This window comes from Hevea brasiliensis, chromosome 16 (assembly GCF_030052815.1).
Source record: "Hevea brasiliensis isolate MT/VB/25A 57/8 chromosome 16, ASM3005281v1, whole genome shotgun sequence".
NCBI classification, from domain to species: domain Eukaryota; kingdom Viridiplantae; phylum Streptophyta; class Magnoliopsida; order Malpighiales; family Euphorbiaceae; genus Hevea; species Hevea brasiliensis.
In genome coordinates, this window is record NC_079508.1 from 43,424,529 (window position 1) to 43,496,617 (window position 72,089).

A 72,089-nucleotide genomic window follows, 5' to 3' on the forward strand; every position below is an offset into this window, starting at 1 on the left:
TTTGCACAGTTCTATTGGTTTAGTTATTGTGGGAATTTGGCTAAGTGTTCTTCACCAAAGTTGTTTCTTATTGTCTTATCTTTAATTCTCTTTTTGAATCACTCAATTTGGAGTTTTTTAGCCCAAGATATGGCCATTTGAATAGGGCTGGCTGGATTGGTGTTACCCATAATTTCTGGGCACTTTATTGGTTTTGCAGTTTTAGACAACTAACTTTGGGTAGCAAAATGACTTAGTTATGGGTAGAATTTGGGTTGATGTTCTTCATAAAAGTTGTAGTGTTAGTCATTTTTGTACAGTGGCAATGCACATTATCCGGATTTGACCTAATTGTTCACTATCTAAATGTCATTTTCTGGGCATGGTCTCTAAATAAAAATTGTGTCTTTATGTGTCTAATTTCATTTCCAATTAGCCTAACACCAATTGAGTTGATAAAATTTCAGTTTTGGTCCCTGAAAGGGACCCAGGTCAAACTGCCAGATTGAGACCCCTGACCAATCTGAATTGTATTTTGTTTCCACTCATTCAAATACATCACAAATGGTCCTAATTGACCATTTCTAACCTCAATTAGGGTCAATTGCATCAATTGACCATTTTCTCTAATTTTTCTCCCAATTTCAAGAACTCAAGAACCCTAATTTTGCAATTCATTCAATCAATGAAATTAAAGTGTATAATCTTACACTACATACTTACTTCAACTTCTCTATCACTTTACTTTCATCAAACTCAAGCAATTTCAATTTCTTTTAAGGCTGGCCAAAATTCTACTATTGGTCCCCCATGATTGTTTTGTTTGTATTTTTCATAATTTCTAAGTCTAGTTAACTCTAAACATAAGATTTTAACTAAAAGTTTCAAGTTTAGATTACTAACCTTTCTCTTTGAAATTCAACCACCCAAATCCTTCACTTTTCTTTCAAAATTTCTTGATCAATCTTCTTTTCTAGTTGCCCAAACAAGGTTTAATCAACAAAATTGGAGAATTTATGGGAGATTTTAGGGTTTATGAAGCTTTAAATCAAGCTTCAATGGAGGAAACATGAGAGAGATGAGAGAGGAGGAGGTGGACAGCAATGGCTTATGCAAGATGACTAATTTTTGTTTTTGTCTTTTAATTTTAATGTATTTATATTTAGCTTTTTGACTTAGTAAAAACTTAGGGAAATCAAATTATTTTTGACATCATGAGTGATGTCATAAGGATGAGGTCAAAATTCATTTTCTTTTTTTTTTCCTTTTATTTTTCCATAGTTCTTTAATTTAATTTAATTCTATATTCCAAAATTTCATTTCTCTGATTTTATTAGACAGTTAGGTTAGGAGTCACCTATAGGGGTGAATTGACCAATTTGCCCCTTACCAATATGACCTGGTTTGCAAATAATTCGGTATTTCTTCCGGATCCCTGACCTAATTACTTGACCTACTTATTAATTCTTTTCTGTGGTTTTCTCTTTTCCATTAGATTCGTAATAGTCCTTAGGACCACGACTGTAGGAGGGGGGCGTGAGGCGAAATATCATCCATTAGAATTATATAAAATGCACCAGGTAATGCCCAGGAAAGATGGTGGAGTCACAATGGTCTCACTTAAGTACTACCTCCTTAGATAGCATTTCCTAGACATGCATTTCATACAATCCTAATAGAATCAAACCACTGGTAAGTACCTTCTTCCTATAATACTACCACAGTACTAAGGATTTATGCCACGAAGGTATAGATAGACAGGAGTCGCCACCCGGGTAATAACCGGGACATATTCAGTGTTTCTTCCGAGGCTCATGGATGGCAACTTACTCCTTGTAGATTTTCCACAACCGTCATTACCATAGCCCAATGTCTAGGTTCGGGATAGTGGGTACATAAGGAAAAGGTGTTAGGCACCCCTTACGCCTGGTCTAACTTAATTGATTCGAGTGCCAGTCCTCTATTAATGTTTCTAGAAGTCTTGTTTATTATTCTTTTATTAAACTTTATCCTAAAAAATGCAATTCTAATCCTACACATGCAAGTAATTCACAAAAGGGTTGTTGTTTACACATAATTTTAATGCACAAGTAATTCCTATCTATGGGATTGCTAAATTAATTTATTATTGAGAATTTAATTTACAAACAAATTCAATTTCAAATAACCTTACATTTCTATTTAACCTATTAATTTTCACCAAGTTACCCTAAGGACAATTGAACTAAGTTAATTATGCACATGTGTAATTTATTTTAATATCATATAAGGCCCAAACAACAACAATGTAATAAAGATTTCTAACATGCAAATTTATTTTATAATTACCAAGTATTAAATTAATTTTTTTTTTATATGCCAATGTTAGTTTAATTTACAAACATGATTAATTTTAATTTACAAAGTATTTATTTAAATTAATTACATGCAAAAGTCGGTTAAATTAAAAACAAAGTTAATTTTAATTTACCAAATAAAAATTCTATTATTACTATAATTTCATGCCAATGATTATTCGAGGAGTTTAGAGCTACTTACCTGTTGGTAAATGCAGTTGCCATTGGGACAAGCTACCCTTAAAAAAAGGGTTTTCTCTTCTAGTATGACAATGATATCCCTGGCTTACTTCCGTTTAGCTTCACATAAGCTCTACGCAAATGCCCTATTTGATACTTACCTTAGGGCTACATACCAATTTTGTTTGTAATAAAAAATAAAGAAATTAAAGAAAATAAAAGAAATAAAGAAAATATTAATAACAATTTACATTGGATTATAACTCTAGTATCCTAAAGGGTTAAGATTTCTAATTATTTACAACTACCTGATGGTTTAAGTCTTCTAACATGATCCAAACACTTCATAACACTTGTTGAATTAAAAGAACACAGAAAAATAGATCAAATATCAATTAAAACCCAAGAAAATACAAGAATATACAATTTCTAAATTCTAGCAGATTAACGGTAGCAAGAAATCTGATTTTTAAAAAATAGTTAGACATGCCTAAAAATCATAAAAAAATTATAGAAGACACCTACATATCATACAAGATCATAGAATTTATAAATTAAACAAAACCCTAGCCGAATGGTCTACATAAATTTTAACTTTTTTAAGTAACAGAATCATACTACTTTTTTGTAAAATTCATAACTCATTAACTACAACAGATATGAATGCAAAACCAATTGGAAAAGATTCATAAGATTCTGAAATTATATTTAGACACTAGATTTACACAAAAATAGTAAGAAACAAGGGAGATATGGGCTCCACAAGTCGGATATCCTGTAAATCAAATTTTACAGGAACTCTAACTTCTAACAGCCATTACTTATAAAATATTAAAGCTTTTTTAGTGATTCTTGAGCCTAAAATTAATATAATTTCGTGTATAATATGAATATAAAAATACGAGAGACAGAAAACTAAACATGTGCAGAATTGTGTATCCTCTCAAATTAAATATGATTACATGATCCATATGAACATATAAAATAAATTAAAAACAAGGAACATAGAATTAAACATTACATGGCATAGTTCTTGAAAACAAAATAAAAGAACTAACCTTTAAGAAATATCGCTAGAAAAAAAAAAGAACTGAAAGAATTTTGGCTATTCCTTTTTTTAAATTTTTTTATTTTTTTGTCTTTTCCTCCACCTTTTTTTTTCTCCTCCCTTTTTCTTTTTATTTTTTATCAGTGGGGTATTTATAGGGTTTTGGGAGAGAGGTGTGATAGGGTTTGGAGTCCTAGGGTAATAAAGTTTAGATAACTTAAACGACTAGGATTGCAGAATTTGGGTGAGACTGAGATATGGATAAGGTGTTTCAACCAATAAGAAGAGAGAGGAAGGGAAAGGCACCAGTAGAAAGTGAGGAAGAGGTGTGGTAGGGTTTGGAGTCCTAGAGTGATAAGGTTCAGATAACTTAAACAACTAGGATTAAGGAAATTGGGTGAGACTGGGATATGGGTGAGGTGTTCCAACCAATAAGAAGAGAGGGAAAGGGGGTGGCACCAATAGGGAGTGAGGAGAGAGTGGGGCGAATGGGGGAGAGAGAGTTTGTATAGGAGAGGGATAGAGAAAAATATATTTTCTTATTTTAATTTTAGAAAAATAAATTAAATGGGTCCTATTTAAAATTCCTAACTAGACTTTCTTAGGCCCATGGTGCTCAATTAAACTCAATTAGGTCCATTTAAGAACTACCCATATTAAATTTAAACAAAACAAAATTTTATTTAAATTAAATTAATTTCCCAAAAAGCATATTATTATTATTTTTTAAGATCATGCCACGGAATTAATAATTCAGTTCCATGCCTTCAATTATATCTTACAATCATATAATTTTTCATCATTGGGTTTCCCACGGCCTCAATGCACATACTCATCACAAAATAAGGGTTTACAGTTTGCCCCTCATTTTGGCGAAAGTTGAAATCAACGCGAAAGTATTGCTCAAATTTCGTCAAAGTGAAACTCAATCTTCTAATAACTATGAAACATTGGCGATAAGGATCGAGTACATTTTGGTTGGTCGACATACACTATGTTATGAGACTAGCTACGGTCTCATAACCGTGATAGTTGTGTCACGTGAAAATTGAGTGCATCTTGCTTGGTCGATACACTCTGCGTTATGAGACTAGCTACGGTCTCATAACAGTGATAACTTTTTCATGTGAAAATCGAATGCATCTTGCTCTGTTGATACACCTTGCATCATGAGACTAGCTACGGTCTCATGATAATGGCAACTCTGTGATTTGAAATGTTATGGATTCGTATTTAGGATCTCAATCTTAAACTACCAAAGTATCCCCCTCGCTATCCTAAGGAGGAATTAGACCCAGTCGTAGTTCGACACTTGAAACTGTGGTGATGCATGTTCTTCTACGCCTTACAGACCTACAGGTGACATGTTGATGCGTGTTCTTCTATGCCTTACATAACTATGCCATATGCCCTAAACAATGTCTAAGGACTTACCAAAAAAACATCTGTCATGAAATGTTGTGGGTTCGTATTTAGGACCGCAGTCCTAAACTACCTACGTATCCCCCTCGCTATCTTGAGGAAGAATCAGGCCCCCTCGTAGTTCAACACTTGAAACTGTGGTAATGCATGTTCTTCTACGCCTTATACACCTACAGGTGACATGTTGATGCATGTTCTTCTATGCCTTACACAACTATGTCGTGCGCCCTAAACAATGTCTAAGGGCTTACCAAAAAATATATATTTCATGATTTGAAAAAAAAAGTTGGGATGACTAGGTCTCAAAATTCTTTTTGTGATTTTTGGGCTTCTTGTATGCTACTTCCTATCATGGGCATGCTGATTTTGCTTGAGATTCTAAAAAAACTTTGTGCTCTGGGAGACTTCTTTTTCCAAAAACTTTCTTATAATCTCAAAATTTTTGAGAAAAAAGAGACTTCTTTTTCCAAAAACTTTCTTATAATCTCAAAATTTTTGAGAAAAACTATTTACCAAAAAAAAGACTTCCTTAGGGTCACAATACAATTTCCTTCTGATTTTGATTTTTCTTCTCTGCCCCCATGGTTTCTGCCTTGACTCATTTCTCTTCCATGAAATATATTCTCTGTGCCTTAACTTTTGCCTGAAATGTCCTTTTGGATTTTCATCTCAGTGGGCTTGCTCTAACTTTTACCTAAGCGGCCCTTTCAGGTTTTCCACCTAGCGAGCTCCTTTTTTTTTTTTTTTTGAAATTAGACAAGTACCAAGGCATTCATATCAAACACCTATCTTGTCATGCTCAGAAGACATAGATTAAATCAAAATAATGCAGTTCAATTACTTAATCATTTGATGTATCCCTCAAGACATAAACATTCGCGATCATAATTAAATAAAACCTATTCCTAGTTAATGCAATAAAAACTTCTTTATTTATTCAGGTACACCATTACTCCCTCTTACATTTAGTTTTACCAAATTTCAAACCTTCCAAAGTTAGAAATAAGCTTTATAACCTGCTGAATGACCTTTTCAGGTTTTCCATCTAGATCTTCTCTCATCTCTCTTTTTGCCTAGACCACATTTTGCAGATTTTCAATCTAGCATTTTTTTTTTCTTCTCTTTTTTTTTTTTTTTTTTTTTCTTTTGACCCTTACTTTTGCCTAGACTGCCTTTTGCAAGTTTTCAACCTTGCGGACCTATCTCACACAAAGTACCATTTGAGCCTGTCTAAATTGATTGGTTCTTGAAATTCATTTCCATCCAGGTCTGATATTCTTATTATGGCAAGATCTTTTTGACTATGTATGGACCATCTTAGCTTGGATTAAACTTTCCTCTTAAATAAAAAAGGGTAGGCTGAGCTTATTTCAAAACCATGTCCCCCTCTTTGATCTTTCTTAGTTTCACATTCTTATTAAAAGCCTTAGTTATCTTCCTCTAATAAGCCTGCATATGATACAAGACTCATATTCTCTTTTCATCAATCAAAGCTAGTTCTTCCTATATCTTTTAAGCCCACTTATTTTTTAGGATCTTAGCTTCTAGTATCGCTCTTAAGGATCTGACCTCTTGCTTATTGGATAGCATTGTTTTAGTCCCATACACTAAAGAGAATGGAGTTGCCCCCGTGGATGTCCCTGCAGTACTATGATAATCTTAAAAAACATAAGGGAGTTTTTCAGGCCAATCCTTATATGTTCTGAATATTTTTTTTCCACCTAGAACCTTTCCATTCATATGGGGACCACACATTCCTGCATGTACTTATTTTATTTTTTGCTCAGCCTATTTTTCTATCACACATAAGAGTTTGTAGAATTGCCCCCCAGCAAAAGTAAGTTGAGTGGCTAATCTATGAATTGTTGCTCTATCTCTTTTATTGGCTGATTGCGAGTATTCTCTCACTTCCAGAGACCTCCTTATGTCTTCATAACGTTTTCCTTCTCCCTCTAGGTCCACATGTGCTACTATTAATCCTTCCTAGAATGAAATTTTACTCCTCATTAGGATAATTAGCTAAGTCAACTTTTGATCACTCTTTGCCTATGGGGACACCAGCGTGGCTTGGGAATCGGCCATCTGATTTTAAGCTTGAGGCATGTGCTTTTTGATACTTTGTTAATAAGGCTATAAAATTATCTCTTTCTTCTTGGGTTAAATCTTCAGCTAACTTAATGTCTTTAGGATTATTTGGTGTACCCAAATTAATAGAGATTGATTTTGATGCATTAATAAAAATAGATTCTGAATGATTATGAGTGCCATGCATATGCCCATTAGAATAAACATCAAACAAGTAAGCAGAAGGACTAGTCATGTTATTAATCTTCGCCTTAAAATCAATATCAAGTACATCAGAAATGGAAACATCAGTATCACTATTGTGAGCATTACAAAAGACAAACTCAAACTTAGGAGTGTAACTTTAGGTTCTTGGCTTCCATGCAGTCTTTAGATCAATGATGCTGATTTTTTACTCTAATTCTTTCACATGTGGTAACCCCTAATCATATATCAAGGTAATTGCCCCCTCTTTCAAGAACTTATGAGGCTTTGGCTCTTCTTCCTCTTCTATTGGCTCATAGCCTAAACCATGACTCGTGATCTGCCCTTTCATCTCAAGAAAAGTCACCAAACCATCTATACTTTCTGCTAGGCCTATGCTATGAAAAAACTTCATCCCTTTCTTCATAATAGCCACTTTTAGATCCATTTAGTTTTTATAGATCCCAACAACTTGAAAATCAGACACCAGTGAAACTGAACCATCTAGTTGTAATGCAACTATCTCCTCATCAGAATCAGTCCAAACATCCAATGGACCCTCATTATAGCTAGAATCATCACAAATGTCAACAACCATTATAGACTGAGGTTCATTGGGCTTTTGGATGGGTTAGATAGGTTCATTAGGCTTTTGGATGGGTTGAATAAAGTCAATAATTCTGTTAGGGTTATTTGGGGTGATGGAGATCATGTAGAGACCTGGTGTAGGTGGAAATTTTGGTTAGGCACAGGGCTAGTGTGGTTTTTTTTTTTATTGATTTTTTGGGTCAATTATCCTTTTGACATCAATTAGGTCTTAGATATCATGCTTAAGTTGAAAGCATCAGTCGGTGTTATGACTGTGGGCATTGGTAGAATCAGTAACATTGGTTGATATCATAGCTAGGTGGGAGTGGATTTGATAGTGGTCTGGGTGCTAAGAGCTGTAGGAGATCTTGAGCTTTGAGACGCTATAAACTTCAAATAAGGGTTAGCTGAATTAGAAAAATCTCCGTGGAGTGTGAGACACAATTTGAACCTCAATAACTTTAATGCCACTTAATTGGCCTTCCTCGGGGCCTCTTTCTAAAGTTGACCACAATTTTCTCTTCTAGCTCAAATATCTTGGTGTTCAATATTTCAACAAGTACAGCCATAGTTTCTTCCATCTTAAGTAGTGCAGGTGAAATCCTTATTAGTCTCTTCCCTTCCCTAACCCAAGTGACCTGATTGGAAGTCTCTTTGGTGTGTTTTGAGGCTATGTTTGTTAAAAAAAAAAGGATTTAAGGGTTAACCTAAGTATGCTATGTACATGAATGCAATGCATGAATGGACCATTTTTTTCTTTTTTTTGCCTTTACTTTTACAAAACCAAAACTGAACAATGCCAACTGAACCAAAACTAGACCATATAAACTGAATTAAGATCAAACCAAAGACTGAATCAAAACCAAGAAAAAAATCTCCAGAACTGAATCTTCACCCCCTTATACCTTCAACTCTCAGACACAGGGTAAGAAAAAATTCTATCCTAGGCTACGGTATACTAGACACACCAACAGGGAGTGGTCCAGGACGATCCTTTCATCACAAACAAATGATTTATATCCTTAAAGTTTAACCATAAGTAAGCATCCTCTTGCTTAACATGGGTTTTGAAATGCACTTAGGCCTATACATACATTGGGTTTATGTATAGACCTAGGTTCATCTCAACTACCACTAGAACTTATGGTTTAAACAGTAAGGTTATAAGTCCAGCACAACAAAAATCTATGGGGTACCTAGAGTTGAAATCTATGGCTCATGGGCTTCATTGGGTAGGAAAAGGGTCACCCATGCGAGAGCTTATCCATTAAGCACAACGGCCGTAGCTGTGGCTCTCTTATATACTCGAAGGTACGGGCATGGGGTGCTAGCATTCACCAATTCGTCATAGCTTGAATAGAACCATGGTCTCCATGGCACTAACGGGGTTAAAAGGTTAAGGGTGATCCGTGTGATAGTGTAGTGCAATACAAATAGTTTAACAGCTGAATAATATTAGACTAATAGAAACACGTTGGAGTAACTATCCATTTAGTCCCTAGTGGATTCGCTAAACTATGAGAGGGGGGGAGGGGGTGAGGTGAAATATCATCCATTAAAATTATATAAAATGCACCAGGATTAGCCTAGGAAAGATGGTAGTGTTACAATGGTCTCACTTAAGTACCACCTCCTTAGATAGCATTTCCTAGACATGCACTTTATACAATCCTAATAGAATCAAACCACTGGTAAGTAATGTCTTCCCATAACACTACCACGGTACTAAGGATTTATGCCACAAAGGCATAGATAAGCAGGAGTCGCCACTCGGGTAATAATCGGGACATATTCAGTGTTTCTTCCGAGGGTCATGGATGGCAACTTACTCCTTGCAGAGTTTTCACAACCGTCATTACTGTCGACACCATATTTTGGCCGATCCCTGAAATCAATAAACTTTGAAGCCGATCCCAAACACAAAGTCCCCCTTTGCCAACCAATCACATTTTCGATCTCTCCTCAGAAGGAATCGAATCAATACTAAGCCCCCATATCATTTAAAGCCTCATCGATCTCTCAAACCAATTATCAAGTCCCCTGATCAGTCAATCATATTTCCGATCTTTCTTGTCAAACGAAATTCAACCAACATTAGGCCTTCGTGCCACCAGTCTTATTGCCGATCTCTCATTTAAAAGTTTGGAAATAATAAAGTTAAGGTTTCAATCCGGTTAATGATGATCCCGATCTTAAGTGTTCAAGTCAAATTTCCAACTTTAATCAAGTTCCGTTTAGCGTTGGTTCCCTGCCGATCTCATGCTTATTGTGTTTTCCGATTTATTACACTTAGATTAATAATCACTTTTAGATGTTGTTCTAATATGCTCAGACAATCAAGTGTTTATGCAATTTAGAGACTTTCCGATCACATCCAATCATTGAACAAAAAAGGGATTTCATTTCATTTCATATTAAAATTTATATAAGTCATTCGGCTAGGGGATCACCCCCAGCCTGATTTACATTAGGTTCGCCCCCTCTCTCACCTTTGGCCTCCTCCTCGCTTTCCTCTTCGTCTTGGGGAGCCAGGTCAACCATCCAAGAGAAGTCCTCCTTGGGATACCGCTTCTTGAGCTCGGCCAGGAGATCCCTGTGAGCATTCACATAAGCACCGGCCTCCCTTGTCACCACCTCTTCTTCTTTCGCTTTGAGCTCCTCAGTGAGGTGAGCAACTTCACCGGCCCAGAGCGCCTGAACTTCTTCAAGAACATGATCTCGCTCGGCCAGAACATGAGCTTGCTCGGCCAGCTTATCCTCGTAGAACTTCATCCGCCCCTCAATTTCAGATATGTAGTTCTGAGCGGATGAGAGTTGGGATCGGAGGGAAGCCACTTCATGACCCATCTTCTCGACCTCCTTACCCAAGCGGTGAGCCTTCTCCCGGACAATGTGCTGGTTAACCAAGCACTCCACGTTCAGGCTCATAGATTGAGTCAGGATGTCATCAAGATTGTCCGGAGATAGCCTATCCCGATATTCCCGAAGGCAGATGGAGGACCCCAAAACCTTAGCGAAACTCGGGTTCTCTCGAATCGTGCGGTTCTTCTCCAGCGAGTGGATCAAGACTTGGGCACCGCGGGAAAGGGTCCTTACAGGAGGTTGGGAAGGACCCCCTTCCGCACTTGAAGCGACTGGAAGAGGTGGAGGCGGCTCTTCTTGGCAAGGAGGAGATCGGACCACTTCTATGACCGGCAGTCCTGAGGGTTGGGACGAGCCTCCTTGTATCTCCCTGGGATCATGACTGGGCATTTGAAGCAGCTCGGAACGCTTCATCTCCTGCACTTTCTAGGAGACCTCCCTCTTCCGCTTTCGGCTCTCCTTAGAAGCTTCGCCGCTTGCCATACCTGCACAAAGAAGAGGTCAGTGAGATCGCTAAGGTCCAAAGATCTAAGATATAGAAAATACCGATGCCGAGGTCAGAGAGCTGAAGCCCGCGTTCTTGACCAGTGATTAGCTGCATAGTCCAATGATGCAGTTCGGCAGTCACTGCATCCAAACAAGAGAACTTCTCCCTGGCCGCCTGATCTTTCAGTTCCATTACCATTACGCCCTCTTCTCTATTCAAGGTGAGGCGCTTCGGAATTAACGGGCCTTAGTGTAGCCAGCAAAGGGGAAAACCCTCAAAGCTGTCCGGAATTTTGCTTCTCAAAATGAAAAAGCGATTCTTCCAATTCTTCAGGGAGGAGGGCAGATCGGTAAAAAGCCCGCAATGCGGGTTCGCCTGGAAGAACCAATACTCGTCGTCTTTTCAATGAGTTAATCTATGAAGTTTGGCGAATACCTTAGCGGTAGGACGAAGTCCCTTCGCTCGGCAGAGGCCTCTGAAGGCTATTAGGATCCGCCACGAGTTCAGGTGAACTTGGGCGATGCTCACTTGGTGAAATTTTAAAACTTCCTTGAAGAAGTCATCAAGGGGGAACCGCAGCCCGGCCTTTAATTGTTCTTCATATACCATGATCGTATCATTCTCCTCGAAGAAATGATCGGCACGAAGATCGCCGTGACACTTAATCAGCTCGTATGAATCAGGCTCAATGTTGTACTCCTGGCTGAAAGACTGCAGGTCGGTTTCTTGCAGGATTGATGGCAGCTCGTCCATGGGAAGATTCTCTCTCCCTGAAGAATGTACATGCCTTGATGGTGCTGCTTGCCCCCGAGCTGGAACAGAGACCCTAAGAGGTTCAGGTCGCATGCTTGGTTCGACCACCTCCACTTCATCAGACGACCATGAGATCTGAATGGAAGGGGGGCTTGCCACTCTCTGACTCTCGGCGCCGCTCATTTTCAAAGGAAATAGAAAATTTAAACTAAAAGGAAGGTCAAAACCCTTACCGGAGCTTGATCGGTGTCGGAAGAACTTGAAAAATTGAGAGAATTTTGGAATCGCTCGTGAGATGCTGAAAAAGACATAAGAGAGCAACTGGCTGACCCATCCCCTATTTATACCCGTCTGAGCATTTAATGCTCACAGTGTTCCAGGCGGTGCATCGGTTAGCGGGATTCGCCAGCTTTTCTGACACGTCTCACGAATAATCCAAAATTTCATAATAAAAGAGATTGGCTAGTTACAGATCGGTGAATTAAGACGGATGTTTGGAAGTGCAGATCGGTTAAAGGTTTGTTCAATTAGGAACCAGATCGGATAAATACATCAGAGATCGGAAAAATAGTCAATGCAATAATAGTAAAATGATAATTGGCAAAATAAAATTTTATTTCCGAAAGGTCGGATTATATCATTTGGGCGATCTCGAGGGATCGTATTACATTAAGAGTTGAACTACATCATTTGGGCGATCTCGAGGGATCGGATTACATTAAGAGTTGAACTACATCATTTGGGCGATCTCTAGAGATCGCATTACATTAAAGATGTGTCTGATCAGGAGACCGGCCATCGACATCGGATAGATGTACAGCTTAGATGGGGTGACTATGACTCTCATGAAAATGAGAGAGGTCGTCATCGATATTATTGCTCGAAACTGAGCCGCTGTTGGGACATCCAATGTGGTGAGAAGCCGAATGAACTTCAAGGAGCAGTCACCAATGTTAAGGGGAATATTAGCAGTCTTCTCGCCCGAAGTCAGTTCACCGATTATATCGGTCGAACGATTCGAGATCAACATGATCGAAGTCCTCGATCCAGGTCGGCAAATTAGTTCAGTTCTCTCACTATAATAAAAAAAGGTTATCATGATCTTCCAATTGTCGGGATCGTAAATTTTCAGTCGGGGAATAAAAAAGACAATCGGGAAAAGATCAAAAGCCATCACCTTGGTCGGAACTATTGCCGGAGCAATTAGAATAAGAAATGTGAGAGGAAAAGAGGAGAAAAGCAAATGCGGAGAGGTTTCCCGTTGAAGGTATATATAGGGAGAGTTTGAGCATTTATTTTGCAAACAGAAGACAAAGCGAACGCCTCGAAAATCGAAGGAATAAATGCTTTGACTAGACTGGACCAGATAAGGGAGAAGACCGGAGTGATAGAGATCGGAAGAAGGGAGGCTGGCACAAAAGATCGAAAAAGGAGCGTGTTAGGAAGACTGGAATGGAGGAGAGGTCAAAGGGCAAAGAGAATAAGGCAACTTCCGCTAACTGTCGTCATAATCGAAGCCGAGGTAGTTAAAACTTTGCAGGCAAAATCTCCACCGCACGCCCCAGAATCACCCGCATTACTGACATGTGCCAGAGTATGTCATGACAGTGCTGTACATCCCAATCTCCACCATTGATCTTACTTGTAAGGACAAGCCTGGAGCCCTTGGATCAAAGAAGAAGACGACAAGACCGATGCCTTTTATTCCCAGCCCTCAGATCGCCCCGGACAAGAAAATTTGAGCCGTCAGATTAGAAGAGAAAGAGGATAAAAATTTCTGAAAAGATCTCAGCCATGCATTCTAATTTTCTTTAATTCCCAAGCGTCCGATCATGTCCTTTAAAATCCTAACCCTCCATCTCCCTCAAAATAAATCCTGACCCTTCATGGATAGCACCTAGTCCCTATAAATACCTGTATGAAAAACTGTTCAAGGGGACGAAAAATAGTGAATATAGCGGAAGGACTCTGAAATTTAATTCAGTTCGTTACTCTGCTATTTTTTGAGCTTTCATAAGAAAAACTTTTGAAACCAGTTTTCTGAAGTATTTTCTTGCAAAGGGATTTTTGAATACTGGAACTCTATATTTTCAGTTCGTTCATTATCCTGTGACACTCTCACTTTCTGTCTTTGTTATCTTTATTTCCACTCCCGTTGTCCAAGCTCAACTTCATTCAAACTCGGTTATTTTGACCTGACTGCATTTTAGCGAAGTATCCTTCATTTTAAGGCGAACCTTAGTCCTCCGGCTATCAACCCGTAGTCCTATTACGTTTTGTGACTCCGTAGTTAGTTTAGTAGATTCGGCTCCCTACAGGTGAGTGCTTATATCGCTGCTTTATCAAGTGCTCGTTTTATTTTACGTATTTCTTTTATTCTTATGTTTGTAATTTTCACCAAGTTTATACTGCGTTAAAAAAAACGCGAAGAAGGTCATTCTCGAGTTTACTTCTTTGTTAATCAGTCCATTCTTTTGTTAATTTTTGTTATTTCTAAATGCAAGAGTTCTAGTCCCAAGTAGTGTATCAGTAGTTGGATAAAATGTAGGTAACTGTATCTTAAGCGTTTCTTTAAAATAATAGAAAGTCTGAATAACAGGTCAGGAAAATGGTAAGGTTGAATAACTAGACTAACAAAAAAAATAATTGGGTAAAACGTCATAAGGCGGAATAAAATCAAATCTCAGATAAATAAATAGAACAGAGCGGGTATCAAAAGGTACTGGCTAGGCGACCACATAGGAGGTTGGTAAAATTCAGTTCGGTATCCCCTGACCAGTCATGAGGTACCAAGGAGTTAAAAGAAGCCTTATTCTGATCCCCGGCATCTTTGAATGTCAGAACACTTAGTCTTAGGCTCTTATGATGTGTGGCTGTAATCAAATTCTGATAGGTAGGAAAAGTCCTTATCCGACTCCCATTAAAATAAAAGAGATCGGAGGAGAGTTCTTGTCCGATTCTCACCTAAAAATTTTAACAAATATTTAAAAAGAGATCAGAGGAGAGTTCTTATCCGATTCTCAATCCAAAATTTTAACAAATATTTAAAAGAGATCGGAGGAGAGTTCTTATCCGATTCTCACCTAAAAATTTTAACAAATATTTAAAAAGAGATCAGAGGAGAGTTCTTATCCGATTCTCAATCCAAAATTTTAACAAATATCTAAAATAGATCGGAGGAGAGTTCTTATCCGATTCTCACCTAAAAATTTTTAATGAATACTTAAAAGAGATCGGAGGAGAGTTCTTATCCGATTCTCACCTAAAAATTTTAACAAATATTCAAAAGGAGATCGGAGGAGAGTTCTTATCCGATTCTCAATCCAAAATTTTAACAAATATTTAAAAAGAGATCGGAGGAGCGTTCTTATCTGATTCTCAATCCAAAACTCTAATAAGTACTTAAAAGAGATCGGAGGAGAGTTCTTATCCGATTCTCAATCCAAAATTCTAATCTAAAAGAAATCGGAGGAGAGTTCTTATCCGATTCTCAAATTGAATTCTAACAAATACGCAAAATGACCCCTTAAACAAAACTGATATGCAACAATAACTCACTGAGGGTCGACCCATTTATTTATGTATCTGGGTAACCCTAATCGGTGAAAAATCAAATATTCCCTTTTACCAAGAGGGTTAACATCGCCGTTCGAACCTCCTAACTATCAATTCTAGTTTATAAAGTGCTTGAAGTTAAATCTGCTTACCCTCATTGAGGGACGAGGTGGGATGCCTAACACCTTCCCCACCCGTTTACGGACCCCGAACCTAGAATCTCTATTTTTGAAGTGGTTTTATTTTAATTTATTTTCGCAAATGGTTTTCTTTAATTTCCCTCAAAATTAAAGTGGCGACTCCTCATTCTTTCCCACTTCGGTGAGGAATCGTTCAGGCGACCGCAAAACCCCTTGCGACAATTACCATAGCCCAATGTCTAGGTTCGGGATAGTGAGTACGTAAGGGGAAGGTGTTAGGCACCCTTTACGCCTGGTCTACCCTCATTGATTCGAGTGCCAGTCCTCTACTAATATTTCTAGAAGTCTTGTTTATTATTCATTTATTAAACTTTATCCTAAAAAATGCAATTCTAATCCTACACACGCAAGTAATTCACAAAAGGGTTGTTGTTTATACATAATTTTCATGCACAAGTAATTCCTATTTATGGGGTTGCTAATTATTTAAATGATATTTACCATATGACTAAAATTAATTTATTATTGAGAATTTAATTTACAAATAAATTCAATTTCAAATAACCCTACGTTTCTATTTAACCTAATTAATTAATTTTCACCAAGTTACCCTAAGGATAATTGAACTAAGTTAATTATGTACATGTGTAATTTATTCTAATATCACATAAGGCCCAAACAATCACAACCTAATAAAGATTTCTAACATGCAAATTTATTTTACAATTACCAAGTATTAAATTAAATTTATTTTATATGCTAATGTTAGTTTAATTTACAAACATGATTAATTTTAATTTACAAAGTATTTATTTAAATTAATTACATGCAAAAATTGGTTAAATTAAAAACAAAGCTAATTTTAATTTACCAAATAAAAATTCTATTATTACTACAATTTCATGCCAATGATTATTCGAGGAGTTTAGAGCTACTTACCTATTGGTAAATGCAATTGCCATTGGGGCAAGCAACCCTTAAAAAAGGGTCTTCTCTTCTAGTATGGCAATGATATCCCTGGCTTACTCCTGTTTAGCTCCACATAAGCTCCACGCAAATGCTCTCTTTGGTACTTACCTTAAGGCTACTTACAAATTTTGTTTGTAATAAAAAAAAACTAAAGAAAATAAAAGAAATAAAGAAAATATTAATAACAATTTACATTAGATTCTAAGTCTAGTATCCTAAAGGGTTAAGATTCCTAATTATTTACAACTACTTAATGGTCTAAGTCTTCTAACATGATTCAAACACTTCATAACACTTCTTGAATTAAAAGAACACAGAAAAATAGATCAAATATCAATTAAAACCCTAGAAAATACAAGAATATACAATTTCTAAATTCTGGCAGATTAACGATAGCAAGAATTCTGATTTTTTAAAAATAGTTAGACATGCCTAAAAATCATAAAAAAATTACAGAAGACAGCCTACATACAAGATTATAAAATTTATAAATCAAACAAAATAATAGCCAAATGGTCTACATAAATCGTAACTTTTCTAAGTGATAGAATCGTACTACTTTTTTGTAAAGTTCATAACTCATTAACCACAATAGATATAAATGCAAAACGAATTGGAAAATATTTATAAGATTTTGAAATTTATTTTAGACACTATATTTACAGAAAAATATAAAAAAAACAAGGGAGATATGGACTCCATAAATCGAGTATCCTGCAAATCAAATTTTACAAGAACCCTAACTTCAAACAGCTATAACTTATAAAATATTAAAGCTTTTTTAGTGATTCTTGAGCCTAAAATTAATAGAATTTCGTGTATAATATGAATATAATTTTTACAAATTTTTTGCAGATTCAGAAAATAATGAAAATAATAAAAATAAGAGAGACAAAAAACTGAACATGTGTAGAGTTGTGTATCCCCTCAAATTAATCATGATCACATGATCTATATGAACATATAAAATAAATTAAAAACAAGGAACATAGAATTAAACATTACATAGCATAGATCTTGAAAAGAAAATAAAAGAACTAAAGTTCAGAGAGGTGTGATGGGGTTTGGAGTGATAGTGTTTGGAGTCCTAGGGTGATAAAGTTCAAATAACTTAAAAAACTAGGATTGCAGAATTTGGGTGAGACTGAGATATGGATGAGGTGTTTCAACCAATAGGAAGAGAAAGGAAGGGGAAGACACCAATAGAAAGTGAGTAAGAGTTGTGGTAGGGTTTGGAGTCCTAGGGTGATAAGGTTCAGATAACTTAAACAACTGGGATTGAGGAAATTAGGTGAGACTGGGATATGGGTGAGGTGTTTCAACCAATAGGAAGAGAAAGAAAGGGGGTGGCACCAATAGGGAGTGAGGAAGAGAGTGGGGCCAATGGGGGAGAGAGAGTTTGTATAGGATAGGGATAGAGAAAAAGATATTTTCTTATTTTAATTTTCAAAAAATAAATTAAATTGGTCCTATTTAAAATTCCTAATTAGGCTTTCTTAGGCCCATGGGGCCCAATTAAACTTAATTAGATCCATATAAGAACTACCCATATTAAATTTAAACAAAGCAAAATTTTATTTAAATTAAATTAATTTTTCAAAAAGCATTTTTTTTTTTCAAGATCATGCCACAGAATTAATAATTCAGTTCCATGCCTTCAATTATATCTTACAGTCATACAATTTTTCATCATTGGGTTTTCCACGACCTCAATGTACATATTCATCACAAAATAAGGGTCTACAGCGGCATCACAATTTCCCGTTCAAAATTAGGGTTAGGACTGACCTCGCAGTCACTTCCCCGTAAGGTCACCCATCGCTGTGACCATCAGCTCATTTAACCTTTTATACTTTTTTTTTCTTATTTATACTTAATTATCTAGTAATCACTATTAATTTTCATTCAGGGCTTTTCTAAATGTCTTAAACATGGTTCTAATCTTTTTAATTGTCCGTAATGACACCGATCACTGGAACAGTGAAATATACCAGGCTATGCATATAGGGGTGTTACAGTCCCTAAATCTTGGAATCCTTTTTGTTTGTTCATCGTCTTTGGCTAGAAGTGCCTTTTCTGGTTTTCACTCCTAGCCCTTTTTTTTTTTTACTCCCTTTTCCAGGGCATCCTTTCGGATTTTCACCCTTCGCTCATTTTGCAGAAAACGCCCTTTCAGGTTTTCACCTTCTTTACTCATTTTGCTAGGAGCGCCTTTTCAGGTTTTCACTCCTACCCTTTTTTTTTTATGCATAATATCTTTTCACGACATCCCAATTCCCTGGCCTCGGCAATTTTTCCCCATCCATGTGAGTTAAGATGAGTGCACTACCAAAAAATGCTTTTTTAACCGCATAAGGCCCTTCATAAGTTGGTGACCACTTGCCCCAAAAATCAATTTGATTTGAGAGGATCTTCTTTAGAATTATATCTCCTGGTTGGAATTCGCGAGGGCGTACATTCTTATCAAATGCCCTGGCCATCCTTCTTTGGTATAGCTGACCGTGGCATATCGTTGTTAGTCTTTTCTCATCTATCAAATTTAGCTGGTCTAACCTTGATTGAACCCATTCTGTCTCATCTAGTTCTGCCTCTTTTAGAATCCTTAATGAAGGAATTTCTACCTCAATTGGCAGAGTAGCTTCCATCCTGTAGACCAGGGAATATGGAGTTGCCTCGGTTGATGTTCGTACCGTAGTTCTATAGGCATGAAGTGCAAAGGAAATCATATCATGCCAATCTTTATAGGTGATTGTCATCTTTCCAATTATCCGCTTGAGGTTTTTATTGCCAGATTCTACAGCTCCATTCATCTGGGGCCGATATGGCTATGAATTAAGATGTTGTATCTTGTATTGATCACATAACTTCTGAATCTTCTGACCGTTTGGATTTTTGGCATTATCAGTGACAAACTCCCCTGGAAGACCATACCGGCAGATAGTATTATTCTTGAAGAAGTTTAGAAAGGTATTCTAAGTGATGTGAGCATATGAAGTCGCTTCCACCCATTTAGTGAAGTAGTCGATGGCTACTAAAATGAATATGTGCCCATTGGATGCTTTCGGATTAATCGGACTGTTCATATCGATACCCCACATTATGAATGGCCATGGTGATGTGAGATTGTAGAGCTGATGAGGTGGGACATTTATCTGATTAGCATAAACTTGGCATTTGTGACACTTTTGGAAGTACTCAATGCAATCCTTTTCCAAGGTGGTTTAGAAGTAAACCCACCTTAATATCTGCTTTGCCATCATATACCCATTGCTATGAGCAGCGCAGTTCCCCTCATGGGTTTCAAATAGAATTCTTCTTGCTTCTTTGGCATTTAGGCACCTCAACAGCTTACCATTGGAGCTTCTCTTGTACAAGATTTCTCCACTGGAGAAGTATCCCATTGCTAATCTTCTGATCATTTTCCTTTCGTTTCTGCTTGCCCCAGGAGGATATTCCCTATTTTTTTATGTAAACCTGGACATCATGATACCAGGGTCTGCCATCTGTTTCTTCTTCGATCATAACACAGTATGACAGCTCACTTCTTGCTTTGATTTGCAATAACTGTGTTATTCGCCCTTCCTCCATCTGAGTCATCACCGCCAGAGTAGCTAAAGCATCAGCAAATTGGTTCTTGTCTCAACTCAGGTGAGTGAAAGAGATCTCCTCAAATTCCTTGATTAGTTCAAGGAGATATTTTTGATACAGGATCAGTTTCGGGTCTTTGGTCTGCCATTCCCCTTTAACTTAGTAAATGATCAAAGCTAAATCCCCATACACCTCTAGCTTATTTATTTTCATTTCAATGGCTGCCTGTAAACCACTTACGTAGGCTTCATACTCCGCTACATTGTTTGTGTAGCCGAACCTCAGCTTAACTGTAACACCCTCACTTTAGCTAGTCCGTGCATTTGACTGTTCCGGTGATTAATATCGGTCCGGACAATCAGAATGTCTGAAACTATATTTAGACTAGAGTGAGGAGTCATGAATAACTCAAATAATGGTAAGAAAAATCAAGGAAAGGTTTTAGAAATGAAATACAACAAAGTTAAATGAGTTGGTGCCCTGGTGATGGGTGACCTAACGAGAAACTACTGTAAAAGACAACTAGTAGCCCTAAACTAGAAGGAAATCCCGTGAAATAATTTCTGGGATGCCAGAGAAGAGTTACGGCACCCTAGGTAGCATTAGAATGCCAAGAAAAGGTTAGGAGAATTTTTAAGATCAGTATAGACAGTTTTGGCTTCTTAAGCCAAACGGAGGGCATTTTGGTCATTTTGTCTTCAGAGATAATTTTTGGCCAACTTGTCCAGTTAAATAAATAATTATTATGACATAAAATATGAATAAATATTGCTAAAAATTAAATTAAAAATGAGTAGAAAAGAAAAGAAAAGAAAAATGAAAGTAAATGAGACTTATTACATCATACATGTGTCACCATGATGCAATAAAAACCCCATAGCCAATCACAACCCAACAAGCACTCATAAATCAATTTAAAAAGAGATAAATGAAAAATAAATATGCTCATCTCCTCAACTAAATTCGGCAGCCACTCCCATCTCTCTTAACCTCCATTAAAACTCTCTAATCTCTCTCTTCTAAGCCTTAATTTCTCACCACAAAACCCTAAGTTTCTTTCATTAAACCTTGTCAATTCCTCTTGGGAGAGTGTTTGGCAGCCTAGAAAAAGAAAGAAAGTGAAGAAAAATTGAGAATTAACCAAGAGAAAATTCTGCTCACACAAGGTTAGTGCATAAAACAAGTTCTCTTCCTTCTTTAATCTTTGTAAGCATGCTAAATCAAGTAGAAATTATATGAAATCAAAAGAAAACCACGAGTAAATGGAACCTCTAAATGTTGGCGGCCATGAGAAAGTTTAAGAATTGTTGGTTTTTACTGAAATTAAGTGGTTATTTATGTTGTTGACGGGTATAGATGATGGATAAAGTGATTGGTATGAGTTTAGTGTGTGTATGCCCTGAATTAGAAATTTGAAGTTAGGGTTTTGGTGAAAATTTGGGGGTGATTAAATTGTTGATGAATTGACATTATTTAGGTCAATTAGTGACGATTTGAAGTTGTTTGACCTTAAATTGGCAATGGTGGTGAGACTAAATTATGGATTGGGTAGGCTGCCATTTTGCTGGGAATGCTGGACCTTGAGTCCAGTGGCTTTGGGCAGCTATAACTTGAGTGGTGTAGGTTCAATTGGTGTAAGGCCAATTGGACATGAAACTAGACACATAATGGCACAACTTTGATGAAGAAACTTTGCCCAGAAAATAAACTTAGAATAGCCTAAAAAATTAACCAAATTCTGGTAACAAATTCTGGACTGGTAAAAGTGACTAAATGAACAGTATTTGTTCATTTGGCCATAACTTAGTGTAGAACTATCCAATTGACCTGAATTTTATATCAATGGAAAGCTTAGAAAATTTAGAATAGCCTTCATGTAGAACATAAACTCAAATTTTGGAGTTAACATAATGGAATTGTCAACCAAAGTCAGCACACCAAATCTGGCAAAACCAATTCTGCCCACAATTCTGGGTATAAGTTAATCCGGCCAGTTATGGTAAAATGGCCATAACTTGAGCTACAAAACTCCAAATGGAGTGATTCAAAAAGGGAATTAAATAAGACACAATAAAAAACAACTTTCATGAATAAAGTTTTATCAAATTTTTACTACAGCCAGGTCCAATAGAACAGTGAATTTGGACCTCAAATTCTGAAAATTTAAAATAAGACCTAGGAGGCTAGGAATTGAGTTTTGCAATCAATGCCAACAAAAATAAAATGCAAAATGTGGTATCTTGGTGAACTTAGGTTTAACAAATCTATTGTGAATTAAAAAGTCAACATTTGAAGGGAAATGATTAAGTGAATAATAACTCCATTGATATAGGAAATGGTATACTAAATTAGAAAAACTATTAGGATGGTTAATATAGATAATGTGATTAATGAATTTAAATTCTTGAAGTTGAGTGACTCTAAGATTTAAGGAAAATTTAGTTAAATTTGAAATCCATGAAATGTTTATGGATTACTTGGAATATGAATGATAATTTATATACATAATGTAATGAATAAATGAATATATGAATGAGACTTTAGTTCTCATTATTGGAGAAAGGATAAGGAAAAATGCTTTGAGTACAATTACACATGAAAATAATTGTTATAAATTGTGATCAATATGAATGACATAATGAATAAATAAAATGATGAATGCATAATTTAGGTAGAATTGTATTTTAGACATTTTAACTTCTGCTAGTAATAAAAATTAAAACGTTATAAATTATAATTGGAACATATAATGAAATAACGATACTTATGAACCCTTAATGGTACTAATGTGCCCATGTATTGCCTAAACACGTGTGTCAGATTGGATAGATTGGCATGCCAATAGGGTATTATTTTAGCAGTACTGCGTAAGGCTTTATACCTGTATTTATGGCTTTATGCCTGCACTCATGGTTTTTATACCCGATTACTTGTTATCATGGCTTTTAGCCATACTGATATGTTATCATGGCGTTTTAGCCATACTGACTACATACGTGGTTGACGTACTGAGCTTACACGTCCCATGGTATGACGGCCCAAGAAACTGCGGTGTCTAGTGCCAATGACCCGTTATCCAGCTTAGTCAGCCTGTCATAGGTTACTTGGGTAGTAAAACTTATTGAAATAAGTTAAGAATATTAGCAATTAAAAATATTAGAAATTAAATAAATGAGTAAGAAGACCTAAAATAAATTAGATTAGTTATTTAGCAGAAAGAATTGAAATGAACTGGACTGATGTTAAAAATTTAACTATTATAAAATGATTCTGAGAGCCTTAGTTATTATGAAATAATCAAAGATAACCTAGAAAGTATTGAATTAAATGATACAAAAGATTAGTAATAGAATTATAATTTAAATAAATGTTACAATGAACTATGTTTTATTTTCATCTGTATTTTATGTATTATTTTCTTTGTTATATTATTGCACCACTAAGCAGAAATGCTTAGAGCAATGGATTTGTTTCCTTCGCGCAGGTACTGAAGATAAAGCCCAGTGGATATGAGACTGGGATCTTGGAGTCCAGATCTGCAGAAGTGTCAAAAGTCTATAAGGTTGTCACCTCCTCAGCAATGCATATAGATAGGGCTCATAAAAGTTATTTTATGTATTTATAATTAGTTATTATGTTGAAATGTAAATTATGAAATTGTAATTAATTTATATATTATGTAAATTGTAAATTTATGTAATTAGTTTATAAATTATGTAATTAATGGAAATTTGAGAATTTTTATATATGAAATGAGTATGAATGGATATGCATGGTAATGAATAAGAATCGAAATGTATGGACACTATCAGAAATGATGAGTACGGATGAGATCTTTATTTGAAAATGTTATTGAAAATTTTAAACAGGTGAATAGTGACACACGTCAAACGATAATAAAATAGGGGAAACTCCACTAGTTTCTCCTTAGAAAAATAATTGATATTAAAATATAACGAGAACAAATTATTAAAAGAATAAAATAAGATAAGATAGGGTACTCTGGCACCGAGTGTGACATGTCTTGCTCGGCTACACTGTAGACGGGTAAGGGGTGTCATATTAACAGCAATTGGGAAATGTCTCCCATCTGGGGCAACCAACACTGCTCCGATCCCATTATCAGCTAAATTGACCACTCCATCAAAATACATTTTCCATACGTTATTTGGACCCTCAGCATCCTTGCTCACCGCGTTAATATATTCGTCTAGGAATTCTAGGGCTTCGTAATCATTGATTGGGTTCTCAGCCAGGAGGTCAGCTATCACACTTCCTTTTACTGCTTTTCTTGTCATATAGACTATGTCGTACTAAGAAAGTATGACCTACCATTTTGCTAATGTCCCTGGTATGAAAGGGCTTTCAAATACATACTTGATCGGATCCAACCTAGAGATGAGCCATGTTTTATGATTCAACATGTAATGTTTGAGTCGATTCGCTATCCAAGCCAATGCACAACAGGTTTTTTCCAGGGATGAGTATCTCGACTCGCAGTCGTTAAATTTCTTGCTCAAATAGTAAATGGCTCTTTGTTTCTTCCTGGTATCATCATGCTATCCCAGAATGCAACCCATCGAGCTCTACTGAACTACCATATACATAATTAATGGCCTACCCATCACTAGAGGAACCAGTACTGGCGGATTTAACAAGTACTGCTTAATCCTTTCGAAAGACTCTTGACAAGCTTGGTCGAACTTGGCAGTGTTATTCTTTCTAAGTAACTTGAAAATGGGTTCAGCCTTGGCTATGAGGTTAGAGATGAATCTTGAGATGTAGTTTAACTTTCCCAGGAAACTATGCACATCTCTTTCCATTTCTAGGGAGGGCTTCTCTTGGATGGCTTGAATTTTATCTGGATCCACCTCTATTCCCTTCTCACTTACTATAAATCCCAACAGCTTTCCTGATTTTACCCTGAACACACATTTAGCAGGGTTTGGCTTTAGCTGATATTTTCTGAGCCTTTCGAACACTTTTCTTAATACCTGTACATGGCTTTCAGTCCCCCTAGATTTAATATCAAGTCAACCACATAAACTTCTACTTCTTTGTGCATCATGTCATGAAATAATGTGACCATGGCACATTGGTAAGTAGCCCCTGCATTCTTTAGCCCAAAGGGCATCACCCGATAGTAAAAGACTCCCCACTGGGTGATGAAGGCAGTCTTTTCTTTGTCGTCATTGTCCATCAAAATCTGGTTATACCCTAAGGCTTTGTCAATACATGAGCATCTCCCCAATCCTACAGCATTGTCTACCAGTGCATCTATATGTGGGAGAGGGAAATCATCTTTCAGACTTGCCTTGTCGAGATCCCTGTAGTCAACACATACCCTCACTCTGCCATCTTTCTTCATTACTGGGATAACGTTAGCTATCCATTTCAGGTATTTTACTACTTCTAGAAATCCAGCATCATATTGCTTTTTAACTTCATCCCTGACTTTGAGCAGTATATCAGGGTTTATTCTCCTCAATTTTTGTTTAACTGGGACTGTTCTAGGGATCAAAGGAATCTTATGCGTGACTATCTGAGGATCTAGTCCTGGCATGTCATCATAGCCCCAAGCGAATACGTCGATGAATTCCTTTAGCAATTGGACCATGTCTTCTAGTTCTTCATTATTCACGACTCTAAATTCCCTTTTATTTTCCTCTATCCCCAAATTCAAAGTATTCATTTCATCTGCATAGGGTACTAGAGTGGGTTCATCTGCTTCTCCTGACTCTTTCATAGGCTCTTATTCAGGATCACTTGTATCGATGGCAATTATGGGACTCTCAAAGTTAACATAAGGGATTTCAAAGTCGATTGGATTATTATGGCGGGGTTGGTCAATGGTCATGGAGAAGTGAAAATGGATTATATTAAAGATTAGATTTTTACCATGAACATTTTAAAAGAAAATATTGACACAGAGTTTGAGAAAATGCGCTATTAATTTGTTAATTGCTTAATCATAAAAAGAGGTTCATTTACAAAATTACACTTGACACCATGGACAAAGTGATCAAGTGCTGGTAACAAAATATACTTTACTCGAAATAAAGCATAGGGATATCCTCAGCTTCCCAATTGTCAAGCTCTTGTTCCCCAGTGGTTGGTGAGATCAGTATTTCAGACATAGAATCCAGGTGCAGGACATTGATAGATAATTCTGAGGAAGATTCTCTATCCTCTTCTTTTAAGTTCTTAATGATTAGTCTGGTAAAAACGTCTAAGATTTTTGGGATGCCTTTCTTCATTTCGAGAGGTTTGTCGAATCTCTGATCCCTGAGTAGGTTTCTCATCCGGAACCTTCTATCAGTCAAAGCATCCTCATCATATCCCAATCCTAAGTGGCCATTCCTTTGGGCAGCTAACACGGGTTCGACAATTCCTTACAATGTGACACTTAATCCCTTGCCCTTTTCATAGCCATTTTTCAGCATTACTTTTGCAATCATGGCTACAGCTTCCCCGTCTTTCAGAATAGTTCCTTGTAACTATAAAGCTTGAAATGAGCTTTCTAGAGATCGTTCAGTCATTTCCACATAAGGGACTGATTGTGACTTAGTCACTAGCATAGCTTCTTCTCCTCTTACTGTAATGATTTTGCCGTTCATAACATATTTGATCCTCTAGTGTAGAGTTGAAGGTACCGCATTTGCTGAATGGATCTAGGGCCTTCTTAATAGCATAGTGTATACTGGTTCAATATCCATTACCTGGAATGTCACATTAAAAGTACATGCCCCTATTTGAAGAAGCAAATCAATGTTTCTTCGTGCCATCAAATGCCCTCACAATCATGGAACTTTGGCGTATTCCAGATGGGTCTACCGGGAGCTTTACCAGGGTTGCATTGGGCAAGACATTGAGTGCTGAGCCATTGTCAATTAGAACTTTAGCTACCAAACATCCTTTCCACTTAACTGTCGCATGCAGAGCTTTGGTGTGCTTCAAGCCAGCCAGGTCTATTTCATCTTTTGAGAAAGTGATGAGATTGGATGCCTGAATTTGTCCGACTATCTTTTCAAATTGCCCCAGTGTGATGTCCGGGGTTACAAAGGCCTGGTCTAGAACCTTCTGTAAGGTGTGGCGATGCACTTCCGAGCTTAGTATTAATGACAACAAGGAGATTCGAGCAGGTGTCTTCTTTAATTGTTCAATCACATCGTACTCACTCTGTTTCATGATTTGTAATAGTAGTTCATCTTCTTCCTTCCCACTACTAGATTCCCCCTTCTCTATTACTTTTCCCACCTTTTCCTCAATCTCAGGTGACTATCCTAATTCTACTTTCCCTTTACTTTTCTTTTCCTCAGTGTCATAACACCTCCCACTTTTAGTAATAAATTCTATTTCTAGATTTGGAGAGTCATTTGTTAGGGCAGGTTCTGAGATGAATTAGGGAGCAAAGTCATTAGAGGGACCCGTAGAGGTCATTTTGAAGTGAGCATGAGGGGTGAAACATGGTTTAGGAGTGGTGATGGGTTGAGTGTAGGTATGATTGAGGGTAGAGATGGAAGTACTGCAGGATGCACTCTATGTATAAACTTGGAAATTATAATTCCAAGGCACAACATGGGTATTGGTAACAGGCAGCTGTGGTGGGGTACGTATGATTGTCAAAGGTGGTGCTGGCGGTGTTGATGTGGTGGGAACAGAAAAAAAATCATTTTTGGAGCAGGTCTTGAGATAACTGTAAATTTCACTGAGTGGGAGTGGTAATGGTGGATCAGAATTCCTTGATGGTCTTGGGCCAGGTTGAGGAGCAGGTGGTCTGAAAGGAGTATTTTGGTCAGATGGTCTGGGATTATAGGCAGCTTGGGGAGGATATTGTGAGCGATGATAGTTCGAGAATGGAGGAAGAACATTTGCTACCATTGGAATTTGGGCTGGAGGGTATGGACTTTGGGCTGAGGTGTATGGGTGAAAATTATTTTGTGGTGGTAGGTGAATTTGTTTTGAAATGAACTGTACATCCCCTTCTTTCCTTTTCTCGAAATTAGTAAGCTTTTTCATAGAACTCTCTCCTACTACTTCTTGTAACCTCCCTAATCGGAGATTCGCTTCAATCCTTTCTCCTGTCTGGATGATATCAGAAAAACTGTTAGAAGTATTCCCAATCATTAAATTGAAGTATAGGGCCTTCAGAGTCTCAATGAATAGAGAGCAGAGTTCACTGTCTGTCACTGGAGGATAAACTTCAGCTGCCTTTTCTCTCCACCTCTGGGCATACTCCTTAAAGCTCTCCCTTTTCCTTTGTACCAGGTTTTGGAGGTCTCTCATTATGGGGGCAACATTATAATTGAACTTGTACTGTTTAAAGAAAGCATTAACCAAATCTTTCCAGGAGCGTAATATACTCTTATCCAATTGTATGCACCAATGTAAGGCTGCTTCTGTGAGACTTTTATGGAAGAACTGTACCAAGAGTCTGTCATCTTCTGTGAGAGCGAACATCTTAGCTATGTAAGTGGCTAAGTGGATGCGTGGGTCAGAGTTTCCACTGTATTTGTCGAATTCTGGGACTTTAAATTTTGGTGGCACCACCACATCTGGTACTAATCTCAGCGAAGACACATCGATTGAGCCATATGTATTTAGCCCTTCAATAGCTCTTAGTCTTTTTTCCAGAGCAGATAACTTCTTATTTTCTTTTTCTCTACTTTCCCCTCCTATTGCATGAGCTATTCCCCGAGTCAGAAAATTGGTTGCAGGGTAAACTGAAGGGATTGGTGCTGAAGGATGAGATTCCGCATTCGGGACAGCTTGGTGATAAGAGATAGGAAACTCGCTGCTAGGGAATGTTGGATTGAAGGTAATTGTTGGGTTAGGGATGGGAGTTTGGAAGGTGAAGGAAGTTGAGGCTTGATCATGAAGCTTTTGAGCACGAGTATCAACTGTTGTTGTAAGTGGGGGAATCACTGGTAAATTCAGTTCCGATGCTGGCCGGGTGCTTTCTTTGTTTTGGGACATTTCTCTTTTCATCTTCATTAATTCTGAGATTTGTTCCCTTAATTCTAAAACTTGCCCCTGCAGGTTCTACACTTGTTCTTGCTCTTCAATTATCTTCTTCTCTCAGGATCTTGTTAAGTAAACTTTTCTTGGCATAACTGGTTGCCGGATCGGATTTACTTTGGGGGCAATATTGGTTTCCTATAGAAAGTTGCGTTATCAGTTTTATTTCTACAAATAAACTTACTATGGCCAAAGTTTTGGCTGGTCAAAGGATACTACAGCAAACAATTGCTGAAAATGGTATCTGTCAAGGGTAGATTACATTATCTTTTACAATGGTATCATTCAATAGTCCAACCGTGAATGACGGGGCGTATGCGTGGTTATGATACATGTTCATATAGTGTATAAGTCTTTTCGCATAGCTCTAATGAGGATAAATTCCACCGGAGTTATATTATTCATTTATAAGTTTCAAGGTCCCAGAACATAGTTTTATTATTTGTGAAGCATACATAGTATTATACTATTGCTTAGGCTCAGGAAGGCTCATTAAAATACAATGGCATATTTTGAGATACTCATACAATCTCGTTTCTTATCTCGTAGAGTTGAATGTCTTCAAAGCATATTCGGATTCAAGCAGCAGTTCTTATTTCCCTTATGCTATCATCTTTTCTAATCGGTCGACATTCTCACGCAATTCTTGATAAAGGGTGGCTTGTCTGTCCTTTTCCTTTCTTTCTTTGGCACACTCCTTTGAGATATCATTGATTAATTGTGTCTGATCTTTAAGTTCATGCTTCCTCCTCTTGTTTTCTTGCTTGTTTTCTTCCACCAATATCTCATGATATTCCAGTTTTTCTCGTAATTTGCCATTTTGCATCTCCTTCTCCTTTACTATGCTTTGGAGCGAAGCCTTCTCTTTCACCAACTGGGTTTTTCAGCTCTCATATTCCGTTTCTGTAGCAGTCATTTCCTTTCTAAGTCTCCTTGCTTCCCTTTCCAACGCTTACTCTTGACTTTCTTTTTATGCACTCTTTCAATTGCTGGTTCTCAGTAGTCAAATTTCGAAGAGGGCTACTCGATCTGGTATCACCTCCTTCCAAATAGACTTATTGGCGAGATATATTTTCCCTAGACCTTGCTAGTTTGGAGATTTGATACTCCTTGTCTCTCTCGTTTCTTGATAAGAAATATTCCTCAGTTGTACTTGGCCCTTTAGGTGCTCGTTCCATCAAGATCACCTCTTCCTAGGATTTGCACAAAGCTTTCAATTCGTCTTCTCTATATGGTTCATGATAGAAATGAGTTTGACAGAATCCTTCAATATTAGGAATAAATTGAGTCAAGCTAAATTGCCTCATTATCATAGCTGGGATGTAGCTTGTGCATCCGGTTAGCCCTATCAATGGTACAAAATGATGACCTCTTGTGCTGACCAAGATGGGTTGGCCTGTAGCCCACAACTTCCTCCAACAGTAATTGTGACTACTAAAATTCAGAATCTGCTCTTACCATTGTCATTCATCCTTTCGACTAATTACTAGCTTCACCATCTTTTCAATAATGGGTTGGTCAGAGTACCAGGTCAGACCCTTGGTTTCTAATGGACAAATATGACTGAGGATCCAAAGATACAGCAGCGGGATGCAGCACTTAATGATTCCCTTACCCTGATGACGGTAATATGTCTAGGTCAAGAAAGTCTCGGCAAGAATAGTAGGTATTGGATTGACATTCTGTTTCTCCACCGCCCAAAATAATTCCGTGACGTTATGGGTGACAATTCCCAGAGGTCTGGGGAATAAAACCAGTCCATAAATCCCTAAAGCTAAAACTAACAAAGCTTTATCCTATTTCTTACTCTGAATGTGCTGGTCCAATTGCTTCTTAATGTAGATCCAAGGCCACCCATGCTAGTTCTCCCTTAATGGTTTCTTTTACTCTGGCTTCCTCTGCTGGGACTCCTATTATTTGTGCAAATCGTTTTTTGTTTGTGATCAAGGTGGAGATAAATACGACTCTGAGCTCCATAAGGGATTTCTAGTAGCGTCTGATATTCTTCTACCGTAGGTGTCATGTTGACATCAACTCAACTCAACTAAGCCTTTATCCCAACTCGGCTATATGGATTCGCTTTCTTCATTCTAAATGATTTTGAGTTAAATCCTCAGAAATTTGTAATGCTTCTAGGTCATATTGTATTACTCTCCTCCAAGTCAATTTAAGTCTATCCATTTTTTTCTTTCTATCCTCTAACCTAATGTGCTCTACTTGTCTAACTGGAGCCTCTGTATGTCTATGCTTTACATGACCAAACCAACTCAATCTCCCTTCTCTCAACTTATCCTCAATTGGTACCACTCCTACTTTTTCTCTAATACTCTCATTACGGACTTTATCTAGTCTAGTATGGCCATTCATCCATCTTAACATTCTCATCTCTGCAACTCTTATCTTAGACGCATACGACTCCTTCAATGCCCAACACTCACTACCATATAACATAGCCGGTCGTATGGCTGTATGGTAAAATTTTCCCTTCAACTTACTAGAAATCTTGCTATTACATAAAACTCCTGTGGCACGTCTCCACTTTAACCATCCGGCTTTAATCCTATAACTAAAATCCTCCTCACATCCCCCATCTACTTGAAGGACCGAGCTGAGATATTTAAAGTGATTACTTTGGGGCATGTCTCCCGTGTCGTGTTGACATCATTAAAAGAAAATACCCTATAATTAGGATTCCAAGTAGATAACATGGCCTTTAGTGCCAAAGCCTATGTTTTGACCCGTATCAAGGAGGCAATCTTCCCATATTTCTCCTCGACCTGTATTCGGGCATGATTGGGCAATGATTTCCAACTATTTAAAAAGTCATTGAAACCAACTGTTCTGATCTCAATTTTACTAGGATCTAATGGGGGCAATGGATGGGCTTCTGCTTCTATCTTACTAGTCTGTAAGGATTTCGAGTCATGGATTGATTTGAATCTTTGTTGAGCATCTCGTTTCTGTTTTGAAACATTTTTGGTTGATTGACTCGAAGATGCCATCTTAAAGTTTTTCCTACCCTTGGCAGATACCAATTTTTTAATACCTGTAAAGAAAATAAGGTAGCAGAATAAATTTAGGTAATTTTGAATTATACTACTTGCATGGCCATATTTATACACCTATCAAAGTAGGAAGGTGTTTAGATCATCCTGGCAGTGTGATTCAAAATTACCCTCATGTTATTTAAGAAAAATTTAAAAATATAATTAGAGTAAGGTGAGAGCAAGTACGTCCCTTTTGTCTTAAAATAAGGTAACCGTGACACCGGGTAGGTACTATCTAATAGGATGGTCCTACCTTCAACAATGGCTTATCATAGTCTCTGACTAATGTGATGGTTTAGCTCAAGGTCTAATTTTCTAAAGCCACAGGTCCTCAAATTGTCCCTAATGTAAACAGTAGAGCCCCATTTCATCATTATGATAATGACAGAAAAAATCCACGATTATCACAATAAGTGAAACAAGTTCCAATCTGAGTAGAAGTCTTCACGGATACTAATGGGGTAAAAACCCACGGGTACCGCTACATGACCCTCTCCTACTTCCTACAGGGTAAGAGAGCCTGAGCATAGGGCTAAAGCGTGTGAGGACATCGTGTAGGTGATTAGTGTGTGAAGGGACGTATTTACCTCTTCCTTATTCAAGGAAATTTAGGCGAAGATTACTACAATAAATGAAACAATCAAAACAAATAAAATGGTTAGAGAGAATAAAAATCAAATATTAAAATCTCTGATTCTATAAGTTAACCCCCATAATTACTGACTCATAAGAACACATAATTAAATTTGCTCTTTGGACTTCTAAACCAGAGATTCTGAGTTCAGTTCCCAGTGGAGTCGCTAAGCTATCGCAAGGACTTTGTGGACGCCGAATGATTCTCACCAAAGTGGAAAAAGTGAGGAGTCGTCACTTTAATTTTAAGGAAAAATAAAGAAAACTGCTTATTTAAAAAAAAACCACTTTAAAAACAGAGATTCCAGGTTCGAGGTCCATATACGGGTGGGCAAGATGTTAGGCACCCCACCTCGTCCCTCAACGAGGGTAAGCAGATTTAATGATGTGCTCTTTATAAATTGAGATTGATAATTTAGGGTTAGAATGATGATGTTAATCCTTTGTATGGATAAAAGGAATGTTTAATATTTTACTATTACGGGTTGCCCAAGAACACGAGTGCATGAGATGACCCTTCAGTGAATAGGTATTGTATAATAGGTGTTTTGAGGATTAATATGAATACTGAAGTTGTGATATTTTCAGGGGGAATTTTGCCTTGTAAATATGAGTGTCTTGAGGAGGACTCTCTATCGGGCCTCAACATAATATTCGGGATACTTTGGAAGAACTCTCCCGCAGACCCGTTGTTTAGAACATATAGAGAGTTTTGTAATAAAAGTATTAGGATTAGAAGGGAAAGGACTCTCTCTCGATCTGAAACATTTTATTAGAATTTAGTTGAGAATTCAGGAAAGGACTCTCTCCCGATCTCTTAATATATTTGTTAAACTTCAAGCTAAGAAGTCAGATAAGAACTCTCTCCTGATCTCTTAATATATTTCATTAAAAACTTAAGCTAAGAACTCAGGTAAGAAAACTCTCCCGATCTCTTAATATATTTTATTAAAATTTAGATAAGAACTCGGGTAAAAACTCTCTCCCGATCCCCCATTTTTATAAGAATGACGTTTTATTAGAATTTTAAACTAGGGATTTGGGTAAGGGATCTCTCCTGACCCCTTTCATATTGGAAAAAACTACCGAAGACACAGGAAACCCCTATGAAAGGCTTTTCCTTGTCTATGGGATTTTATAACTGGATGGCAGGCATTGATCCGAACTCCTTACCAATCTTCTACATGATTGCTTTATCGGAACTCTTTGGTTTCAGACTCCATCCCTTTTTTGGTCGCTTACCCGAGGTCTAAACTTTGTCTTGATTTCTGATCCATTGTCTTACCGTCTGGGCTCACTCTAGGACCCGATCTCATAACTTATTTTCTCATTTTGACCCCTTCAGCCTATTCTGACCTTTCAATAACTACTCAAGTCATACTCATTTTCCTATTATTTTCATTTATTTGGACTAAAAAACTACCGTGTCAATACTTCTACCTGTACTCTTTAGAGTATTCACTAATCGTCAATGACTCGAACATTTGTTTTCGAGAGAAATAAGAATGAGGTGACGATAAAAATGAAATTTGCGAATGATAAAAAAAGACAAAGGTAATGATTACAAGCTAACACAACCTATTCTAAGACTCAGTGTGACTAGATACCTTAAAAAAATACTTAAGAAAACGAACCAAGGATATTCAACAAATGACAGGTTAAATGCTTACCTGTGGAAAGTTCGGATGATGGGTGAGCCAACGCCGATATCAGCAAATCTTAGGGAGCTGAAGACTGAGACGGCTGAAAAACTTGAGTTGACCCGAGGTGATGGGGGCGAAGCGGAGTGAAGTTGAGCTCGCAGGGTAATGCACAGATACTGAAAATGAGAATCACAGGATTTAAAGCTCTTTTAAATGAGTTATTTCAGAAAACTAGTTTCTAAAGTTTCTCAAAGCGTTGAGAGCTTCGAATAATAGGCAATAAGACTATATCGAAGTTCAGAGTCTTTCCACGATAATCACCACTCCTGTCACACCCTACTCCTCGTGAGATGTAACATGTTCCCGCAGTACACCTAATGAATTACCTTACTTCACCTACCGGTAACCCATTAAATATACTACAAGGGATTTTAAAATAATTTTCGTTCATTTTGGAATTAGTGGGTAAAATTTTTTTTCAAATATTAAAAACCTTCATTTAGAGTCCAAACATTAATCAAATTTTTGGATATTTAAAATTTCCATAATTTTTACAAAAATTTCAACAGAGTGCCGTCTGTATTTTAAGAAAACAGTTCTTCAAAACCTGAAAATAGAAACACTCCCAATATATTTCTCAATCACAACTCCATTTGCAACCACCAAACTTCAAATTAACAGCAATAGCAACACTTTAATTCAAAATCCAAATTTCAAATCAAGAATTAATATCTCAAAACATTTCATAACTCATGCACATTGCATTTTAAATCATTAATTTACAATCATAAGTTAATTTACAGATGCAAAATCTCAAAAATAATATTATTACAATTTTATCTGTACAATTGCTCAAATTACAGAGATACATATGCATGCTATCATATTTACATCAAACTAAACTACCAGGGTATAGACAATACCAATACAAAAATTCTTCAATTGTGCTCCTCTCTAACTGTAGCAGCTCGTTCTGCTGCTATGTCATTTTCTCTATCTGCGACAGCAAATTAAAGCTATCGCTGAGTATATAAATACTCAGTGGTGCACAATAAAGCATAAAATGCATAATATAAAACATTTATGAACAAATCATCATTCAAAAATCTCATTTTCGCATTTCACAATTTTTTTTTTCTCAAATCACATTTATAACAAATCATAATTTTCAAAGCTTAATATAGCACAACTTCATCAAACAATTTAATAAACACAGTGTTGCCAAATAATAACACAACTTAGGCCATGATATAAAATTTCCAAACATGTCGTGTTGTACACCACAACAAGGCAAACTCACCCCACTAATCAAAATCAATGAGGGAGGTGGCTAGCTAGCTAATGAGTACTCATCCAAACTCACCTCTCAGACTGTAAGGCCAGAGAGGGAGGAAAGTGATCAAAAATCAAACTCACCCCACAAGTGGAGGAGGAACATACTAATATTGCCATGCCAAGTGTAAATTAAAAACAATTTAAATCAAGTTATTCAAATATTTTACGCAATTCACAAATCATATTTCATTATAAACTTTTCATTTACAAAGTAGGCAACACACTATTTTTCAAATAATATTTTCAAAGCCATAACAATCAAAATTATTCACAACATTTATTTCAAGAATTGTCAAGTAGAAACAAGGAATTTTAAATTTATTGTGCACAAACCTGACGTGAGTCGCCTCTAGGCCTTGACTCAGTCCCTTATACCTTCCGGGTCTTTTTTAACTGAAACACAAAATTTATAGTGTTTCAGTATCTTATTTCACAATAAATCCAATAATTAATTCATAAATACTTAATTCTAGCCCCAATATGCTTAAACTAACATTCTTGAAAATTTTCATTTTGGAGTTACTATTCATGGTACTATTCAAGTCAATTTGTTGACTTTCTAAGGCTTAATAGGTATGGAAATTCCAACTTCACCCACATACCACATTTTGGTCACTAAATTTGTTGGTTTTGGTTGTTTACTCAAATTATATGTCTTTTAGGCAATTTTGCAAATTTTCAGTTTTGGTATCTTAAGTTGCACTGTTCCATTGGTCATTTTACTGTTAGAATTTGGCAAAACTTTCTTCATAGAAAATGTTCCCTATTGTCCTAAGTTTATTCTCCTTTTTGAATCACTCCAATTGAAGTTTTGTAGTTCAAGTTATAGCCATTTGAATCATGGCTGCCGGATTGGACTTAACCCAGATTTCTGGGCAAATTTTGGTTCTGGCAGTTTTAGGTCACCAACTTTGGGTGGCCAAATGACTAGGTTAATGGCATAATTTGGATTTGTGTTCTTCATGAAAGTTTTAGGTCTATATCTCATCTGTCCACTGGTAAAATTTCAGGTCATTTAGATCTGTCTAGCTCAAGTTATGGCCAAATGAACAGAGTCAGTTTGTATAGGATAGACTGAGATTTTTCGAATTTGGTCAATTTATTCACTAGGTTTTGGTCACTTTTTGGGCATGCTTCCTAAATGAAAATTGTGTCATTTAGTGTCTATTTTCATTCCCAATTGGTCTCATACCAATTGGACTTATAAATTTTCAATTTTGATCCCTCAGAGGGACCTTGGTCCTGCTGCCAGCAGCATAACCTCATTGAATCCGAATTTGCTTTTGGTTCAAACACTTCTAACACATTTCATTTGGTCACAAATGACCATTTCTCACTTCAAACTAGGTCAAAGACATCATTTACCAATTTCTCACATTTTTGTCTCTAAACCCTAAGTCCAAACCCTAATTCACCAATTTGTTACATTTGTTGAATTCTAAATGCAAATTTAGTTTTCACACACTCAATCACACTTAACTATTTCATAATTTGCATCAAAATCATCCATAGCAAACCCTAACCCTAGATGGACGAAATTCATATTACTCCCCCAACAATTTTTTTCTTTTAATTTTAAGTTAAGATCTAAGTTACCTACACCAAGAACACAAATATTAAACATAAATTTTCAATTTAAATTCACTAACCTTAAACTTTGAATTTCAATCTTCAATTCCACTCCTCTTTCCTTCTTTCTTTCTTGCTCAATCCTCTTCTCAAGTGAGGTTATCAAGTTCTAATGGATTAATTTGGGGTCAAGGTAAGGTTTAGTAAGGGTTTTGAAGCTTGAACTCAAGCTTCAATAGAGTTTCTTCCATGGTAACTTAGTGAAAGGTGGGGCGGCAACTTAGGGAAGGAAGAAGGAATTTTTGGTTTTTTTTTTTTTCTTTTCTTGTATTTTTATCTTATGGAAGACCAAAATATCTAATTAATTAAATATATTAATTATTATATTTATGGCATCATGCATTATGTCATGCATGATGTCATCTCCTTCACTTTTTTATTTTCCCTTTTTTTTCTATTTATTTTTCTATTAGTTCTTTAATTTAATTCTCGACTCTGAAATTTTCTTTTCTCTGATTGTATTTGATAGTTAGGTCAGGAGTCGGCTTTCGGGGTCAATTGACCAAATTGCCCCTCGCCGGTTCAACCCGGTTTGCAAATAATTCAATATCTCTTGTGGCTCCCTGACCTAATTATTTGACTGACTTAATAATTCTTTTTTGTGATTTTCTCTTTTTCACTATGTTCGTAATAGTCCTAAGGACTACAGCGTCACATTTTACGGTTCGAAATTTGAGTTTAAATCGACTTCGTAGTCCTTCCCGAGAAGGTCACCCATCGCTGTGACTCTCGGCTCGTTTAACTTCTTATGTTCTGTTTTTCTTATTTATACTTAACTAATTGGCAATTATTAATTATTTGTGTTTATAGCTTATCTAGTTGTCTTAAGTGTGGTTCTAATCCCCTTAATTGTCCGGACCGGCTCTGGTCACTGTAACAGTGAAATATACCAGGCTATGCAAATAGGGATGTTACAACTCCCTCCTACAGTATTACATGCAGGTATTTATAGGGAATGGGTGCTCAAATGGAGGGTCAGGATCTTATCAGGAGGAGATGAAAGGCCTAAATTCAAAAGGACATAATCTGATGTCTGGGAATTAAAGAGAATCAAAATTGAGGGTTGGTATTCCTTTCAGAATTTCTGTCCTTTTATCCCTCAATCCAACGGTCAAGGGTCTTGCCTTACAAAATGGATCTAAGGCTAGGAACAAAAAGCATCGAATCTGTCATCTGCTTTTGATCCAAAGGCTCCAAATCCATCCTTACAATTATAATCAACGGTGTAGATCAAGATGTATTAGGCTGCTTTAACCATTTGAAATCTGGCGGCTAGGAGTGTGTCCTTAGAAACGAGATGTGTGGCGAGGATTAGATCATGCCTGCAATGCTTTAACTAACTCGGATCTAATGGTGAAGGGAGCTAACTAAAGGTCATGACTAGAAGTTATTCAATTCTCTGAGTTTTCAGATCTCTATAGGTTGTCCCTCGTTTTTCCGATCTTCCCATTGTGACTAACCCATTTCAGGGTTATTATTCCGATCTCTATCTTTTGCATCTAGTCCCTTCTTACTTCCTCATCTGTCTTATTTTCTGATCTCTCCCCTCAATCTGACCTGCATCGGTTAAAGCAATAAATTCTTCAATTACTGATGAGTCCGCTTTGAGTTCTGCATACAATAAATGCCAAGGCCCTATATATATGCTGACGAATTCTTCTTCGCATACCCACAACTCTCTTTCTTTGGTGAATCTTCAATGTTTTATTTCTCAGTGATTAGCTTTTTCGGCAAGGATTCTTCTCACGACAACCACTTTAATCTTTTTTCGAATGTTTTCTTTATTCATCTCTTGAAAATGAGCAATTCCGATGATCAGAGGTTCATGAGGGAATCGTCTGATGACGGTGAAGGAACTGGACTAATTGACCGATCAAGGTCGAAACTGACTACCGTGCCGATCTCGGATCGGCCCATCGGTATGGCTCGTAGACTGATCTTTGATAAGAGGACCGCTAATTTCAATCTTAATATCGATGACTACCTCTTGAAGTTCATTTGGCTCCTCACCATCTCGAGGGTCCCGATTGCAGCTCGGTTCTGATCGATGACATTGAAAATGACACCGCTCAATATCATGAGAGTCATAATCACCCCATCTGAGCTGTACATCTGCCAGTATTTATTGCTGGCTTTCTGATCAAACACATCTTTGATTCAGCCACAAGACTAGGCTTTGACATAGGCTAGCATTCTAGGCTCAGGAGTAGTCTAAGTTAGGTAGAATGTAGTGCTGATTTTGAGAGATCGCCTAAATGATATAATCTGATCTTTGAGAGATCACCCAAATGATGTAATCTGATCTTGAGAGATCGCCCAAAGGATGTAATCTGACCTTTTGGAAATAAAATGAAATCTATTATTAAAATTTGGATCTGTATATTCTTGTTTTATTATTGCATTGGTTATTGTTCCGATCTCTGATAAATGTACTCGATCTGATCCCTAGACGAATCGCCATTTTACTGATCTGTTGGTTCAGAATCCTATTCGATCTGATGATCTTCGTTAACCGATCTCATTTGTCCGACCTTTTACTATGTTTTTGGAATCTTCTTTTGACATGTCATTGAAACGGCCCGGTCCAGCTAACCGATGCATCCCTTGGGGCTTCATGAGAATTTAATGCTTGGGCGGGTATAAATAGGGAGGAGGTTAGCCATTTGTTCCCTTATGTTATTTTCAGGCCTTCCTCTAGCGACTTCGATACTCTCCCTTGTTTTCTAGAGTTTTTCGGCACTGATTTATACTCCGGTAAGAGTTTTGATCTTTTTCTAATTGATTTCACTTTTGTTCTTTAAAAATGAGTGATACCGATGGTCAGAGAGTTGCTAGTCCTCCTTCCATTCATATCTCATAGACATCGGACGAAGGTGAGGTGGCCAGACCGAGTAAGCGACCCGAACCTTCTACAACCACTGTCCCAGCCCATGGTTGGGCAACTAAATAAAAATAAGTGTCTTCTTCAGGGAAAGAGAACTTACCTGTGGACGAGTTGCCATCAGTTCTCAAGGAGACCGATCTCCAGTCCATTAGCCAAGAGTACAACCTTCGAACTAACTCCTTCGAGCTTATCAGATGTCATGGCGATCTCCAAGCTGATCATTTCTTTGAAGAAAATGACTTGATCATGGTATATGAAGAATAATTGAAGGTCGAGCTTCGGTTTCCCCTGAACGAATTCTTTAGAGCCGTTCTAAAGTTCCATCATGTCTGTGTACCCCAAGTGCACCCAAACTCCTAGCGAACTTTGGTGGCTTTCAAAGGTTTATGCTGAGCTCAAAAGCTCGAGCCTACAGTAAACGTCTTTGTTGAGTTGCATAGGCTCGCTCGACGGAAGGACGATGAGTATTGGTTTTTCCAAGCCAAGCCAAATTGCGGGCTTTTCACCGATCTCCCTTCTTCATTGAAGAATTGGAAAAGTTGGTTCTTCATATTGAGGAGTAAGGACCCGAATGGCTTTGAGAGTATCCCGTGTAGTTGGCAGTATCTGATTCCTTCAGTTCCAAAGAAGATCGCCATAAATAAAGACGAGGACGCCATGGTAAAGGAATTGAAGGATCAGGCCGCCACTCACAAGTATTCATGTTTGGATGCGGTTATGGCCGAACTAAAGTGGTGGTTAATGCAAATGATCGCCCATGAGGACTATAAGCTGTAGCTCTTTAACCTTAGACCCGGGATCGGTATAACCTAAATCTTCAGTCTCCTAACTGTAACACCCCAAATTTTTAAATTTATTATTTTGTGAGTAATATTAATGTTTTAATTTTATTTAAATTTTAGGAAATTATTTGAAATTTTTCGAATTTTAGAAATCGGGTTTGATTTTTCGAAAATATAAAACTTTGATGATTTTTAAAAATTAATTTAAAGATCACGTGGCAAAACTAAAAATATATTTGGATTCTATGGATTTTTCTGAGTTTTCTGGAATTTTTTCGGAATTTTTGGACCTCGTTTTTTGTCCCAAGACAGAGTAAAAATTCAATTTCGGGTACCCCGAATCGAACCGGACCGAATCGAATCGGACCAGATCGGACCGACCGAATCGAGCCAGCTCCTTCTTCTTCTTCTTTTTTTTCTTCCCGCACGCGTTTCCTCTTCTCCTCTCTCTCCCATTTTCTCTCTCCTCCCTCACACCCCAGGCTGCGCCGCCGCCTCCCTAGCCTCCCCACCTCGCCAGCGCGCCGCCCGAGTGCCTCCCCACGGCCGGCTATCGTCCCAGGTGGCCGGAAAATGCCCAGGAACTCCTCCCCTGCGCATGCGTGATGCCTTTGCTTCTCGGCCGATCCGGCCACCAATTGGGCTGGGTCTTGTGTCAAACACTATCTACACTTCGAGAGCTTTCCATAGACACTAAGAACACCAAAATCCATCGAGCAATTTGTCCAATTTTTGTCCGGGAAGTTTTAGCCCATTTCGACTTTTGGGCTAGATTTCTCGCAAACCGTGAACCCCACGAGGAAACCAAGAGTACCAGAGTGCTCCACTCGTCGAGAGCTTCGCAGCAATATAAATTTCGAAATTTTTCGATACCGTTTTTCGGTGGGTCTCACGAAACTTCGCAGTATTTTTTCGAGCATTAAATGAGCTTGGAAATTTCTGTAAAAATTTTATACTAACCCCCGTGTTGTGGGCTTCGTGTAGGTACCTTCAATTCTAAAAAATTTGACAGTTGTCCGCGTCTGTGAATTTCCGGCTAGATAAATCGGCTACCGAAAAAGTCTTGGAATTGGATCGAGATTTTAGCTACCTCACTGTTGTCAGATGCCCTGAGCGCGTTCCCGATATTGGAATCAGCATAGGTAAACCCGAACCTTGCTTTTTTGTAATTTTTTAGTGCTTAAATGGGATTAAATATCCATAAAATATTCGTGGTAGCTCAGAAAATTATGATTCTTTTTAAATTAGCCTAGTAATATTGCTAAGGACTGCGGGGAAAAGTTTTAGAATTTTTAGAGTTTATTTGGATAGTTTTTGCAAAAAGGATCAATTATAAGGACTAAACTGTAATTTTATATATTGTGATTGATGACTGTTTGGATGGGCCCAAGAGGGGCTGTGTGATATGATTGAGTTATGGGTGTACAGTTGGTGGATATAGAAGTGTGTTTTAAACCCGTTTGCAGGTTGGGTAGGTCCTAGGTATAGGAGAAACTCTGCTGGATTTTCGGCACGACTTAGAACGTTTTTGATCTTTTTCTTAGTTTGTATTGAGTCAAATTTATTAAATGATTGTAATAAAACTGTCAAGTGAGCCGGGACAGCCTTCTTCCTCCGCTCAGCCGCCACAGTGACTGCTGTCAAGTCTGTGAGTAAAATATTAATTTTAATTGTAATTTCGATATTATTATATGTTCAAGCATGCCCATGCATCACTTATATGTATATATCTATGTAGTTAAACTCTAGGCACGTTTTATGTTGCATTCACAACTGTTAAAGTGTCATGGATGTTGTTGTGGGAATTTGGAGCAGTGTGCGTGCGTTGGCGTAGACACGGGTAGACACGGCTTGAGATCTTCGCTGGGACCCGGTCCTTTGGGGTAGACACGGCTTGAGTTCTTCGCTGGGACCCCGATTTGGTTTATTAAGCGAAAGTCCGGCTTGAGTTATTCGCTGGCACAAGTTAGATTAAAGAGAGCTGTATAGGGGATCAGCTCCTATATATTTATGATTTGACATTACTGGGTGTGTGAGTGCTCCAAATTACCTTTTTGCTGTTATAATGTGAAAATATTGTTGATGTTGCATTTCACTCTACAGGGTGCATTAGCTTTAGATAGTTATAGAGATTATGGTTAAAATTAATATTTTACTCTCTGAGTCGAACGCTCACTCTTGTTCATTATTTTTCAGGCTACAGGAGGATTTTGTTGTGGTTAACCTGCTTTTCTTCTTCGCAGGTTGTTTATTAATGTTTGTGTAATTCTATTAACTCCTAGAATTTTCGCATGTGTTAGAAATATTTATTTGTTTTGGGGACTGTAATATAATTGTCATGTTAGGCCTGTAAACTTATTATTATATGCATATTTGTTGGACTGGATGAGGGAGTTGAGCTCCCATTTATTTTTATGACATTTGAGTATGTAGAGGGTGAGCTGAGCTCCCCAATTGATTATATATTGTGTTTACAGGTCAGGTGAGTCAAAAACTCCCCATTGAAAGGTCCACTTTATGGCCGGACTCTGTCCAGTTGAATTCTTGAAATTGGGCCCAAATGGGCCTTAGAGTTAGGTTAAGGAATAGTTAGGCTTACTACGGGCCTCGGGGACTTTAGGCTGGCCCAGGTCCTAGTGCCGGTCCGACCCATAGGTTGGGTCGTGACACTAACTTTGGTGATCTCACTAACTTATTCTCTGTGCAGGTATGGCAGAAGGCGAGAGTGCGAAGGAGAGCTGTAAGCTAAAAAGGGAGGTCACCCGGAAAGTGCGAGAAATGAAAGTTGCTGCTGCCTCCCAAATTTCAAGGCGAGATTTGGTAGAAGTGTCGAGCTGTTCGTTCTAGAGTAGTCAACCCCAGAGGTAGAGATCGCTCTTCAAGTGCGGAAGGAGGGTCTTCCCGACCAGCCATAAGGACACTCTTTCGTGGTGCTCAAGTCCTTATCCATTCTCTGGAAAAGAATCGCTCAATCAGGAGAATCCTAACTTGGCTAAGGTCCTGGGTGCCACTATCTGTTTTCAGGAAGACCGAAATAGACTGATTCCGAATAGCATTGATGATCTTCTGGCTCAGACGATGAGCTTGGGTTTGGAGAGCATTGTGAAGCAACATATAATTAGAGAAAAGGCCCAACTCTTGACACAGGAGATTCTAAAGGCAGTCTAGGACGCAACTTCCACCAAAGCCCAACTTTCGTCTACTCAGGACCACATCACCCAAATTGAAGATCGGACGAAGTCTTATGAGGATAGGATAGTTGAATTGGAGTGGGAACTTGAAGATGTTCAGGCCTGCCGATCTGCCGATGTCACTCGCCTTACCGAAGAGATCAAAGTGAAAGAAGAAGAGGCCATGGCGAGAGAAGCTAGTGCTTATGTGAATGCTCATGGCTATCTTCTGGCCGAGCTTATGAGGCGCTATCCTGAGGAAGACTTCTCCTGGATGGTGGATCTCGTCCCCAGAGCTGAAGAGGAGAGTGAGGAGGAGCCTGAGAGAGAGAGAGAGAGAATGATAGAACTGATAATGTACTTGGAGAGCAGGTTAGGGAAGACCCTCCTGTCGAATGACTTGTATATTTTTATTTTGAAATGAATATAAGTCTTTTCATGTTCAATTTCTTGATGAGATCAGAAAACATCCAAACCAAATTGCCTGAGTACTTAATCAATTGAATGCGGTTGAACATTAAACCCGAGATTGGTTATTAATTATAAAACATCAAGCCACTCCAAGAGATCGGAAAAACATTACACATGAACATGAGATCGGACGGAGCTATGACCAAATATCGAATGAAACTTTAAAACATTTGAAGAGTGATTTGATAGAATTGTAAAGATTTGAAAATGACTTGAGCTTATTAAGGTCAAAATCATTATTTAGGGATCGGATAGAACCTTAGCTCTGCTTGATGAATGTTTGGAGAATTCGAGCGAGATACCTAATCACAATACCATATGCAGATTTGGAATTTTTAGGTATTTGAACATAAAGGGATCGGAAAGTAATAGCATGCAAGATTGAATGGTCCAGAGATCCAATATCGTTTCGAACACATCGGATAAAGGCCAAGTGATCAGAAAGCAATCTAACTTGAACGTGAGATCGGATTACTCCGAAGACAAGCCATTAGTGAGTTCAAAAAAGCTACCTGTGATCAGGTCATCGGTCGAGAACGGGTAACATGATAAAGTTTCAATTTTAAAAGAACCTTGCATTTGAGGGTCGACCGAAATATGATGTCTACAGGTTATATTATTATTATTATTATTATTATTATTATTATTATTATTATTTGTAATTTTTGTTTTTTTGTTTTTATATTTATATTAATTAATATGATATTCCCAAAATATTTAAGTATTTAAATTTGAAACTCGAACTTCTAGGTATACGGTTTAAAACAGATAGTGCAGTCATAACTAAGATTTAAATGATAGTTTTTTTTTTTTTTTTTTTTTGTATATAGTGGCTTGAATACTGAGTGATTCTCTCAATCGGATGATAAAATCTTAGTAAAATTATAATTCTATCTATAATAAAGGATTATCCCTATCCATATGGGATTCTATATACTACTTTTAATAGAATTCCATCACATGAAATTACACCTCATATGCATTTCTAGTAGCATTTGATAGTCTATTAGATGTCTATGTAAGAAGTTAAAGTTTCCACAATCAAGTATGTTATTCTATAGTCCATTCTATATTTTGCTTAATATCATTATTGACTTAATAATTGGAGAGATTACCCAAGCTAATTCATTCGTCCTCTTGTTTGTTTTGTAGATCTGACTTGCACAAAGATTCTCAACATCATCATTTGACCATTTAACTCTTGATCTTTACATAAAAAGTCACTTATCATCTTCACTTTTAGTTACATCTCATTTAACACATAAACTAGTGTAAATATTTAACTCTAATGATCGGTGAATTATATTAACGCCTTTTAGTGACGTCAACGATTGCGGGAGAATGCTCAAACGTCATCAACGTTGTTCCCCAAGACATTTTTCTCTTTTAGTGATGCGCGATCTGGCAAGACCTCCGGGTGCCCATACTAGTTGTTTCCAACAACCAATGCAAGCGAGGCATGTGCCGATCAACTCCCCTTGGCCCTAACTTCATTCCCCGATCAACGATGCTTAATCTGGTGAAGTTTTTTTGACGATGAGAAGAAAGGAGGGAGAATTAAAATAATTATTGTAATTTAGTTAATTTTATAATTATAAAAATTTTATAATAATATTTTATCATCTCTCCTGATTGAGCATGTATTCATTTGTTTTGCTAATTAGAATTTTATTAATAGGTATACTTTTATAAAATTTAAATGTCAAAGAGATGTAACTAATAATAAATGTGTCAATTGACTTTTCATATAAAGATAAAGATTTAAGTAGTTACACTTTTATAAAGCATGCAGCTACATGTGAGGTGTAAAAATGCTTTTAACCTTTCTAAGTATAATGTGCTTGAAATGTAACATGAATCTCTACAACTAAAAGTAACATGCATAACACATATTTACAACCATTAGTTCTATTTATCGTACATTGCATGTTATTTATATTTATTATACATATTTATAATTTAATTTATATATATATATATATATATATATATATATATATATATATATATATATATTAATATTACACATAATTTGAATCACTAAAAATTTGAAAGGATATAAAAATAATAATATAAAATAATATAATGTACATGAGTTTTTGGTTTCTTTTATAATATTATTAATCAGATCTATTGGCTTTAGCATATAAGGTTCACTACAATATTTAAATTATTAACATCATGTGTACGAATGGTTTTATATAATTTTTTAATTATAAGTATTTTATTTTTTTAGATAATATTTACAATCTAACTGCATGAATGGTGAAGTAATGAAATTTTTTAAATATTAAAAAATAAAATTTAAACTAATACTATTAATAATTTTGATAATATTAATAATATTATCTTATTATTAGATTTTAATTACTCACTTAGATGAGAATATATTATTATTATTAATATTAGATTTTGATTACTTATTATAATAATAATAATAATTTTTTATTACTATTATAGATCTCACTTTTATTTTTTTTTTTTTTTAATTAATTTAATTATTTATTTTTTATCCTTTATAAATATAATGTGATTAAGCTCACGGTGATGACAATGATCACTATAATTAATTCTTTTATTGATATGAGTCCATTTCACTATATTCAGTGTTCCTGCCATAGCACATGTTGATTTTAAGCAATGGTAGCTTAATTTTATCAAGATGAATAACATATAGGTTGTTACATATCTATATCTTCATTTTTTTTATTGTTACATAAATAAAAGCTTGAAAACGTAATATTCATTTTTAATGCATGAATAAAAGCTTTAAAATTATTTTTTTTTATTTTCAATAATATCCCATTTGATTCGAATCAATTTAATCAGTCTCTCTCTGTTTGAAAATTAAAATTTTATAAAATTTTAATTTAATTAATTTCTTTTTTATTAATTTTTAAATATAAAATAATAAAACTTAATTCTTTTTAATAAACAAAATTTAATTGGGGGAGTAGTATATAATTGAATTTGAGACAAATTCATATTTAAAGAATAATACTCGTAAGAAATTTAAATTTTACATATTAGATTTCTATTACTAAACTCATTTATATATATATTTAATTAAATATAAGTATTTTTTTATAATGATAGAATTTAAATATTTTCTGAAATTATTAAATTTTTAAAATATAGATGAGTAATAAAAAAATATTTTTATATAGATTATTAATTAAAATATATAAAATTAAAATTTTAAATAATAATAATTAAATTTAAAATGAGATTATATAATTAAGAATAAATTTTAATATTTTTAAGATAAATTAAATTTTAAAAATATTAATTAAATTTTAATAACATAATTTTTGTAAAATAAATTTAAATTTTAAAAATATTAATTAAATTTTAATAAAATAATTTTTATTGATAACTTATTGGTTGTCGTATGTACAGATAAACCTTCTTGATGATAACGGCGGCCAGGTAAAGTCACCTCAATTGTGCAAAACTTGTTATGGCATTAGGAGGTCTAATCAAATTGAATATGATTAAATAAACTAAATCGTGGAGGATGGCAGTTTGGCCAAGCAGGCTTTTCCTGGTTCGATGAGCAATTGAGCGGCGATCTTTGTTTTTTTTTCAGCTTAGTCTTCGTGATATTCAATTTATTTGTAAAAAACAAATGTTATAAAAATATATAATTTTTTTTATTATTTAATTATAATATTAAATTAATAATATATAAAATATTTTTATATTTTAATAAAATTATTTTCCTTAAAAATAACTTAATTTAAAATATTTTCCGTTAAAAAAATGCCAAAAGTAAGTTCATCATTGAATTGTTTTATGTTCTTTCAACCAAATGAATAATTTGTATTAAATCTATGAATTCTTTGAAATCTCCGTCTAAAAATGAGGGGAAAAAAAGCCAAGAAAAACTCTAGCAAGTGAATATAAATTGAGAGATACCATCCAAACTTCCAACAATTTTGTTGCCAACTAATAACAATTTTTTTTTTTTAATGCATCATTTACAGTGAAATTGAGGACAACATTCCAATCATAGGCGAGGTAATGAACATTGATGAATAAACCTGTAATGTTCTCCTCCAGCCCTTCTCAAAGAATAAAATCTAATGACACTCTTTTCTGCTCGTTAATTTTCATGATACACCAAAAAAATTACACGTATAACAATTCTATAACTCCAGAAACTATCACCTGGCTAGAGCTTCAGTTTTGTTGTCTTATTGGTGTCTCCATGTCTTGCTTTGGGTGATTTACACATGCAATCAGGCATAGGGAATGTGTAAAGTGATCCACTGGGTTTTTTCAATTCAGATCCCTTGACATCACTGTGTCGATGCATATCTTGCATCTGTCGCTTGAAGACTTCCCATCTGTAAAACATAAATCAGAAACACATAATGATTAAATGAAGATCTTTCCCGGGGTGATCAATAATAAAAACTAAAGGCAGCTTATTCAGTGCACATGGGCTCTCAAGCGTTTGGAAATGCTGGTCATGCATGTCAATTGTCTAGCATTTGGCATGTCAAGAACCTAACAGGCAAGAAGAAAGGGTTACAAACCATCACTGTATGGTGAATTGACGTTCTACCAACTATAAATGATTAGGAGCATATATCTAGCAAAAATTAAAAGCTGCAACTTGCAAGGACTTGCCGTTCACAAAACACCAGGAACAACCTCAAAAATAAATTAAAACTACCAATCTTTCCAAGTACTCTGAAAAAAGATGGTAGATTTTGACAAAAAAAACAACTGGAGATGACTTTCATTTATAGAAGTTAGTCATTAAAGAGTAATGATATAGCTAAACGTGACCTGAGTGATTAAGATTCATCCCAAGTCAGCAACACCTGACAGGTAATCGCACATTGCTCAGTCTTGAGCTTGGCCTAGAGACAAATCACCGAGCATGGGGGTTCCAAATGAACTAACAATAGTTTGTTCGGAATGCTCTTGATTCAGACAGCTATATTCAGATCCTTCATAATGTGGCCAACGGCCTGTAACATCTGAGATCATTATGACATTAGAACCAAATTGTATGGGACACGCTAGGACTTAATGACGAGGAAACGGCTCTTAGGCAGTCTATTTGAAGGACATATTTTCCTCTTTACAAGGTACGCAATTCTTCTAAAAAACTTCATGAAAACTCTCATCTGACATCAATCATTTTCCCGCTTTATTGTTGGAGTGGTTGCCAAAGGCCAACTGACCTCACTCTGATTCTTTGCAGGACACTGGCAACAGCTCAAGAACTTGCGGCAGCATAAAAGTAATATGATGTCGTAACAATAATGAAAGGCATAACCATGAGTGTGACTCTTTTGTCCACCTCTCCTCCCTCCCAATTCAAAATTATAATCCCAATTCTTTTTCCTTTTTTTCTGGCCAATAATATGTCAGTCATTTGCACAATGCACTAAAAAGAGTCTTAAGACCCCATAAAAGCCGCATACTGCAGCTTTTATCAAATTGACCAACATCTTTTTAGACTAGTGTACTTAAAATCTTTCAACATGATTAAGGTATCCATGATATAACAGTACTAAAACACCCACAATGAGATGACATAACGACCATCAGATATATTATAAAATTTCCAACAGGTTTTTTTTTTTTTTATAGAAATTTCATATTTTTTACTTGGGCATCAGTACGCGCAACCTCGTATGGTGTAATAAGAGAAGAAAATGCAAGCACTATCTGCAAGGAAGATGGTAAACAAGTAGATTTAAAATGTGAATCTGTCACAATCCCAATGTCCCACAATGGTTGTAAGGCTGGGTATACAAAGCCTTGGGCTCTCTGCCCTTATCAGAGAGGTTTTAGGGGTAAGTTATTGCAAGGTATTTAACAGAATCCAATCAATTGTAAGCTTGATGTTTAAAAAAAAACCATACAAGGGCACATCTTTTTCTTCAATTTCAGCTCCACAAAGCACGGAGTGCTGCAGAATTCAAGAAAAAAAACTTTGAAGTAAAAGAAAAAAGATTTAATTGCACTATACCTGATATTGGGCTTATCAAATAAGAGAGCCAATTTTCTTTTGTCAGGTTTAATCGTCTTTGCATGACCTCCATACAAATAACGCCTATGACCCATCAAAAAGTGGGGAAAATTTCCACCTTGAGTTGTGACAAAGACTTCACTGTGCAGGCAAACTGTATAATCCAGAGCAGCCAACCTAGATGAGTGGCCCTACATCACACACTCAAGTATTACAAAGATTGAATTTTTTTAACCAACTTTTAGTTTTTTCTTTACATTATGTGATAGATGTCTCATTTAGCTGGGGTAATAGTTTGATACCTTAAATGGAGCAAGTTCTTCTGTAGTAGCTAGTGTATCTTTTGTTTCTAAACGCGGAAACATCCGTTTAAGTGGAGCCATAAACTTGTCCGCTTTATAAATATTACCTGCTGCAACATAAACTGAGGTGGTATTGTAAAAACCCATGCCCCTAAGCATCATTCCCACCTGCAAAACCAACCATATATATTACACAGAGATAAATGTAGCATTGGTTAGAAATTTCATTTTTTGTTTTTAGATCTTTTCTCAAGAAGAGAACTAGAATCAAAATTCTTTGTGTAGTCACATAAAGGATACAGTAGCCTGTAATTCAAAATACATTACATCAATTCAATACATTAAGTCAGTCATGATCTTCAAAGTACACCATAGCTGAGAACTTTCATAAGTGAAAAAATGAAACAACTAACAAAAATATGACTCAAATGGCTGCCATTCAAGACATGAAGAGTCCTATTTCTTCATTTGGTCAGGCACCATCGTGCATGTGCAAGAAACATGTAGCTTTCATTTGTAATGAACTCTTAGATTTCCAAGACTGAGTTACTATATTCACTAAGCATATGGCATTCAGAATCAGATGAACTTCATCCAGTAACATTGACTTATACAGCATCATGCAAATGATCATAACTTATCTTTAGCATTAGAGTAGAAAAAGCTCTCACAAGTTGATGCTTATTTTCTAAGGAGTGGAACTTTACTAAGAGTGTTGCATGGGTCCTACAACAAATCCTGAATTGAACACTATAAAAAGGGAAATTCTATTCATCAAAACCAACCAAGAGACTGAGAACAGTTGGATCACCTCTAGTGGGGTTAAAGGGCATTTCCCATCCACACGATTTGCTCCTGGCGTTATTACCCTACCTCTTCTCCTGAATTTTCCTCTCCAGCCTCTTTCTCTAGCAATATCCATTTCATGTTTCTCTTCCTCCCCGCCATCATACTCACAGCATGAAAATGCAACCATATCCTGACATAAAATTAAGAAAAAGAAAAAGACTTGAGGAATAAAGCGGAATAAAACAAATCTAGTAATAGTGTCATTTAAAGTAAAGAAATGAATGCAACACCATTTCAAACCGAAGATGCACAGAAACATATTTGCCCCCACTCTGTGAGCTATTCTTAACCATTCGATCAACCATCTTCTCTGCAAGAGTTCTTATAGGTTCTGAAAACCTCAGTGCTTCAAAATTGGCTAAGCATCTAAGCCTCTGGATATCTGGAGGAACTGCTTGAGCCAGTCTATTGGAGAAAGGGGCAATGCGAACTGCCCTGCACAATGGAGTTAGAAAAGTACTTGTAACAAATTTCCCAGTAAATGAAAAATTTTGATGAGACAGCTTTGCATACCAATGGAAAAAATAGATTCATTGCAAATACGTGAAAGCAACCTTAATAAGTTCATCACAAACTGAAAGCACGTGTCTGGTGCACACACACATGTGGATGTGACTGCTTCTTTTTACCTCCTATTCCTTCACTTTCACTAGGCTTGTATTTATGATTATTTGCTTGTGTAAGTTATTATGCCCGAGTGTGTGTATATATGTGTGTACAGACTAGCAAGTCACTCAAAAAATGCAGCCTTCCCTAAACAAACAAAAATGTTACAGATTGTGAGAGAACTGACTGATACACAAAAACGTCAACAACTAAACCTTAATCCCAAACTAGTTGGGATCGGGCTATATAAATCCTTTTTTGTCATTCAGCTCTATTTGATACCAATCATACATAGATATTAAAAAATTGTAACAATAAGTTCAATGTTTCATGCCTAGCCTTGCTTAATACAATGGCTAAAAGCATATCACTCACTTGGCAGATCCAGGTTCGAGTCCCCACTGATCTCCCTACTCAAAAACAAAAAATAAAAAATAAATTTTAAAGTTTCATCTATAAAAACGTATAATACTACAACAACATGAACTTCTATAAACTTCATGAGTAATATGAATACCTACTTTAGCATCTCAAGATTATCAACTGTCCCACTTGAATTTGATATGCTCATTTTCATAATTGTATTTGTTACCAAGTTTGCAGTGTTAAATGTGGTTCTGATCCTATACATGAGAGGGGCATTGAGTTATCCCATGCTAGCAAAGGACAAAGCTTGGCATGGCCTTATATGGCATAGACCTCTCCACCAATTAGTTTAAACTTTTTGGCTGGATGTTCTAACAATGTAAAGTTTATTACATATACTTTTTGTATCTGAAAAAGGTTATTATGACACTCTGGTTTATATGGCCTAAACATAATCATCACTACTTTCGTTGCTAATTTAGAAATATGCAACAGGAAAGTAAAGGGTCCAAGAAATAACAACGCCTATGCCTTTCAAAGAAAGTGACACACTGAAGCAACCCAATTTCATCCAAAATCTACTAAGCAAGTCTAGTATATAGGTATTGGAGGTGAATGTGTATAGGAATGATCAACAACTACCACCAATTTAATGAGTCAAATGCAAGTCATACAAATAAAAAGTCCTAAAATTTTCTTTTTATTTGGAGAAAGGGGACCAGCTTTCATACTTTTAATAGAAAACATATATATAACTGCATACCGCATCTGCATCAGCTTTGGAAGCACTTTCTGAAGATAGTAGGCTGGACTGGACCACGCCTTTACTCTCAAATTTACAATACTACTTATATTATTGTCAAACTGGTCAAGTACTTCTCTTGGGAGTTCTGGAACTACATCCACATCATTCTTAAGCGCATGTATAAAGAAATCTTCATCAAATATGTCTCCAAATTTGCTGTAATAGGGAAGGAAAAGGAGAAACAAGGTAATTCTTCCATATATCTTGAACAAAAATGAAATATTCTCATATATTTAATATAGAAGAACTGAAGGAATCAAATATTTTAAAATAACAGCCAAACTAAGAAAAAGTTGGAAAACCTAATGCAACCAAAAAATAAATTATGTAACAGTTTCCTTGGATACACAGTACAGTAGTGAGAGTATATCATGTTCTAAATTCTAATATGAAACTTGACTTCCTTTTTACATTGTCTTTGTCTCAGATTTGAAGATCTACAGAATAGATCACAATTAAAACAACTGAGACACACAAAAATAAATACATATAAATATGGATGAGTGCAAGGGCCTTGGTGCAATGGTAAGTTTGCTCAATTGTGACCTACAGGTGACAGGTTCATATCACCAAACAACCTCTGACAGTGTAAGTGAAAATGCTGTTTACCTCTAACCCTTCTTGGACCCCAAAATGCACAAAGCCTTGCAAAATACATTTTTACATTGTGTAAAAAATTATGGATGTGAATTCAGTCTATATAGTGATATTGAGTTTGTGCTTATAATAGCCCCTAGTGGCAGGAATGGCAGCAAAGGAAGCCCTCAAACATGAGTTTAAAAGAAGAGAAACTTTGGTGACATTGAAATGTCACATTGATCAAGTGGGACTTAGGATAGAAAGTCAGAAGAATGGAAATGGGAGGGAATAAAAAGAAGAGAAGCATGGTCCTTTGACTTAGATTGATTGAGAATTACTTTTTCTCATTTTTTCCTGTAACCATTGTTAAACATTACATTACCTTGTTCAACACGCCTATTGTATGTCTAAACATAAGTAACCCACACTATAAAAAGAGATGCCATTGGATTTGGACCCAAAAGCTCTTAGCATGGGGAAGGAGATTGAAGGAAAAAAGAACAATGGAAGTGGTGTAAAAGTAGACAGAATAATTATATGACAGAGAGAATTTCTACAATTACACTTCCTTCCATTATAAGTCTTCGGAAATTCCAATCAATTGACCGCTGATGTATTGCATTAGAGGTGGTAGAACAGAAAGAAGGGCAAAAAATTAAGTCCATTCAGACACTTGATTGACAAAGTAAAAATTTCAAACAATCAATTGTCAAATTTGGGAAAGTTAAGACACTATTTGTATAGTTAGCCCTAATAATAATAATAATAATACCAACAACAACAAGAATCACCTGGAATCTTGCCAGACACTGTTCAAATGAAAAAATGGAATTACAAGAGTAGCATTCAGTAATCCTGCCACAGCAACTGCATCGCATATCTGTCTCCAGGAAAACAAGAATAAAACTTTAACAGAAAAGTAATCAAGCAAATAAATGATTTTCATGGCATAGTTATGGCCTGAATAAAGTGCATGATATTGGTGCAGCATTTTAACAGTCAAAAGCAAAAGAATCTACATCAAAAGATGAAACGTACCGATAAACGTTGTTGATTCAAGCCACCATTAGCCTCAATTATAAGAAAACCATTAGACTTTGGCAATTCTGGGAATCATAAAAGCAAAACAGAGAGAGGGAGAGGGGGGGAAGTGGATTAGCAACCCAAAATGCCTCAACAATCATAATGAAATGCCTAATACAAATAAGAGGAACATTAACATTGATAAAAAAACAAGCATGAACTATAATTAATTTATTTCTCTAGATATTAACATGATAATACAAATTTTAACTTCAAATTTTGAAATTATTGCAAAATAAATTTAGACTTTATTTTATTTTTTCTACAATTTATTAGAATAGATCATTCTTTGGTTGGCCATGTTGTTATACAGAAAAACAAACCTGTTTCAGTAATATTCTTGTTGCCACAAGGCTTCCAACGTTCACGCAGTTTTGGATCCCACGCCCTCCTCAGCTGTATGATATGGTTTGCATCAGTTTTAAATGGAATATTGAATTATGAATTATGTTGCAGGAGGAGGAAAAGAGAAAGAAAAATAAAACTTGAAATTAACATAAAATGAATAAAGCAAACTGCAAAGAGGAAAATAATACTACTTTAGAGACAATAAATGAGAAATCACAGAAATTGCCATCATTTGATGACTTGACAGCCCAACATTAAATACATTACCCAAGCATCAATCTTAATTTCCCCAGTTATGAGGGATCATAATAAATTTTAATTAGGTATCATTTGGGGTATACCGTTGGAATTTGTTCCTTTAATTACAGGATTTTATTTTAGTTCTCTGGATGCCCATATATATGAGAAGAATATTGGGATAAATTAGTTGATCAAATATTCAAATTCAAAAATGCACCCCAACAACCCCCACCCCCCACCCCTTTTTCCCCCTCCTTCTTCCATAGTTTTTCTCCCCCTGCTCCCCACCTAACAAGATTACCCCTTCTACTCCTTGTGAAAATCCCAACCAAAAAGTTCTTCTAGCCTTGGGATAAAGAATACCCAAATGCAGTCTCTCAGTTGAGTAATGCCATCACCGAGTGTTTTGAGTGCCATAACAAGGGTCTTATTAGACCCATTATCTCTAGCACAACTTGATTCCTGATCACAAGATAAAATAGCCCATTGATAAGGAGAATGTTGACCAGATATTTGAACCATTAGATGCCTCACAAATACGAAAATATGTCCTTTCTCACAATCTCACATAAATGGCATAAAAAATGTTATTTCTACTGCTATATAAGAGAAAGATGCTTGCATTCTCTGGGGTGGAGATCGAGTTTATATGGGTAGTTTTCTCTAATGCAACCAGTAGCAAGAATCTCTTACTTTCATGCAGGAAATCTAGTTAAAGACCATAAGCAGATAGGAAGTTCCTACCCCTAGTATACAAAAACAAATTTTATCATTCAATGACTTATCATGGCATGTACATCCATACAGAAACCCAAATTCCAAATAAGGGGTCAATTTGGGCACCTTATTAATTTCTGGGAAACAAAAAAGATACAAATATCATTTAAAACGTTACCGGATGGCAATGAAACACTAGCCTATCCAATGGGCTCATTGGATATGCCAGAGCTTCAAGGCGGTTAAAAGCACATGCATCAAGAGAATTAAGTAAAATTAGACGTTAAATTTCTATGCATAACCACAAAATGATAGCCACAAGATTGTGAAGTTCCCTTCACCAATACAGTTCTTGCTACAGAGAATTTTATTAACTTACAGAGCTATATCTAAGAAACTGCCAACAACAGAGGCAGCCAAACGGCCCGACTCAACAAAAGCAGTAATTTCTAAAAAACAAGAATAGAACTTTAATAGAATCCATAGAAAATCCAAACAGCTAGAAAGCCAAAACAAGCTAGAAACAGTACCGCATTGCGGCTTCCATTGCCTTCAGCCTCCATATGCGGCCACAGCTTCTTAAAAACCTGTGGACTCCGGTACACGGACCCCGGCGGAGGACGCTTCCGTACAACAACACCGCCATTCTTTAAATTCAAATCTACGTCAAAACTCAAAGATCCCATATACAACATCATCCCAGAAATATACAACAAAGGCGCTAATAAAAGCACGCCTCTTCTCTTAAAAACCAAAGAAACAAGTGAAAACATTAACGCCTCCACCCAATTCTGTTTGGAGCCACGTCCACTACCACCGCCAGCACCGCCACCAGTACCTCCACCATTCCCACCAGACTTGCTACGGCTATGGCGAAGACGAGGGGAGGAGGGAGGAGAAGGTGTGGTGGTTGCAGCGACGGAGCGGCCGTTGCCGAGGCGGCTGTAGCCGTGCATGGAGGAATACACTAATATAAATCACGGCTGCGGATTGAGAGAGATGCGAAAAAGCTAAAGAAAGTGGAGAAGTATGCAAAATTGAATGGTGGGTATTATTAAATAGAGAAAAGGGTGTATTGTAAAGGGAAAGAATTGGGGAATTAAATAGAGATATTGAATAAAATCTGAGACAGCATTAGCTGCAAAAACAGAGACAGGTAGAGGAGGAGAAGCAAGAGTGACAGAAAGCGAGGTAAATACAGGTTTTGGAAGATGTGGGTAGTGTTGGTTTTTGCAGGTGCAAGCAATTAAGAGCTTCACGTGTCAGGAGGCTGAGGCGGTAGGTCTCTCTATCTGTGTTGTACCTCTCTCTCCCCTTCTTCTTGCAGAGTAGTAATCGAAAACGGAAATGCATGCGACTTTTCAACCGTGTGGATATGGAGATGTTGACAATTGGCGAGAAATGTTAAACACAGCTATTTTCTCACCTACAACCGACAACAATGGAGGATTCACTCGGACTTTCCTCTCTCTCTCTCTCTCTCTCTCTCTCTTCGCACTCAAGTAGGCTCCTTAAAAAAAAGTTTGCCCTTTTCTCTTTTTCTTCTTTTTCTTTTCAATTGGAATCTCAACATTTATATTTCTTTTTTTTTTTTTTATCAATGCATTTATATTTATACTGCTATTATGGATAAAATAGATTTACTTTCTAATTTTATGTAGCCTAAATTATAGATTTTTATAAATAATTAAAACTAAATATATCATCAAGACACCTGTATTATTTAATTTTTACCTATGCTATATCTAAATTAAGGTCCCAACCTAATGACACTTAAACCTAAACAAATCGTTGTAATTAAGCACAAAATTACACGATGAAAGAGATGTGAAAAAAATGCGTGTGATGTGCCAATCGACTAATAAATAACAAAAATTTAATGGTCCTTCAAATTATGATACTAGTCCTTAATCCCTTCGTTCCCACTCCATGCATGAACTTGGTCCTTTAAGCTTGTCACCCCTCTCTCTCCCCCCCTCCATTGTTTCTCTACCATTCGGCACTATTCTCAGTCCTTTAGGCATTGCTGGCGTGTATTGTTCCTGCAGGTGGCCTCATCGCTAATAAAATAGTGGTTGGTGTGGCTGTTGAACAAAGTAGGGAAAGGGGGGTCAGGAACTGGGAAAATAGGTTTAGGGGGCCCTTAAATCCATAGTCTATCAAAGTACTCGCTTGTCCCAGTGTAGGAATTGTTTAGAGAATAGTGGATATGAATTAGAAGAGCTTGTCCCATGGTTCGAGCACAACCGCACAATACCATCCATCTGTGCTACTGTGATTATGGATGCCATGGTCCTTCACTCGAACTCGCCTAATGACTGTAACAAATTCACTTCCAAAACTATAAACTATGTAAGCAATCAAGGAAGAATATATTGATGAAGCATCCAAAGATGGGTTGTCTGCATCAACCTTTTAGAAAGCCTTGGTGGCAGTAATTCTTCACTAACTATTACTGCTTCTGATATGAATGTGGGTTATGAAGTCAAGGAGGCATTAAAAGTGCAAATGGAAGTTCCCATTGTATTTGCCAAATGTTGTGGCATGGAATGTGATGATTTTAGGGTATGCATAGAGAGGTGATAAGGCAAAAGCTATTAAGATTTTCCAAAATATGAGGAAATTTGGTATCAAGTCCATAAGATCCATGTTAGGAAGTGTATTGAGTGTGGTTGTGAGTTTAACTGCTCTTGACTTTAGTTTGCTAGTTCATGTAGAGGGAGTTAAATAGGGGTTAAACTCTAAAGTCTATGTTGAAAGTTCATTTATTAGCATGCATGCTACATGTGAGAAGATTGAAGCAGCAAAAAAAAAGTTTTTAATGCTTTAGATAAGCAAAATGTTGTCTCATGGAATTCATTGCTTGGAGTTTACGCACAAAGTGGATATGGCTGTGAAGTAATGAAATTGTTCTCTAATATGAAGAGCTATGGTTTTCATCCGGTTGAATTTACCTATACCAGTATTTTAAATGCATGTGCTTGCTTTAAATTTCTGGAAGGGGGTCAATAAGTGCATGTGGTAATCATCTAAAGTAAATTTGCGTCAAACTGGCCATTAATAAAAGCACTTCCCATACTTATTTACAAGAAAACTAGCAATGATGAAAATGATGACGCCTCATCAATAGAATGTGTTATTTGTTTAAGCGTTCTTAAGGATCAAGAAATGGCAAGACTTTTACCTAATTACAACCATACTTTCAATTCAGTGTTTAGATAAATGGTTAACTTCACACCCTACTTGTCCCATTTGCCACAAGGAGGCCGAGCCGAGGATTTAGCGGTGATCCATAACGGTCCAGTCGGTGGTGCAGCAATAGCTACACTGTCTACAGCAATAACTACGCTGTCTACATTAACCGTGTGTGTAGGGGGGATGTCTAATGGTATACATCAATCTTTTAGCAATAAGGCTGTCGGTGGTTCCATTTCTTGGTTGAGGTCTTTTCAAATGCTACTTAGCAAGGAAAGATCATCAAGAAGGCTCCAATCTATAAAGAAGAAGGATAGAGATTTTAGCCATCGTTTTTATGCAGTCAAGGTGCCAAGTAAGCAAATAAACTCCTTTTCACTGCTGCTTGACGTGTGTACATCACTTGCTTGTTGACTCTGTAATTTTGTGCTTATATGATATGTTTTTGTCTTAAGTTGAGGTGTGTGATAGGTTATGAAATAGTTCAGGTATCTAATACACAAAAATACTATAGTATAGGTGTTTGGATATGTATTTGGCCAATAATTAATTTATCTATTAAATTATTAATATGCTCTAATATAATATGTATTAAAAAAGTAAATATATTAATTTCAATGGAAAAAAAAATTAAAAAAAAAATTATTGTTTTAACTATATTAACTAATTTTCTTAATCTATATAAAAATAAAAGTAAATTTATCTTTGTGGACAAAATGGGTAACTAATTTAAGGACAGAGAAATTAATTGCTCCCATAACTTAAAATATTTATGGCCACATTAGTTATTATTTTATCCATGTAGCTAGGGTTTAATCAAGCATATGGTGGTGGCTATGATCATACATATGGTTACAGGGGCAATGGGGATCTCATTACTCTAGGGATGGCGATGCTTCTAATGGGAATTAGAGGAATTAAGATGTAAAGTTTATGGGTTTGTTTTTGTATTAGGTTTGGACTGAGTTGGGTTGTGTTTAAAATCCTTTATGATGCTTTTTTAGTTGTTCTTTTGTGATGGTATCTTCCTTTACATGAAGATCATTCTTTATCAATGTCACAACTCAATCCCATGGCTAGACTAATACTAAGACTTGGGCTGACATAAGGGCCTTAAAGTCCGAATTAAGTCTTACTGTTCACAGAACCAATAACCAAGCCTAAACTCAAGGCCTAACATATAACATACAATATTATAACTTAATTTAGGGAGTACAACTCAATCCAATACATATCATAGTAATTTGGAGAGATTAGCTCAACCTGATATCCAGCATACTTAATTCATTCAATATCATTTATTATTTCAGTTAACACAATATTTATTATCGTCGCAACAGAGTTCTTAGAGTAAAAAAATTAAGTAAATAAATAAAGGCAAATGCTTATTTTGACCCTTAAAGTATGGTCTGATAATCATATAAGTGTTTTGAGGTCCAAATAAGTCTTTCAAATTAAAAAAAAAAAAAAAAAAAGATCAAATAAGCTCTTTTACTATTTTAGGAACAATTAAGCCCTTTAACTTTTAAAAATAATAAAAAAAGACTAAATTATAATTTGCCTCTAATATAAATCCAGCTAAGGCATGCACGAAGATCTTCTATTACATAGGGTCCTCACCAGCAATCATGCACATTTGATTTACAACATCCTAATAAGTATTTGTTACATCCTGATAAATATATGTTGCATCCTGAATCATATTGATAAATTGTTCTTTGCCAAATGATCCAAGAAACTTCTTAATGGGTTCATCATTTTCGTCACAGTTTTTATAGAGAAGTTTCTTGAACCATTTGGTAAAAAATAATTTATCAATAAACTACAAGATGCAGTAGATATCCACTGAGATATGGCATATCAAATACGCATGATTACTGATGGGGATCCCGTGCACTAGAAGATGTTCGGGCACGATCTTATATGAATTTATATTAAAAACAAATTATAGTTCAGTCTTTTTTATCTATTTTTAAAAGTTAAAGGGCTTATGTGTCCTCAATGGTTTATTTGATCTATTTTGGAAAATCTGAAACTTATTTGATCTTTTTTCTTTGATATATTAGCTAAATATTATAAACTTTGAAAATTATTAATCATGAGAAAAAAAAATCAACTTGTAGAGAAAATATAATTACCATCTAATGTAGTAGATCTTTGATGAACTTTGAGAAATCTTCTTCTGTGATTGCTTTAAATCTTAATTTTTATGCTATGTTTATTTGAGAATAAACACAATAAAAATAATGAAAAGAATTTCTTTTTATAAGCACATTCATTGAATCCCAATTAAATTAGTATTACAATAGATAATTAAATTTAAATTAAAATAAGAAGTATAACCCTTTTTTAAATAGAAGTTCAAATTCAATTAGGATTATAAAGCATCATCACCACGTATATATTATTATTATTATTATTATTATTATTATTATATAAAAGATTAAGGTTATTTTAGTCCCATAAAAAGTTCACCCCCTCATTCGTATATTTATACATATTAGAGATTAAAGGACTTAATGGTACTCCGAAATACTTTAAATCAATATACTCTAAGATGCAGTAAATATTCACTGGAATTTTGCAAATTAGATACGCATGATTGTTGATGAGACCTCATGTATTAGAAGATCTTTGTGTACGGTCTTGTCTGGATTTATATTAGAAGTAAATTATAGTTTGTTCTTTTTTATTTGACCCCAATGGCTTATTTGATCTATTTTAGAGAATTTGAAATACTTATTTGATTTTTCTTTTTTTTTAAGTTCAAGACTTAATTAGACCTCGAAACGTTTTAAAGATTTATGTGACTATTCGGTATAGCTTTAAGGGCCTAAATAGGCCTTTTACCATAAATAAATAGACGGAAAAAATTAATTAATTAAGCAGTACCACAACCTGTGAAGAAAAATACAAGTTGGACTTTAGAAGAAAAATGCCCCTCTTGCAACCTAGGAAAAAAAATTAAACAGAAATGAGCATTAAACTCAAATAGTTAAGATATTGATTACAATTATAATTTTTATAACTATCTATTTCTAATACAGTTTCATAAATGAAATATGCCAAACAAACAAATTACCTAATTCTTACTCGAGAGGATAAATTGGAGTTACAAACGCACCCATAATATATATCGGTAGCCAACCCCATACCCTGACTGTCACGACCCAAATTATGGACCGGATCGATGCTAGGACTTAGGTTAGCATAAGGCTCCCGAAGCCCTTAGTAAACCCAACTAATCTCTAACCCATCCATGAAGCCCATATTTTGAGCCCAATTCTAAGAAATCAACCGGACATAGTCCGGCCATAACATAGACTATCCAACGAGGAGTTCTCAACTCACTTGACCTGTAATCTCAAAATAAAACTATTTTGGGAGCTCAGCTCACCCTTACAATCATCCACAGATCAATATAAAATCAAATAGGAGTTCAACTCCCTCATTCAACAAGCCATCCATCCACACATTTACACAATTATAGATTAATAAGTTTACAACCCCAAAATAATTAATTTTACAGTCCCAAGCTAAATAAAAAGGTTCTACACATGCGGAGATCTAGAATTCAAATTTAACAATACAAAATATGGAAATAACAGCTAGTAGACGTGCGAGGTAGAAAGTAGGTTAAACACAAGAATAAGCTCTTCTGTAACCTGAAAAAATGGGTGAACAGAAGTAAGCATTCTACTCATTGAGTCAGATATTGATTTTACATATAATTCCTATAACTACCTAAGTCTAGTGCATCCCTAAGAATGAATGCAATAGCTTCACACAATTCAAACAGGTCAAGTCATAATCACATCAAAAGCAATATGGAGCACTCACACACCCGTGTGTTACATCCATACTCTCACACATATATATGTGGAAGCTAATCTCCTATACAGCTCTCTTAGTTCCAACCTCTGTCAACGATATCAACTCAAAGCCGGACTCTTAATATCCAAATGTGAGAGCCAGCGAGATCAACTCAAAGTCGTGCCTACCCTGACTTATCCACAATAAGGATCGGGTCTCAGCGAGTCAACTCCATCTGCGTTTACCCGTCCTACCTATATCCATATACACACCACATACACACCCATTCAGACACACAGCTCTAGATCGCCATAAAATAACAATCATAGCTGTGACGCCCCTTACCCGTCTATTGTATAGCCGAGCAAGAAGTGCCACATTTGGTGCCGGAGCACCCTATCTTGTCTTGTCATGTCTATTGTAAATTTTAATGTCATTTAAATCAGGTAATTTATGTGTAGAATTTTTTTTTTTTATATATATATCTTATTTCTGTGGAGACCCGGATAGATCCTCCTCTGTTTTATTAGCATCTGGCGGGTTCCACTATCACGTGTTAACATATTCATAGTCATCTCACATATTTCCATATCATATTTTCTTTTATCATATCATTCACAACTATTTATGAGATCTCAAAATGAAGTGTCATCTATTGCATTCATTTGGAAATTTATAGATAATAAATTATAAGTTTTCATTTCAAGTCCAAAATAAAATACATCATAAACTAGTAATTACATCATGACTAGACATAATGAACCAAAATACTAGTCTACACATGGGCCCTACCAAAATATAAAAGAATGATGAGGTGACTCTGATCGGTGGCAGATCTGGTCGGAACTCTGTCCGAATACTCTTTGTGGCGGATCTTGATACCTCTGCGATGGAAAACCAACGCGCTAAGCATAACGCTTAGTGGTGCATAATTTATAATAATAATAATAATTAAACAATTGAAATAATATTTACAAATCATAAATTCTGGGTCTTTTACATTTTTTTACACTTTGGAATCAATTAAAATTATTGGGGTCTTTCCTATTTACTTATTGTATATTCAGTATTAATTAATTATTATCAATGCCCAAGAAACCTATAACAAATTATAAAAGCTGGATACACGGGAGTATACGGGTTAGACAGCCATATGTCTACCCTGTATACATCTGTCAGGCACGAGGCCAGCTGTCGGGCACGAGACCCGCTGTCAGGCTTGTAAAGCCAGAAATAAAGTAGGCACAATGGCCAGTAAGTAGGCATATAGCCTGTAGAACAATCATATTAGACATATATTGTCAGTTCATGATTTGCTCTTTAAGCAGTACTGCTATCTGTGGTCCCTAATTGGTATACCAATTTATCCAAACTAAATAAATAAGTCTAGGTATACTATGGGCAATTAAATATTTTTAATTATTTTAATACTATTCACTGTTACTATTTTCTAGTACTGTTCATTGGTACCATTAATTTCATATTAATGGGACATTAGTCCCAATTTACATATTCATATCATTTTTAATATTTAATTATCCTTATGAGTATTTTAATTATCATATATAGCATTTTTCCCATGAACCTTTCTTTAGGTTCATGTTGATGTGTTATCTTTATCTAGGAATTTGACTAGGTTAGGATGTCTATTTAGTCACACTTCCTTCATAACAATTGTTCCTCTATGTTTAAACTTGAATTTCAGTTTTTGAATCACTGAATTTGGAGTTATAGAGCTCAAGTTATGGTCAAAATACCATAACTAGTCCCTTTGCCTCTAAGCTGTCCAGAATTTATAATTTCTAGTCAATAAACTTTGACCAGTCATTTGATCATTTTATTGTCATTTTTAGACTTAGGTTCCTTCACATGATATGTTCCTCTATGTCTTAGGGACTCCAGGTACAATTTCATAATTTTTCAAGCTTGGTATAGTGAGTTATGGTCAATGTATTAACCTGGACTCTCAGTCCTATAAGGGCAAAAATCAACTTCAGGGCAGTATGTTTGACCCTCTTTTTAGGGTCTTTACACTTAGAATTTGGCAAAGGTGTCTAAATCAATATTGTATCCCTAAGTATCATGTTTCTAGATCATATTGGCAAATCTCAAATGGAATTTCCTAGTGGGAGTTATGGCCAAATGAACACACAGATATCAAATGGCATTCTGGGTTCAACTTAACATTTTCTAGATTTCAATTCCTAAATTTGGCTAATATTTTCCCTAGGATGCAATGGTTTCTAGAGCTTGGTCAAAATATAAAAATTGTTGTGCTATGTCTTATAAAACTTTTAGCACTAGTTTTACTCAATTTGCAGCTTTGGAGATCAAGTTATGGCATTTTTGCCAAAACTGGTCAAGCATACCAAAGGAACAGTATTTTGGACAATTTCTGGGTTGGCAGTTTTAGTGACTCAACTTTTGCTAACAATTTGATTTGGTTAAAAGTAAAACTGGGTTAAGTGGTCTTCATGAAAAGTGTAGCCCTATGTCTAGACTTTCTATTGGTAAAATTTTAGGTCATTTGGACCAGTATAGAGAGAGTTATGACCAAATGAACATGTACTGTTCATTTGGTCATTTTCTGGGTTGGCAGTTTCAGTAACCCAACTTGTGCTAATAATTTGAATTGGTTAAAGGCAAAACTGGGTTAAGTGGTCTTCATGAAAAGTGTAGCCCTATGTCTAAACTTTTCATGAGTGAAATTTTAGGTCATTTGGACCAGTATAGAGAGAGTTATGACCAAATGAACACGTACTGTTCATTTGGTCATTTTCGACCCAACTTGTGCTAATAATTTGAATTGGTTAAAGGAAAAACTGGGTTAAGTGGTCTTCATGAAAAGTGTAACCCTATGTCTAAACTTTCCATGAGTGAAATTTTAGGTCATTTGGACCAGTATAGAAAGAGTTATGACCAAATGAACATGTACAAATGTAATGGCCTGACCCACTAATGATATTGTCCGCTCTAGGCTTAAGCCCTCACGGTTTTAAAACGCGTCAATAGGGGTTAGGAACCTCCATCTTATGAACCTAGCATCTCTCCCGTGTTTTGTCGATGTGGGATTTGCCTAGGGTGTTACAATCCACCCCCCTTATGGGACTCAGCGTCCTCGCTGAGGTTTGCCCCACCATCGTTTAAGGTTGCACGCGGAGCGGCTCTGATACCACAAATGTAATGGCCCGGCCCACTAGTGATATTGTCCGCTCTGGGCTTAAGCCCTCACGGTTTTAAAACGCGTCAATAGGGGTTAGGAACCTCCATCTTATGAACCCAGCATCTCTCCCGTGTTTTGTCGATGTGGGATTTGCCTAGGGTGTTACAATAGCAATATCATCAAGAACAAATGCAATATAAAAGCATGCCTAATATTTACTACATACATATATGTATAAGTGATACATGAACATACTTTGAATATAATAATATTGAAATTATAAATAAAATCAATATCTACTCACAGTACTCCAAAAATTACTGCGGCGGCTGGGCGGAGGAGAAAAGCTGACCCAGCTCACCTAAATATTATATCAAAAATTTTGTCAATATTTACTTAAATCAAAGTTTTAAAGAATCAATGGATAATCCTAAATTTTGCTGAAAATCCGACAGAGTTTCCCTTATACCTAAAATCTACCCAACCTGCAAAAAGATTCAAATAATACTTCTAATAACAAATCCCATATCCACATCTCATCATCATCATCATCATATAGCCCCTCCTAGGCCCTCCAGAATAATCAATACTCACAATTTTAAAAAATTACATTTTAGTCCCTACAATTATCATTTTACCATAAATCATTCAAACGAGCTCTAAAATTTCTAAAATTTTGTCTTGCGGTCCTTAACAATATTATGAAGCTAATGCAAAAGGATTTATAATTTTTGAGCTACTCACGAATATTTTATAGATTTTTATTCTAAATTTGGCACTAAGCAATTGAAGAAACTTAGAGTTCGGATTTACCTATGTCAATTCTAACACTTGGAATGCATCCAAGGCATCTGAAAATGGTAGGGTAGACTATAATTTTGATCGATTCTGAACTTGTTTCGGTAGTCTGTCTGTTAGGCTAAAAATTATAGGCTTGAGCGACAGTCGAATTTCTCTGAAACGAAAGTACCTACGCGAAGCCCACAATACCATATGTTAGAATAAAATTGTTACAAAATTATATGAGCTCATTTGGAGCTCAGAAAAATACTGTGAAGTTTGAGGGACCCACCAAAATTTTAGTGTCTAAAAATTTTGAAATTTATATGGTTGCGAAGCTCTCGTCGAGTGGAGCACGCTAGTACTCTCGGAATTCCTGTAGGGTTCTTGGTTTGGGAGAAATTTAGCCCAAAGTCGAGATGGGCTAAAACTTTCTGAGTAAAAATTGGATAAACCGCTCAATGAAAATTAGCATTCTTGGTATCTATAGAAAGCTCTCAAGGTGTAAATGAGTTTTGGGACAAGATCAGATCCAATTGATGGCCGGATCGGCCGAATTTTGGTTGGGAATGTGGAAGGTCATGTGCTACACGTAAGGGAGCTTCAAGCCAAATTTTCCGGCATTTAGGGCTATGGCTGACAGTAGGGGAGGTGCCAAGCAGTGCGCCGGTGAGCTGAGGAGGGTGGGGTGGTGGCTAGCCAATGAGAGGAGGAGAAAGGGAGGAGAAAACGGGAGAGAGAGGGAGGGTGTCGAATCGCAGGGAATAAGGGAGAGAAAAAGAAAATGGGCTGGTTTGATTCAATCGATCCGACCCAATCCGGTTTGATTTAACTAGTTCTATATAAGATATTCAAAATTAAATTTTTACTCTGCCTTGAGATAAAAAATGACGCTCAAAAATTTCAAAAAAATTACCAAAATCTTAGAAAAATTTTTGGAGTTTAAATATATTTTTGATTTTGCCATATGGTCTTTAAATTAATTTTTAAAAAAATCAATAAAATTTATTGTCTTAAGAAAATCAAACTCAATTTTTAAAATTCAGAAAAAATTCTAAATAAATTTTCATAATATTTAATATAATAAAATAATAATACTTCATATAAAATAATTATTTAAAAATTAGGGGTGTTACATTCTTATCCCCTTACAGAAAATTCGTCATCAAATTTTACACAAGACAGAATAAAATTACAAGATTACGTATTGAATAAGTACAGGTACTTATTGCGCATGTTTTGCTCCAACTCCCAGGTACACTCTTCTATCGATTGGCTCATCCACAAAACCTTAAACATAGGAGTCTGTTTTGATTTTAGTTACCTCATCTGAAAGTCCACTATGGCTACTGGCTACTCCTCGAAAGTTAGGTTTTCATTCAACTCTACTGTATCAAGTTGTAACACATGAAAAGGATCATGTATGTATTTCCTAAGCATGGAGATGTGGGATATTGGATGAACATGAGAAAGATTTAGTGGTAACTCCAACCGATAGGCCACTACTTCAACTTTATCAGTAATCTCAAAAGGCCCTATGTATCAGGTGCCAACTTGCCTTTCTTTTCAAATCTCATAACCCCTTTCATAGGAGAAACCTTTAAGAACACATAGTCACCCATTGCAAATTCTACATCTTTCCGCCTTAGATCTGCATGAATAGTTAAAAATGTTTTACATCTATCTGCCGATAGTTAAAAATGTTTTACATCTATCTGCCCCTGTTGTAGTACGTCAGCTATCATCCTCCTTCTGAGACTAAACCATCACATCTGACTACTAGTTTATCCTTTTCTGACATCTATAGTACTCACTATAACTCCACGGTACTTGACTTGATATCTTATAACTTCAATCAACTTTGGCACTTACCTCACTTTCATTACGCCCTGACGTGTCTCTTAGTGACTTCAGTCCCCATTCTGTATTTCAATAATCTCTACTTCCCAAAGACATGACTTATATTCCTTATCCTATAGTATCCTATGAGATACCTTCCTGTAGCACCTATCATAGGCATCTCGTTTGAAATCTTTACTGGTCCTATGACCTCAATGGTCAACAGCTATGCATCTTCTCACTCCCATGATACTTCGAATTTTCAATCTCCTGTGTGTCATTACTAAGGTCCTTAGACCAACTCTTGTCTATCTTATGTAACTAATAATGTAGAGCTCCATTATTCCTTTAACCTACCATTTTATCATAACTTGTTTTAAACATCCCTTAGTGTGTATCTAGCATACTTATTCCTTCTTATTCTTATCATTGTAACCAACTTTACCGAGCTTTTTTCCTATCCTTTAGGTCTTATCCACTTTCATTTTCCTGTTTCTGTTATTGTTGATATCTTTCTAACCTATTGTGCTTATTCTTTAACCTTTGTCCTATCTCACCTGTATACCTTTTCCTTCAAGGATGTCCATCCCATCATCAACTTTAACCTTATTTTTATTTCTTAGTCTCATCTTGATAACTAGTTACATTACTTCTGGAATTTTAACCTTACGATTAGCTCCTATCATCACATCTTTCACATTATGTAACACTTGTAATTAATCATAGAAAATTCTTCTTGTATCTCTTTTCCCAACTTGACTATTGAAACATTATCATTCCCTATTACCCTTTGTAAGAAATTGCTCATCATGGTTAGATAGGAGCCCTTGAAACTATAAATTCCACCTGAACTAACATGGTTATGGAAAAAAAATGTACTATGTTATAATTCCAAACAAGATACTCCACGTGTTTATTCTCCTTAATATAACCACATAAGTTGCGAATGACTCTCCAAACTTTAGCCTCAAAATTACCCATCAGCAATAATTTCATCCACTGAAACTCATCCACTAATAATACTTCTTTTAGCTTATAGTTCAGAAGGGTTATAAGCCTTGGTAACTAAGTCGATTTAACTCATGTCACTACTCTAATCGTCCTTTCATACTTAACATTAAGTATGCACTTACCATCATTTTTACATCAGGGGATTGTGTATGAACTGGTACTTACCAAACTCTTAAATATTGGGTCACCTTGACTCAGGCTCCACTCCTTATATAACCCTCTAGAACCAAAAGCATGAGTTAAACTTGAAGAGAAAGAGAATATGCTCTTACAGTTTACCACATACAATTCCATATAATAATAGGTAACCCATGTCTCTTAATCTTTTTCTTCAACTTTTATCATCTCCTTGCGAAATTGTGCTCTACCTATAAGGTATCAGCCGTATCAACCCTCTACTGTACCACCATCCTTCCGGACATAACATTTTATAATTTATTAACTTTGCTTATACCGATTCTATATTTCATTCCTATCATCATTTTTATTGTGCCTCTAACTTTTATTATATTCTGAAAGATATCTCTCACAAATAGATTCTTCCAATACTAACTTCACCCTTACCTATAATCATTATTTTGATCCTTGCACCTTCTGGTGATTTATAACCACCTATACCTGTCGCTTCCCATTCTACCCCTACTGTTGTTCTATCATTGTTACCTTACTGCAAAGTGACTATGTTGATCACACTTAAGACATTCACCTGACATTCATAACAAACCTTTAATTACCCTTTTCTCATCTCCATAGTCCAACCTAATGCCTATGTGTCATTTCCTACCCTTCTATTCTCTCATCATACCTATACGATCCACTACATTGACATTAATCAACCTACTGTTTACTAGCATTGTCCCTCAGTCTGACAATATAGTTCAAGACACCATTGAATACTATCTAATCGTAACTTACTCAAGTTGCATTCCTTGCCTAACTCTTCTTATACTGTTAACAGGTTAAAGGAATCTTGTTCCATTGCTACCTACTCCATCTTGAGAATAAGAATAGACAGGATTAATCCATGTCCTGCAACCCTAAACTCCATGTTTTGCTCCTAATAGAGCTCGAATATGACCTGCTCTAAGTCTTATACTTCTGGATTCTATATTTTGATAGCTATTCTCACTCATGTAATCTCATTTTAGGCTTTCTAATATTACCTTTTAGTTTATCCTATTTACCTTGCTCATGATGACACTTTATATACTTTATATCTCACTTTGATCTTCTTAATCTTGTCCTATTCTTAGCTATTCGGTTTGCTCTTTAATTCATCTCTTTTATCTTACCCAAAATAGAACCTTGATTACTTTATTTCCTAGCTCCATTCTTTTTTTTAACCTGATACCATTGCTACCTACTCCATCTTGAGAATAAGAATAGACAGGTTTAATCCATGTCCTGCAACTCTAAACTCCATGTTTTGCTCCTGATAGAGCCCGAATATGACCTGCTCTAAGTCTTATACTTCTGGATTCTATATTTTGATAGCTATTCTCACTCATGTAATCTCATTTTAGGCTTTCTAATATTACCTTTTAGTTTATCCTATTTACCTTGCTCAGGATGGCACTTTATGTGCTTTATATCTCACTTTAATCTTCTTAATCT

The 72,089-nt window shown here is 36.0% G+C and overlaps 2 protein-coding genes across 2 annotated transcripts; both read right to left on the bottom strand.

Moving 5' to 3' along the window:
• Positions 1–27,714: 27,714 nt before the first annotated feature.
• LOC131174625 (uncharacterized) lies at positions 27,715–29,151 on the bottom strand. Its single transcript, XM_058138380.1, has one exon. The coding sequence runs from the start codon at positions 29,149–29,151 to the stop codon at positions 27,715–27,717; it is 1,437 nt and encodes a 478-aa protein (XP_057994363.1).
• A 19,533-nt stretch (positions 29,152–48,684) lies between these two features.
• LOC110646131 (O-fucosyltransferase 9) lies at positions 48,685–58,183 on the bottom strand. The gene is made up of 10 exons (XM_021799479.2): positions 57,205–58,183; positions 55,693–55,765; positions 55,325–55,392; positions 55,078–55,166; positions 53,666–53,863; positions 52,161–52,365; positions 51,893–52,060; positions 51,082–51,249; positions 50,780–50,970; positions 48,685–49,136 (listed from the first exon to the last, which is right to left on the bottom strand). Exons 1-10 carry the CDS (start codon positions 57,628–57,630, stop codon positions 48,962–48,964), a joined length of 1,761 nt encoding a protein of 586 aa, XP_021655171.2. The 5' UTR covers positions 57,631–58,183; the 3' UTR covers positions 48,685–48,961.
• Between the last annotated feature and the right edge of the window lie 13,906 nt (positions 58,184–72,089).

Coding starts and splice junctions, on each gene's coding strand:
- LOC131174625 (XM_058138380.1), bottom strand. CDS start 29,151: ATGTCCCAAAACAAAGAAAGCACCCGGCCAGCATCGGAACTGAATTTA.
- LOC110646131 (XM_021799479.2), bottom strand. CDS start 57,630: ATGCACGGCTACAGCCGCCTCGGCAACGGCCGCTCCGTCGCTGCAACC. Junction 51,250..51,892: donor GCCCTTTAACCCCACTAGAG/GTGATCCAACTG, acceptor TTGGTTTTGCAG/GTGGGAATGATGCTTAGGGG. Junction 50,971..51,081: donor AAGAACTTGCTCCATTTAAG/GTATCAAACTAT, acceptor TGTGTGATGTAG/GGCCACTCATCTAGGTTGGC.